A 72,089-nucleotide genomic window follows, 5' to 3' on the forward strand; every position below is an offset into this window, starting at 1 on the left:
GGATTGCAAGTGTAAACACCAAAGCTATCTGACAATCCATCATGCAAAACTGCAAGATTGTTAGAGCCCGCTGTAAATCAGAGAGAAGTTTTAATCCAGGAATGGAGTCTTCCATATCCAGGGAATTGTCACCTCACTGGTTGGTCCCAGGAAATCACTTAGCTGATGTACAGTAGGATAAACTGCAGAGACACAGCACTTATTGACAAGCTTATGATTCATGAAGAACAAAGCTGAGGTTGATGGTTTGGAAAAGATAGATTTCAGATGTGATGAAGCAGAATTTGATTGGTTGGAGAATTTAGAATTGTGAGGGATGAAGCCAAAGTTAATAAACACCTGGAGAGAAGCATGAACTTTGTTTCTCATGGAGGGCACAATTACTTGGTTTTGAAACAAAAATCTAGGTGCACTTGCACAAACTGCCATTTTGTGATTAATAAATTAAGCCAATAATATACAGTATATGCAATCATTTCTTTCCTAGTGTGATAGAAAACTGGGGAAAATATGTTTTTCCCCTATTCTACAGTCAAGTTTGCTGTGGTGCGCTCCCTGGGTTAATATGGGAATGTTCGATCTTCAGGTGTATTAAAATCAGGTGAGTATATTCTTAATTCGACAATAATTCTCCACTCCAATTGTCACGAAGTTTCCCAAAAATTAGAAGAGAGAGCAATATAGTGAAGTATAGTCAGATTCAGCTATATTTATATAGGTGAAATATTCAAATGTAAGGAGTCCCAATCAATGGGCGGACCCACGTACCAGAATAATTGGGGTGTCAGTCGTGCCCACCCTTATACGCTTGTGGTATTGCTTCCACTGCTCTCTAGTGGTTCTCCTATGGGATTCTTCTCCAGTTTACCTCTCCATCCGGAGTTAAATCCCCAATGATAGAAAGAGAACAACACTATATAGTGAAGTACTGATATGTAAACGATAATTTTTATTTAAAGTATGATAAAAAGTTCTTTTTCTAAAAACATATGGCATCCAAATACAAATTTTAAAATGAATAATATAATTGCACTCCACCACAGATTGGTGGGCCCACGTACCAGAGTTGTTGGGGTGTATTCAATGTCCACCCAAAAAAGCGCCTTTAATATTGCTCCCCGGGGTTTACAGCAACAATCAGCGAGTTTCCTCTGGACGCCGTGGGTACCTCCAACCAGTCACCAACGCGTTTCTGCCCTATAAGGCAGAGGAAACTCGCTGATTGTTGCTGTAAACCCCGGGGAGCAATATTAAAGGCGCTTTTTTGGGTGGACATTGAATACACCCCAACAACTCTGGTACGTGGGCCCACCAATCTGTGGTGGAGTGCAATTATATTATTCATTTTAAAATTTGTATTTGGATGCCATATGTTTTTAGAAAAAGAACTTTTTATCATACTTTAAATAAAAATTATCGTTTACATATCAGTACTTCACTATATAGTGTTGTTCTCTTTCTATCATTGGGGATTTAACTCCGGATGGAGAGGTAAACTGGAGAAGAATCCCATAGGAGAACCACTAGAGAGCAGTGGAAGCAATACCACAAGCGTATAAGGGTGGGCACGACTGACACCCCAATTATTCTGGTACGTGGGTCCGCCCATTGATTGGGACTCCTTACATTTGAATATTTCACCTATATAAATATAGCTGAATCTGACTATACTTCACTATATTGCTCTCTCTTCTAATTTTTGGGAAACTTCGTGACAATTGGAGTGGAGAATTATTGTCGAATTAAGAATATACTCACCTGATTTTAATACACCTGAAGATCGAACATTCCCATATTAACCCAGGGAGCGCACCACAGCAAACTTGACTGTAGAATTTGTGATTTTTGGGGATTTCTTTGACCATCCCTGCTGGTGGACTGCAGCACCTTTGAACTTGAGCGCCATCTTTACATTGTTTTTTGTATATGTTTTTCCCCTAAACACGACAGATTGTGTTCCAAAGTTGGGTCCTTTAGATCCTCCATGCCATTGAGAAATAGGAGCATAGTATTTTACTTATGCCTTGGCCTTTACAGCACCAACGTAGAAATATAGTTGCTGATAAGAAATGCCGGATGGAGATTCCTAGTTGGGAAGTGTGGAAAAAGTAACACAGTGAAACACATCATTCCTGCCCCACTCTCCGCTGTACAATACCACTATTTGCAACACTGTAGTGGTGGTGGGGAAATGATGACAATATTCACTGGACTACCAATTTCCAGGGGGAAGTGGACAGAACTGTGAAGTTGGTTTACTCTCTCAGGAGTCCGGAAGAGATTCCCAGAAGTCGGGAGTAACTCGGACATGGCAGGAAAGTAGGCAACTATGGGTTGTACTAATAAGGAGCCTTCGCCAAATGCAAGGATCAGACATAAAAGGTGCTACCCTAAGCAGTATGACTGTCTGCACACTAACCTCCACCAATGCAGTAATGAGTCACAGAGGAAAAATATGCATTTTTATTTTAATAAATATGATGCCATAACTTATTCTTTCAGCATGCAGCTCTACTTAAAAATGGCCCTCACCTATAAAACCAACTTTACCCAATTGGGGTTAAGCTCACACACTCCTTATATTTATACAGCTTTTTTTTTATATATATATATATATATATACCTGTAGGATGATGAGTAACATTGGATTAAAAAGGGTCAAAATGAATGCAGAAATTAAAACGTAAAAATCATGACATAGCTAAAGACACATGACACAATTAATGTGGAACAATTCAGCAAAGAGCTGTCAGATCCTGATGATTTTCAATACTTATCCCAGGTTCCCTGAAGGTTAAAGGTCACGGATCCCTGGAATATTCCACTGGGCAGGAATGTTTTCATCTCCATAATGTTTTATGATACAGCAGATGTTCCATCTAACTCTTCAATCGTAAACATGACCTGTAAAAATTGCAAGGTAAGTGTGTTTTGATTAATTATACGCCATTCTAGAAGTCTCTTATTTTTATCACATGAATAAAAACATTAAGATAATCATTTACAAACTACTTAATTTAAAACACAAAGTGAAATCCGGTTAGACAAATTTTAGTACTGTATTGTAAAGTGATTTATACCGAGGCTTTCACAACACAACCCCCTGACTACATGCAATGTCATACTTTATTATAAAGGATGTTGTACTTTCCATTAGATCAAGGTCTGCAACTAACTTGAAGTGTGTATACTTCACTGCTTTACAGCAACAGCAAAAGAATAAATAGCTGCGAGATGGAGCCACATTTTATGACAATACCAAGGTCTTTCTAATGTTTTAGTTTATGAACAAATAAGCTTGGCCCCAGCATATTAAGCAAAACGAGCAAGTAGAAAAAAGCTTATGTACTTTATTCTGCTGACAACCAAAAGTGACCCTCAAGTGACAAAGAAACCCTAGGTGGGATACTAAAATGTGGCTGTTTAAGTGCAATCTAAGGTAGAGGGCCTGATAACATTGGTATGCTAATAGAAATCTATTTACCACCGAAAGTGACAAAAACATCAATCAAATCAGAAGAAGCTATTAAGGATTGTTAACTCCCTTCTAGATGGAAAGCAATGATTTCTTCTCTAACATAAATAAATATTCATGAACTGAATCTGTGTGAGAAATGTCACTAGTTATTGAAAGGTTTGTGCACAAATTCAGCAAAAAGAATGATGATAAATTTTGACATTATATTATTTACCAGTCATATTTAGTATTTAATTTTCAATATAATGTATGATTCCTGTATAAACTTAGTACATAAATGTTAAAATACACTGACAAACTAAAATACACTGCATAGATTAAGAAAAAAGTAAAAAAAATAGCCTAAATTGAATTTTCATATTATATAAGATTACTGGAATGCCAAGATGTCATTTAGAAATAGATGACTTGAAGTAAATTGGACTTTTTGGTATAGTTGATGGTTTATGCATGGACATTAGGATTCTGTGGGTTTAAGAAACTTAGGGGGAATGTATTATACCTGCAATTATTGTGTGGGTATAACGCTTCCTGCTTCACCTCGTTACCGAGGCGAAGCAGGAAGCAGCAGTGCCGAGATATACAGTATTAACGTCTCAGATGCTGAAGTGGGTGAGTGAAAACTGATGCACTGTGTCTCTCCCCGGATGACTCTGCTGCGCATGTATGAGATCTCGCTACTCTTGCGAGATCTCACATGCAGCCCGGAGCTAGCACCCACTGCAGCAGGTTGTGGTGTGTGGGCAACCACACCTGCAGCTGTCGAAATCGATTGCTGCAGGTGTCGGAACAGTCAGTGCTACTGACCGTTCATACATTGCCCACAATATTGGCATGCTATTTTGTAGACAGCAGCGCCGATATAGACAGGGTGCACATTGTACACACATCTGCTCCATTATACATGGGGGAGAAGCAGTATCAGCGCACATAGGGGGTCATTCCAACCTGATCACTAGCAGACTACTTTTAGCACTGCTGTGATCAGTTAGTCACCGCCTACAGGGGAGGGGGGATTAGCTGTGCAGGGCTGCAATCCACTGTGCAGAGACTACACAAGCAAAAAGTTTGTGCAGTCTCTGCACAGCTCAAGACTTACTCACCCGCTGCGATGATCCTTCCTGGAGCTGACGTCAGGATGTGTTTTCTTCGGCACTCTCAGAAAACGGTCAGTTGCCACCTCCGGCCGGCCCCCTCCTGTCATTCTTCTTGCGTTTCGCCGCTGCAAACGATTTCTTCGTTATTCCCCTTGCTGCCCGGCGACGGGCGTCACCAGGCAGCGACGCGCCTGCGCATTGCCACCAGTGCACATGCGCAGTTCTGACCCGTTCACACGGCTGTGAAAAACTGCAGCGTGCGAACAGGTCAGAATGACCCCCATAACTGCTTCTCCCCCATAACGACATTTCTTACATCTACCCCTTAGAATCCTACTTTCTATATTATACAATTCACTAATGTGTAACACTAGGGATGCTATATGTCATGGATTTTCTAGGATCACACCGCTTTTGGGCTTCCATTGTGCCATTGGACAACTGTGTTCAGGATGCACATATGTCCCGGTTTAACAGTGAAGTTGGGGCTGGGCACTGAAGGACAGAAGAGGGGCCGGGCACTGGAGGGTTGAAGAAAAGGTCTGATGATGTGGAGATGGTCACCAGTGGCCACTAGAGATGAGCGGGTTCGGTTTCTCTGAATCCGAACCCGCCAGAACTTCATGTTTTTTTTCACGGGTCCGAGCGACTCGGATCTTCCCGCCTTGCTCGGTTAACCCGAGCGCGCCCGAACGTCATCATGACGCTGTCGGATTCTCGCGAGGCTCGGATTCTATCGCGAGACTCGGATTCTATATAAGGAGCCGCGCGTCGCCGCCATTTTCACACGTGCATTGAGATTGATAGGGAGAGGACGTGGCTGGCGTCCTCTCCATTTAGATTATAAGAGACTGAGAGAGATTTACTGGAGCTGACTAGGAGGAGTACTGTTACTGTAGAAGTGTAGAGACTGAGTGGAGAGAGTTTACTAGTGAGGACAGTGCAGTTTACTTTATAATCCGTTCTCTGCCTGAAAAAAGCGATACACAGCACACAGTGACTCAGTCACATACCATATCTGTGTGCACTGCTCAGGCTCAGGCCAGTGTGCTGCATCATCTATTATCTATATATAATATTATATATATCTGTCTGACTGCTCAGCTCACACAGCTTATAATTGTGGGGGAGACTGGGGAGCACTACTGCAGTGCCAGTTATAGGTTATAGCAGGAGCCAGGAGTACATAATATATTATATAGTGAGTGACCACCAGACACACAGTGCAGTTTATTTAATATATCCGTTCTCTGCCTGAAAAAAGCGATACACACAGTGACTCAGTCAGTCACATACCATATCTGTGTGCACTGCTCAGGCTCAGGCCAGTGTGCTGCATCATCTATTATCTATATATAATATTATATATATCTGTCTGACTGCTCAGCTCACACAGCTTATAATTGTGGGGGAGACTGGGGAGCACTACTGCAGTGCCAGTTATAGGTTATAGCAGGAGCCAGGAGTACATAATATATTATATAGTGAGTGACCACCAGACACACAGTGCAGTTTATTTAATATATCCGTTCTCTGCCTGAAAAAAGCGATACACACAGTGACTCAGTCAGTCACATACCATATCTGTGTGCACTGCTCAGGCTCAGGCCAGTGTGCTGCATCATCTATTATCTATATATAATATTATATATATCTGTCTGACTGCTCAGCTCACACAGCTTATAATTGTGGGGGAGACTGGGGAGCACTACTGCAGTGCCAGTTATAGGTTATAGCAGGAGCCAGGAGTACATAATATATTATATAGTGAGTGACCACCAGACACAGTGCAGTTTATTTAATATATCCGTTCTCTGCCTGAAAAAAGCGATACACACAGTGACTCAGTCAGTCACATACCATATCTGTGTGCACTGCTCAGGCTCAGGCCAGTGTGCTGCATCATCTATTATCTATATATAATATTATATATATCTGTCTGACTGCTCAGCTCACACAGCTTATAATTGTGGGGGAGACTGGGGAGCACTACTGCAGTGCCAGTTATAGGTTATAGCAGGAGCCAGGAGTACATAATATATTATATAGTGAGTGACCACCAGACACACAGTGCAGTTTATTTAATATATCCGTTCTCTGCCTGAAAAAAGCGATACACACAGTGACTCAGTCAGTCACATACCATATCTGTGTGCACTGCTCAGGCTCAGGCCAGTGTGCTGCATCATCTATATATATTATATATCTGTCTGACTGCTCAGCTCACACAGCTTATAATTGTGGGGGAGACTGGGGAGCACTACTGCAGTGCCAGTTATAGGTTATAGCAGGAGCCAGGAGTACATATTATATTAAAATTAAACAGTGCACACTTTTGCTGCAGGAGTGCCACTGCCAGTGTGACTGACCAGTGACCTGACCACACTGACCACCAGTATAGTTAGTAGTATACTTATATTGTGATTGCCTGAAAAAGTTAAACACTCGTCGTGTGACTTCACTTGTGTGTTTTTTTTTTTTTATTCTATAAAAATAAAACTCATTCTGCTGACAGACAGTGTCCAGCAGGTCCGTCATTATATAATATATAATATATACCTGTCCGGCTGCAGTAGTGATATATATATTTTTTTTATATCATTTATCATCCAGTCGCAGCAGACACAGTACGGTAGTTCACGGCTGTGGCTACCTCTGTGTCTCTGCACTCGGCAGGCAGTCCGTCCATAATTGTAATACCACCTAACCGTGGATTTTTTTCATTCTTCTTTATACATACATAGTTACATAGACATCTTCTCTTTATCAACCAGTCTATATTAGCTGCAGACACAGTACAGTACGGTAGTTCACGGCTGTGGCTACCTCTGTGTCTGCACTCGGCAGGCAGTCCGTCCATAATTGTATACCACCTAACCGTGGATTTTTTTCAGTCTTCTTTATACATACATAGTTACATAGACATCTTCTCTTTATCAACCAGTCTATATTAGCTGCAGACACAGTACAGTACGGTAGTTCACGGCTGTGGCTACCTCTGTGTCTGCAGTCGGCAGGCAGTCCATAATTGTATACTAGTATCCATCTCCATTGTTTACCTGAGGTGCCTTTTAGTTGTGCCTATTAAAATATGGAGAACAAAAATGTTGAGGTTCCAAAATTAGGGAAAGATCAAGATCCACTTCCACCTCGTGCTGAAGCTGCTGCCACTAGTCATGGCCGAGACGATGAAATGCCAGCAACGTCGTCTGCCAAGGCCGATGCCCAATGTCATAGTACAGAGCATGTCAAATCCAAAACACCAAATATCAGAAAAAAAAGGACTCCAAAACCTAAAATAAAATTGTCGGAGGAGAAGCGTAAACTTGCCAATATGCCATTTACCACACGGAGTGGCAAGGAACGGCTGAGGCCCTGGCCTATGTTCATGGCTAGTGGTTCAGCTTCACATGAGGATGGAAGCACTCAGCCTCTCGCTAGAAAAATGAAAAGACTCAAGCTGGCAAAAGCAGCACAGCAAAGAACTGTGCATTCTTCGAAATCCCAAATCCACAAGGAGAGTCCAATTGTGTCGGTTGCGATGCCTGACCTTCCCAACACTGGACGTGAAGAGCATGCGCCTTCCACCATTTGCACGCCCCCTGCAAGTGCTGGAAGGAGCACCCGCAGTCCAGTTCCTGATAGTCAGATTGAAGATGTCAGTGTTGAAGTACACCAGGATGAGGAGGATATGGGTGTTGCTGGCGCTGGGGAGGAAATTGACCAGGAGGATTCTGATGGTGAGGTGGTTTGTTTAAGTCAGGCACCCGGGGAGACACCTGTTGTCCGTGGGAGGAATATGGCCGTTGACATGCCAGGTGAAAATACCAAAAAAATCAGCTCTTCGGTGTGGAGGTATTTCACCAGAAATGCGGACAACAGGTGTCAAGCCGTGTGTTCCCTTTGTCAAGCTGTAATAAGTAGGGGTAAGGACGTTAACCACCTCGGAACATCCTCCCTTATACGTCACCTGCAGCGCATTCATAATAAGTCAGTGACAAGTTCAAAAACTTTGGGTGACAGCGGAAGCAGTCCACTGACCAGTAAATCCCTTCCTCTTGTAACCAAGCTCACGCAAACCACCCCACCAACTCCCTCAGTGTCAATTTCCTCCTTCCCCAGGAATGCCAATAGTCCTGCAGGCCATGTCACTGGCAATTCTGACGAGTCCTCTCCTGCCTGGGATTCCTCCGATGCATCCTTGCGTGTAACGCCTACTGCTGCTGGCGCTGCTGTTGTTGCCGCTGGGAGTCGATGGTCATCCCAGAGGGGAAGTCCTAAGCCCACTTGTACTACTTCCAGTAAGCAATTGACTGTTCAACAGTCCTTTGCGAGGAAGATGAAATATCACAGCAGTCATCCTACTGCAAAGCGGATAACTGAGGCCTTGACAACTATGTTGGTGTTAGACGTGCGTCCGGTATCCGCCGTTAGTTCACAGGGAACTAGACAATTTATTGAGGCAGTGTGCCCCCGTTACCAAATACCATCTAGGTTCCACTTCTCTAGGCAGGCGATACCGAGAATGTACACGGACGTCAGAAAAAGACTCACCAGTGTCCTAAAAAATGCAGTTGTACCCAATGTCCACTTAACCACGGACATGTGGACAAGTGGAGCAGGGCAGGGTCAGGACTATATGACTGTGACAGACCACTGGGTAGATGTATGGACTCCCGCCGCAAGAACAGCAGCGGCGGCACCAGTAGCAGCATCTCGCAAACGCCAACTCTTTCCTAGGCAGGCTACGCTTTGTATCACCGCTTTCCAGAATACGCACACAGCTGAAAACCTCTTACGGCAACTGAGGAAGATCATCGCGGAATGGCTTACCCCAATTGGACTCTCCTGTGGATTTGTGGCATCGGACAACGCCAGCAATATTGTGTGTGCATTAAATATGGGCAAATTCCAGCACGTCCCATGTTTTGCACATACCTTGAATTTGGTGGTGCAGAATTTTTAAAAAAACGACAGGGGCGTGCAAGAGATGCTGTCGGTGGCCAGAAAAATTGCGGGACACTTTCGGCGTACAGGCACCACGTACAGAAGACTGGAGCACCACCAAAAACTACTGAACCTGCCCTGCCATCATCTGAAGCAAGAAGTGGTAACGAGGTGGAGTTCAACCCTCTATATGCTTCAGAGGTTGGAGGAGCAGCAAAAGGCCATTCAAGCCTATACAATTGAGCACGATATAGTAGGTGGAATGCACCTGTCTCAAGTGCAGTGGAGAATGATTTCAACGTTGTGCAAGGTTCTGATGCCCTTTGAACTTGCCACACGTGAAGTCAGTTCAGACACTGCCAGCCTGAGTCAGGTCATTCCCCTCATCAGGCTTTTGCAGAAGAAGCTGGAGGCATTGAAGAAGGAGCTAAAAGGGAGCGATTCCGCTAGGCATGTGGGACTTGTGGATGCAGCCCTTAATTCGCTTAACAAGGATTCACGGGTGGTCAATCTGTTGAAATCAGAGCACTACATTTTGGCCACCGTGCTCGATCCTAGATTTAAAGCCTACCTTGGATCTCTCTTTCCGGCAGACACAGGTCTGCTGGGGTTGAAAGACCTGCTGGTGACAAAATTGTCAAGTCAAGCGGAACGCGACCTGTCAACATCTCCTCCTTCACATTCTCCCGCAACTGGGGGTGCGAGGAAAAGGCTAAGAATTCCGAGCCCACCCGCTGGCGGTGATGCAGGGCAGTCTGGAGCGACTGCTGATGCTGACATCTGGTCCGGACTGAAGGACCTGACAACGATTACGGACATGTCGTCTACTGTCACTGCATATGATTCTCTCAACATTGATAGAATGGTGGAGGATTATATGAGTGACCGCATCCAAGTAGGCACGTCACACAGTCCGTACTTATACTGGCAGGAAAGAGAGGCAATTTGGAGGCCCTTGCACAAACTGGCTTTATTCTACCTAAGTTGCCCTCCCACAAGTGTGTACTCCGAAAGAGTGTTTAGTGCCGCCGCTCACCTTGTCAGCAATCGGCGTACGAGGTTACATCCAGAAAATGTGGAGAAGATGATGTTCATTAAAATGAATTATAATCAATTCCTCCGCGGAGACATTGACCAGCAGCAATTGCCTCCACAAAGTACGCAGGGAGCTGAGATGGTGGATTCCAGTGGGGACGAATTGATAATCTGTGAGGAGGGGGATGTACACGGTGATATATCGGAGGGTGAAGATGAGGTGGACATCTTGCCTCTGTAGAGCCAGTTTGTGCAAGGAGAGATTAATTGCTTCTTTTTTGGGGGGGGTCCAAACCAACCCGTCATATCAGTCACAGTCGTGTGGCAGACCCTGTCACTGAAATGATGGGTTGGTTAAAGTGTGCATGTCCTGTTTTGTTTATACAACATAAGGGTGGGTGGGAGGGCCCAAGGACAATTCCATCTTGCACCTCTTTTTTCTTTTCTTTTTCTTTGCATCATGTGCTGATTGGGGAGGGTTTTTTGGAAGGGACATCCTGCGTGACACTGCAGTGCCACTCCTAGATGGGCCCGGTGTTTGTGTCGGCCACTAGGGTCGCTAATCTTACTCACACAGTCAGCTACCTCATTGCGCCTCTTTTTTTCTTTGCGTCATGTGCTGTTTGGGGAGGGTTTTTTGGAAGGGACATCCTGCGTGACACTGCAGTGCCACTCCTAGATGGGCCCGGTGTTTGTGTCGGCCACTAGGGTCGCTAATCTTACTCACACAGCTACCTCATTGCGCCTCTTTTTTTCTTTGCGTCATGTGCTGTTTGGGGAGGGTTTTTTGGAAGGGACATCCTGCGTGACACTGCAGTGCCACTCCTAGATGGGCCCGGTGTTTGTGTCTGCCACTAGGGTCGCTAATCTTACTCACACAGCTACCTCATTGCGCCTCTTTTTTTCTTTGCGTCATGTGCTGTTTGGGGAGGGTTTTTTGGAAGGGCCATCCTGCGTGACACTGCAGTGCCACTCCTAGATGGGCCCGGTGTTTGTGTCGGCCACTAGGGTCGCTAATCTTACTCACACAGCTACCTCATTGCGCCTCTTTTTTTCTTTGCGTCATGTGCTGTTTGGGGAGGGTTTTTTGGAAGGGACATCCTGCGTGACACTGCAGTGCCACTCCTAGATGGGCCCGGTGTTTGTGTCGGCCACTAGGGTCGCTAATCTTACTCACACAGCTACCTCATTGCGCCTCTTTTTTTCTTTGCGTCATGTGCTGTTTGGGGAGGGTTTTTTGGAAGGGACATCCTGCGTGACACTGCAGTGCCACTCCTAGATGGGCCCGGTGTTTGTGTCGGCCACTAATCTTACTCACACAGCTACCTCATTGCGCCTCTTTTTTTCTTTGCATCATGTGCTGTTTGGGGAGGGTTTTTTGGAAGGGCCATCCTGCGTGACACTGCAGTGCCACTCCTAGATGGGCCCGGTGTTTGTGTCGGCCACTAGGGTCGCTAATCTTACTCACACAGCTACCTCATTGCGCCTCTTTTTTTCTTTGCGTCATGTGCTGTTTGGGGAGGGTTTTTTGGAAGGGACATCCTGCGTGACACTGCAGTGCCACTCCTAGATGGGCCCGGTGTTTGTGTCGGCCACTAGGGTCGCTTATCTTACTCACACAGCGACCTCGGTGCAAATTTTAGGACTAAAAATAATATTGTGAGGTGTGAGGTATTCAGAATAGACTGAAAATGAGTGTAAATTATGGTTTTTGAGGTTAATAATACTTTGGGATCAAAATGACCCCCAAATTCTATGATTTAAGCTGTTTTTTAGTGTTTTTTGAAAAAAACACCCGAATCCAAAACACACCCGAATCCGACAAAAAAAATTCGGTGAGGTTTTGCCAAAACGCGTTCGAACCCAAAACACGGCCGCGGAACCGAACCCAAAACCAAAACACAAAACCCGAAAAATTTCAGGCGCTCATCTCTAGTGGCCACCACTTGTTATGATGTTAATGACCAGACACTGGAGGGCAGAAGAAAAGGTCTAATGATTCAAAGGTGGACCCTGGCAGCCACCATACGTTATGACGTCAAGACGTCAATGGCAGCCTGACGTCTTTTTCTTCCCACCAACTGCAGTGTGTGAGCAGTCTGCCTGGAGATAGCATAGTATACACAGAGCTGCTGCTGTTCTGTGGTCCAGCTACAGCCACCACCACACAGCATGCCAACTAGCCTTGCAGTGCTATGGGTGTATAGCCACCAGCCTCTGCATTGTACTGACACTAGGGGCTTCCCCACAGCCAGAGTTGCTCTATAGGTTAGGTGACCAAAGTATGTACCTTTCTCCTCCTGAGGGGTGGAAAGAAAGAGATAGTAATTAGGGGGCAGCAGCCTGGTGTTACATATAATCTGCTGCTGTCTTCTTCGACTACTACATACCCCATCATTCAGCCTCTCAGCAGCAGCAGGAGCCCAAGTGTTACACGCTGCTGGAGTATCCATTTTCTACATACCCCATAATTCATCTTTCAGCAGCAGGAGCAGGGATGGCTGCACAGTGATTTGACACTGACTGGAGGATAGAGGTGTTGCAGCACACTATACCAGTGCCAGGCTCAGTGTGGTATCACATGTATGGGGCCCTGGTACTGCACTCACCCCTGGTATCCGGAAACTCAGCTCTCCCCCATGCTGCTGCTGCTATGGTGTATATAGTGTCACTGAGATTTGACTTCTGCAGCTGTACCGTAATGTTCCGTGTGTTCTGCAATCGCCTGGTGAGTACCTCATTTCTCTTCCACAGTCCTAATTACATAGCCAGCTTACATTAACATAACTCTAATTTGCAGCAATATAAAATGTGCATTTGTTTACCTATAATCTCAGTGGCATAGCCATATGAAGCATGAGGTATGAGATAGAGTACCGCCCATCATAGGGAATAAATGTTATATAGTTAGTGGGTTAAAGTTTGTGATTTATTTTTCATTACTTCTTTACTGGTCATTGCAATGTTGCTTTCTATCAACATAATATGGAGTGTTGGTGCTGTGTAGGTACATGTTACCGTGTGTCAGTGTCAGTGGTTTATGATATGCAGGCATTGCAGTGCTTCCTAGGTGACTATCTGCCTATCGGGGGTTGGTCTGGAATGAATATATTCAGGATAAATTGTGAACTTTAAATTTGTGCTTTAAATGTCCAAAACACAACCAAATCCTATGTACAATCTGTATCTTGCCATTACGACAATATAATTCCCATATTATGGAGTGTATGCAATAGGGTGCAGTAAAGGTTGACTGCACTAGCAAAATCCACGCAAATGTTTTAATTATGAAATATAGCAACCCCACGTATCTCCATATAGCGCTTATTCTACCAACTGTAAACTTTTTAGCGCACCCAACATGGCTGCCTCATCTGGTACTTCTGTAGGTAGGATGAACAATGTGTGGAATTGATGACTTTTGGCATGATTCTGAGCCAGACACAAATCAGCTGCAGGTACAAATGGTCACTGGCATCCAGATTTACTCATTTATGTTAATGCCAATATCTGTACAATTTTGAGTATAGTTGCACCACCCAGCGTTTTTCTGACATCATTAGTATTGGCACTTACACCTAAATCATGCTGGGTGGAAAACAGATGTTCTATCGGCATATGCAAAACTCATACTAGCTTGCACCTCTCACTACGTGCCTACTACTGGCTTGTATGTGTTTGCCACCCAGATGATACCCAGAAGCATACACAGTTTGGTACAATCGCTAGATGAATACATATGGACTTGCATTTAACTCAGGTCCTCTATGTGTTTATGTTGTTTGTATATTGTACTTTGAATCTCCCCAAAGTGTAATCATTCCTCTGCTTATTGCTTATCACACTCATTAAAACTAAGAAGTGTGCCCAAGATGGCTCCATCACCTGGTACTTTTGTGGCTCAGATATACATTATATATGGAACTGATGGAGCGGCAGTGATTGCAGTCTGAATCCCTATGTGGAGTGCACTCACACAGCAGGCGCGCTGCGTGGGCGCACCCCTACGTGCGCACATCTATGATCAGATCTGAATTACCCCCTTTGTATTTCATATTTATATACACAGTAATCATTGTAGTGCATCCAAGATGGCTGCCTAATTTGTAATCTCTTTTTCCTCTCATCCCACTCTATCCTAAACCTGCTCCAATCTGACTTTTCATCTCATCTTTCCGCAATATCTGCCCTACCTGAGGTCACTGATGACCTCACCCACAAAGGTTAGTTCTTAATTTTTATACTCCTTGACCTCACATCAGTATTTGGCACCATTTACACCCACTTCTCTTCCAAACCCTCAACTCTAATTGCTTTGTGTCTCAGCTGGTTCACCTCCAACCTATCCAACCACTCCTTCTCCATATCTACTATCATCTCCACTTCACCATTGCTTCACCCAAGGTTCTTTCCTTGACCCTTGGTACTTCTTCTGCAAGCTTATCAGTTTCTTTGGACTTTGGACCTAGCTACCATCACTATTCTGACAATAATCAAATGTACCTCTCTTCCCTGGACCTAGCTCACACTGTTATCTCCCATGTCACCTCCTGTCTGTCAGCAATCTCATCCAGGATGGTGCAACACTGCATGAAACTCAATATTTAAAAAATGGAACTCATGGCCTATCCCCAAGTCAAGGGTCCCTCTACTAACTTGCTTTCCAACTCGGTTGACAATGTCAGATGTCTTAGTGTCACCATTGATTCTGCCCTTTCCAAACATCCAATCCCTTTCATGATCCTGTCATTCCATATGTTGTATTTCCAGATTCAGACCTTTAGTATTTCCATAATCAGAACATGTATCATACTCTAATATACTGAAATGCTTATTCATGTTTCCCATCAGTCCTTTCTTGACTAACACCTGCTTCATCTCTCATCAGTCTATCCTTAACTCTTCTGCTCACCTTATTTTCCTCTCTCATTGCTCTACCTCTGCTTTCTGAAGCGGAACTATCGGTGGTGCAGACGATGCATTGCATCAAGGCAATTAGAGCCCACTGCTGGCAACATTAGCAGTACTCATAATAAGTCTGAGTGACTCATTATAGTATGCCAGTCGGCTGGTTACTGAGGTATGTAATTAAGGAGGACATAGTCAGGGCAAGGGAGAGTGTTACGGAGAAACTGGTGATCTTCAGTAGGAGTTCTGTCACTTGAAGGTCTTCAGGCTATGACCCCTGCACACCCGGGATTGAGACTCAGAACAGTGCACAGAAGGTCTTCTAGTCTATAAGTCCCACTTTTCCCATAAGACTTTATGCGTCTACAGGTACCGGGATGCCCACCAGCATTTACGCCACTGGCAGTAGTATGAGCTCAACCCCAAAGTGACCTAAATCAAAGACGGCTGGAACAGATACCCTAAGATGAATAAGTGGGCTACTAGAACTGACAGGGAGAAGGGAAGGCAAATTATGACTGAATAACTGAAACTGACCATGGGGAGTTGGGACTGACATGTCTGTGGGAGGTTAAACTAAAGAAGGTAACCACAAATAATACCCCTAACCGGGGATAACCTCTGGACCGGAAGGAATAATATAATGGCAGGTAACTAGAACCTAACTAAAACAATAAGCAAAGGCTGAAAGAATTATGATTAGCTAGGTGGTGAAATGGAAGGCTGGTACGGAGCTGAATCTGGAGACTGGAACAGACTCTGACCAAACGTGATGAACAAACTGTAACTGGAGACTGGATCACAGTGATGAGGGCTTCCGCAGCAACGAGGATCTATGACCAGCAGAGAACCATGAGCAGAGTGAGAATTATAAAGGACACCCCACCAATCACAGCCCCAGCACAGACCAGCCCTTCTTTAATGACAAACTAAGTGGAGCTGACCCGCTGCACGTCCACAGCCCTCCTTCCACCAGCATCCCTGTTGCTAGGGAGCTGGCAGGCAGGGAGAGCGGAAGTTCGGGGCAGCATCTGGTCACCTAGCAACCAGACACCGGAGCCGCACACCATATGCCGCTGCTTGTAACAGAGAGGAGGGGTCTCTTCCCCTTCTCTCACCTCCTTCTCTGACTACTGTTGCCAGGAAAATCAAAATGAGACATCAGTCTGACGCCATGATCTCATGACTGTCCCCGGTGCAAAAGTAGAGAAGAGCCACCTTGCCTGCCTTCAGTCTAGCCAGCCACGCAGTTCTGACATGCTCACTGCTGTGCTGCCTGTGTAACAAGGGCAGTGTACTTGTGCAGTCACTGGCCTTGCTGCTAGGTTCCATGTGCCTCCATGGCTGGTAGGGGCCGGGATCCGGAGGGATCCTGGCGCCATTCCAAGGGGCCAGATGCAGCAGTGGCACCAGGCAGCACTGGGGACCTGGACCAGGCGTGGTCCAGACCCCACCTTCCCAACTGGCTGCAGAGTTCAGCGGCAGTCATGGGGGGCGGTGGTGAATCATCACCACCACTCCACATGGGTGATGGCGGCAGACCTGCATGCTCCAGGACTCAGGCCCCGCCAATCATAGCATTTCTAATTTGGAGCCAGCTGTGAGCCAATCACAGTTCATGAGCTGGCGGCCAATCAGAAGTGGCGGCGGCGAGCGCGAGGCCTCAGTTCGATGGCCGGGAAGAAGCAGAGAAGAGCTCCTGAAGGGAGAACACAGAAGACGCTGGAGTCGGCGCCGGAAGTCTTGGCGGGCGGCGGCCATCGTAAAAAAAGCTTGAACAGGCAGCTGCCTGCCGGGTGAAGTACAAAGAGCTGATGCCTGTCGGTGAAGCCGTCGGAAGCCCTGGGGCAGCGGTGTGTGATAGAAAAGAGCTTTCACTGGCCACCGCTGCTCAGGTGAAGACTCCAGGAAACCCAGAGGTGGTGGGAGTCATCCCGCCTCTGGCGAAGACCACGCGATGGGCAGGGCCGGACCAGGCTTGGTCCAGCCACCATTTTTAGGACTGGTAAATCAAACCAGCCCCTCTCTAGACCACCAGGGTTCGGGCGCTAGGCCCGCGGATACGGGCACTAGGCCCGCGGTCACCTCAGTCACTAGGCCCACCGGCAATTCTGGCGCTAGGCTCACTGAGCAATACGGGCTCTAGGCCCAATACGATGTTGTGTTTGGCGTTAGGCCACCAGGGTTAGGAGTGGCCCCCAACGGAAACAGTAGGCCGGGGCAAAAAGGGCAGCAGGCCCACACTACTGTGCAGGTCCTGCAGCCTTACATGGTGCGATTAACCGCAGGTGTAGTAAGTTGGCGCTAGGCCGTGGTATCTGACAATCCGACGCTAGGCCGCAGGATAGAAGAGGTGGCGTTATGCCGCAGGTGCTAGAAGTAGACCCCTAGGTTTAGGGGGTACAGTCAGGCCCCCATTAAAGGTAGACTGTGGTAAGTACTGAAGTTTCCTCCACTGCCAGGCCCCCATTAAAGGTAGGCTGTCGGAAGTTATGCGCTGGTGAGTATCACAAGGTTGAAACAGTATAACTGTATTGTGTCATAACCTCTGCATAAGTGTTTCTCCGTTGTATCGGGTAAGCAGCGCCACGTCCCATGGGCTGCATTGTGTGTTCTATTACAGGAGTGAAGAAGAAGGACCAGTCATCTGGCAGGATAACGAGGGTATAGCTGGTGAGCAGAATTGGGTTTTGTGTGTGTATGTTGCCCCTTTTCCCCACCTCCCCTTTGGATGTTTTCGTTCAGGGTCGCGCCTGGTGCCTCGCACCACTACTGGATCACCCGATCTGATGGCCGCAAGTGCCAATGATGACCATTCACTGAGCCCGGTGGAGGCCACCCCCCGGCGTAGCATGACTTTCATTCTTTTCAGATCACCCCAGGAAATTCTTGTCCATGTCTGGGACATGTTCCAGTGCCGTCTGAGTTGCAGGAGGTGGGAGGTAGGTAAGCTTGGTAGTTAGTTCTTTTCACAGGGCCTTACCCCGTGCCTCGTACAACTGCACAGTACTGCACTATAATGTATTAAAAGTAAGTTATTTTTTAAATGAAAGTACATTATTGTTGTGACATTCTTTATAGTGTGACAGTAATATCATGTGTCAATTAAAATTTATATACACAAGAAATGTGCACATTGGGAAAATAGAGCCCGTATCCACTCATTAGGCAACTTCCCTGGCTTCCTGTAGCTTTTCCAATGATCTCACATTAGATAGAGAGGATGCATTTTAAAATGTTATCTCTATTATGGAGAGATAGAAACTGCCTCAACCATCTTTGTAAGTAATAGCTGAACAGCCATCTTAGACTTACTGTGGTACTGTAATACTGTAAAGATTTAGCACATTTCTTGTGTATATAGAAGTTGAATGGATGTTATAAATTATGAAAAAAAGTGTAATGTAAATGTAATGTAAAAGCAATCAAATCATTATCAGCACCAGATACTTAGGGGGCAGATGGGAGACCAAAGCATAATTATGCACCAGGGCCCACTACTCACTAGTTCCACAACTGTTTGCTGCCACTCTTCATGCTACATCTCCAGCCCGATTTCCACACAAACTCCACCCCAATATCATCTTTCAGTTGATATTCAATAGTTTGTTGTCACCTCACTTGCTCTCCAATTGCTGCTTCACCCCCAATCCTTTGCAGCCTCACCCTAACCCTCCCAACCTCACAACATAACCCTATCCATCCATCTGCAGCGTAAACCTACTCCCCCGTGGCTTACCTGTCTGGAGACCCGGCAAACACTTGATCAGGATCCCGGCAGTGGGGATTCTGGTGCCGGGATTGTGTCCCTAATCAGGATGCCAGCGCCAGCATTCCGAGCAGTGGCGAGTTTCCGGCATTAGTATTTCGACTGCCGGCATCCTGACCAGATCCCCTTCCTCCTACCGCTGCAGTCTCTGGCCTGTTCTCAAATTGTGTCCTACCATATCCCCTGTAAAATTGAAAGCTCATATGAGACAACCTTTTTCCCTTTGGGTCATTCCAAAGAACAAGGCCCCAGTTTAGGCAAATTAAGAATATAAAATCAAATTTCCACCCTAACTCCACAGTCTCCACCCACTATTGGACCTTATTGACCAACAAAGCTGCGTATCAAATTTAGGCCAGGACGTAATGTGAAGTGTGAATTCGGCAGCAATGCAGGATCGGCCAAACTAGGACTTTTCTTTTTAAAAGGGGTAATCATTTACAAGGCATGGTTTAGCCTTGTAAATGATTGCCCCTTTTAAAAAAAAAGTCTGAGTTCGGCCGGCATCCCACTGCCACCAAACACGGACTCATTACATCCCGCCCTTAATGTTGTACAAAACAATCTGAGCCATTTTTACTGCCCTGGAATCATAGGCTGACTCAGCTTTGGGATTTAAACCACACCAAGTACGTACAGTGCAATGCATTCTGCCATTCAGTTTTTACATAAATCCTTACTGAAATCAGTACTCATCACTTACAAACTTGATCAAATGCATCCCACAGCTCATATAGGTTTTTGAGATATTGGTACTGATGCTAAGCTGACCATACAGCAATTTGCAGAGTGCAAATTGCATAATTTCACACTGTACATGCTCACCTACATACTCCACTGCAGACTGGTACTTATCTGGCACTTCCACCTCCTCTCATTTCAACTAAAGAGGTGGAACTGGAATGGATGATCTAACATAAGTAGAGAAATGCCCAAAACTTCAAGATGACATAGTTTTAACTAGACATGAGCGGCTCCGGTTCTCTCAGAACCGGACCCACCCGAACTTCCGGATCCGAGTCCAGATCGGGGTTTACCGCCTTACTTAGATTCCAAATTGACGCAAAACGTCATCATCCCACTGTCAGATTTTCGCGGGTTTTGGATTCTTTAAAGGTCTTCGGTGATCAGTGCCATTTTCACTTTGGCTGTGGAGAGTGTACTGAACGGACTTGTCAATCTCGGTACGGTGTTGGAAAGAAAGTGAGGGGAGTGCAAAAGGTTATCAAAAAATATAGATACATTTTCACTGTATCATCAGTGGATAGACATGTTATAGCAAAAAATAAACATATAAATCTCAGGTTTTTATAGAGAAATAAAACAAAAATAAAAAATATCTAAAATATATAATATGGACAAAAAAAAACCTCTTAATTCCTGAAAAACTCCAAAGTCCCTTTTAGTCTGTCCGCAGTACGGAATCTATGTTTTATAGTGAACTGATCCTTAATAGGATTAATGTTATATGACGCTAAATGTCTTTATGAGAACCAGTAGGGTGGATGCTGATGTATCCGAAGAATAGGGGATATTAGATGTAGTTAAATTTCAATAATAATATTAGTGATGAGCGGGTTCGGTTCCTCGGAAACCGAACCTCCCCGAACTTCACCCATTTTACACGGGTCCGAGGCATACTCGGATTCTCCCGTACGGCTCGGTTAACCCGAGCGCGCCTGAACGTCATCATCCCGCTGTCGGATTCTCGCGAGATTTGGATTCTATATAAGCAGCCGCGCGTCGCCGACATTTTCACTCGTGCATTGGAAATGTTAGGGAGAGGACGTGGCTGGCGTCCTCTCCGTTTATTGTTGATGCAAATATTTGTGCTTGCTTATTGCTTAATTGTGGGGACTGGGGAGCAGCTTTATATTAATATAGGAGGAGTACAGTGCAGAGTTTTGCTGACAGTGACCACCAGTATACGTTGTCTGCCTGAAAAACACTCCATATCTGTGCTCAGTGTGCTGCATATATCTGTGCTCACACTGCTTTATTGTGGGGACTGGGGACCACCAGTATATTATATAGGAGGAGTACAGTGCAGAGTTTTGCTGACCAGTGACCACCAGGATACGTTGTCTGCCTGAAAAACACTCCATATCTGTGCTGCATTGTAATATATAGTAGGAGTACAGTGCATAATTTTGCTGACCACCAGTATATAATATATAGGAGTACGGTACAGAAGGCCACTGCTGTACCTACCTCTGTGTCGTCAAGTATACTATCCATCCATACCTGTGGTGCATTTAAGTTTTGCACAGTTTGCTGACCACCAGTATATAATATATAGCATTACGGTACAGTAGGCCACTGCTGTACCTACCTCTGTCGTCAAGTATACTATCCATCTATACCTGTGGTGCATTTAAGTTTTGCAGTTTGCTGACCACCAGTATATAATATATAGCATTACGGTACAGTAGGCCACTGCTGTACCTACCTCTGTGTCGTCAAGTATACTATCCATCCATACCTGTGGTGCATTTCAGTTGTGCACAGTATATATAGTAGTAGGCCATTGCTATTGATACTGGCATATAATTCCACACATTAAAAAGTGGAGAACAAAAATGTGGAGGTTAACATAAGGAAAGATCAAGATCCACTTCCACCTCGTGCTGAAGCTGCTGCCACTAGTCATGGCCGAGATGATGAAATACCATCAACGTCGTCTGCCAAGGCCGATGCCCAATGTCATAGTAGAGAGCATGTAAAATCCAAAAAAACAAAAGTTCAGTAAAATGACCCAAAAATCAAAATTGAAAGCGTCTGATGAGAAGCGTAAACTTGCCAATATGCCATTTACGACATGGAGTGGCATGGAACGGCTGAGGCCCTGGCCTATGTTCATGGCTAGTGGTTCAGATTCACATGAGGATGGAAGCACTCATCCTCTCGCTAGAAAAAATAAGAATTTACTTACCGATAATTCTATTTCTCGTAGTCCGTAGTGGATGCTGGGGACTCCGTCAGGACCATGGGGAATAGCGGCTCCGCAGGAGACAGGGCACAAAAGTAAAAGCTTTAGGATCAGGTGGTGTGCACTGGCTCCTCCCCCCATGACCCTCCTCCAAGCCTCAGTTAGGATACTGTGCCCGGACGAGCGTACACAATAAGGAAGGATTTTGAATCCCGGGTAAGACTCATACCAGCCACACCAATCACACTGTACAACCTGTGATCTGAACCCAGTTAACAGCATGATAACAGCGGAGCCTCTGAAAAGATGGCTCACAACAATAATAACCCGATTTTTGTAACAATAACTATGTACAAATATTGCAGACAATCCGCACTTGGGATGGGCGCCCAGCATCCACTACGGACTACGAGAAATAGAATTATCGGTAAGTAAATTCTTATTTTCTCTAACGTCCTAAGTGGAAGCTGGGGACTCCGTCAGGACCATGGGGATTATACCAAAGCTCCCAAACGGGCGGGAGAGTGCGGATGACTCTGCAGCACCGAATGAGAGAACTCCAGGTCCTCCTCAGTCAGGGTGTGCCCCTGACCAAGTATCAGCTCGGCAAAGTTGTAAAGCCGAGACCCCTCGGGCAGCCGCCCAAGATGAGCCCACCTTCCTTGTGGAATGGGCATTTACATATTTTGGCTGTGGCAGGCCTGCCACAGAATGTGCAAGCTGAATTGTACTACACATCCAACTAGCAATCGTCTGCTTAGAAGCAAGAGCATCCAGTTTGTTGGGTGCATACAGGATAACAGCAAGTCAGTTTTCCTGACTCCAGCCGTCCTGGAAACTATATTTTCAGGGCCCTGACAACATCTAGCAACTTGGAGTCCTCCAAGTCCCTAGTAGCCGCAGGTACCAGAAGAAGCTGGTTCAGGTGAAACACTGACACCACCTTAGGGAGAAACTGGGGATGAGTCCGCAGCTCTGCCCTGTCCGAATGGACAATCAGATATGGGCTTTTTTGAGACAAACGCCGCCAATTCTGACACTCGCCTGGCCGAGGCCAGGGCCAACAGCATGGTCACTTTCCCTGTGAGATATTTCAAATCCACAGATTTGAGCGGTTTAAACCAATGTGATTTTAGGAATCCCAGAACTACGTTGAGATCCCACAGTGCCACTGGAGGCACAAAAGGGGGTTGTATATGCAGTACTCCCTTGACAAACTTCTGGACTTCAGGAACTGAAGCCAATTCTTTCTGGAAGAAATTCGACAGGGCCGAAATTTGAACCTTAATGGACCCCAATTTGAGGCCCATAGACACTCCTGTTTGCAGGAAATGCAGGAAACGACCGAGTTGAAATTTCTTCATGGGGCCTTCCTGGCCTCACACCACGCAACATATTTTCGCCACATGTGGTGATAATGTTGTGCGGTCACCTCCTTCCTGGCTTTGACCAGGGTAGGAATGACCTCTTCCGGAATGCCTTTTTCCCTTAGGATCCGGCGTTCAACCGCCATGCCGTCAAACGCAGCCGCGGTAAGTCTTGGAACAGACATGGTACTTGCTGAAGCAAGTCCCTTCTTAGCGGCAGAGGCCATGAGTCCTCTGTGAGCATCTCTTGAAGTTCCGGGTACCAAGTCCTTCTTGGCCAATCCGGAGCCACGAGTATAGTTCTTACTCCTCTACGTCTTATAATTCTCAATACCTTTGGTATGAGAAGCAGAGGAGGGAAGACATACACCGACTGGTACACCCACGGTGTTACCAGAAACGTCCACAGCTATTGCCTGAGGGTCTTTTGACCTGGCGCAATACTTGTCCAGTTTTTTGTTCAGGCGGGACGCCATCATGTCCACCTTTGGTCTTTTCCAACGGTTCACAATCATGTGGAAGACTTCCCGATGAAGTCCCCACTCTCCCGGGTGGAGGTTGTGCCTGCTGAGGAAGTCTGCTTCCCAGTTGTCCACTCCCGGAATGAACACTGCTGACAGTGCTATCACATGATTTTCCGCCCAGCGAAAAATCCTTGCAGTTTCTGCCATTGCCCTCCTGCTTCTTGTGCCGCCCTGTCTGTTTACGTGGGCGACTGCCGTGATGTTGTCCCACTGGATCAATACCGGCTGACCTTGAAGCAGAGGTCTTGCTAAGCTTAGAGCATTGTAAATTGCCCTTAGCTCCAGTATATTTATGTGGAGAAAAATCTCCAGACTTGATCACACTCCCTGGAAATTTTTTCCCTGTGTGACTGCTCCCCAGCCTCTCAGGCTGGCCTCCGTGGTCACCAGCATCCAATCCTGAATGCCGAATCTGCGGCCCTCTAGAAGATGAGCACTCTGTAACCACCACAGGAGAGACACCCTTGTCCTTGGAGATAGGGTTATCCGCTGATGCATCTGAAAATGCGATCCGGACCATTTGTCCAGCAGATCCCACTGAAAAGTTCTTGCGCGGAATCTGCCGAATGGAATCGCTTCGTAATAAGCCACCATTTTTCCCAGGACTCTTGTGCAATGATGCACTGACACTTTTCCTGGTTTTAGGAGGTTCCTGACTAGCTCGGATAACTCCCTGGCTTTCTCCTCCGGGAGAAACACCTTTTTCTGGACTGTGTCCAGAACCATCCCTAGGAACAGCAGACGTGTCGTCGGAAACGGCTGTGATTTTGGATATTTAGAATCCACCCGTGCTGTCGTAGAACTACTTGAGATAGTGCTACTCCGACTTCCAACTGTTCTCTGGACCTTGCCCTTATCAGGAGATCGTCCAAGTAAGGGATAATTAAGACGCCTTTTCTTTGAAGAAGAATCATCATTGAGAAGGGCAATTTGGGACATGGAGGTAAGCATCCTTGATGTCCAGGGACACCATATAGTCCCCTTCTTCCTGGTTCGCTATCACTGCTCTGAGTGACTCCATCTTGATTTGAACCTTTGTATGTAAGTGTTCAAAGATTTCCCATTTAGAATAGGTCTCACCGAGCTGTCTGGCTTCAGTACCACAATATAGTGTGGAATAATACCCCTTTCCTTGTTGTAGGAGGGGTACTTTGATTATCACCTGCTGGGAATACAGCTTGTGAATTGTTTCCAATACTGCCTCCCTGTCGGAGGAAGACGTTGGTAAAGCAGACATCAGGAGCCTGCGAAGGGGAGACGTCTCGAATTTCCAGTCTGTACCCCTGGGATACTACTTGTAGGATCCAGGGGTCCACTTGCGAGTGAGCCCACTACGCGCTGAAACTCTTGAGACGACCCCCCACCGCACTTGAGTCCGCTTGTACGGCCCCAGCGTCATGCTGAGGACTTGGCAGAAGCTGTGGAGGGCTTCTGTTCCTGGGAATTGGCTGCCTGCTGCAGTCTTCTTCCCTTTCCTCTATCCCTGGGCAGATATGACTGGCCTTTTGCCCGCTTGCCCTTATGGGGACGAAAGGACTGAGGCTGAAAAGACGGTGTCTTTTTCTGCTGAGATGTGATTTGGGGTAAAAAAGATGGATTTTCCAGCTGTTGCCGAGGCCACCAGGTCCGATGGACCGACCCCAAATAACTCCTCCCCTTTATACGGCAATACTTCCATGTGCCGTTTGGAATCTGCATCACCTGACCACTGTCGTGTCCATAAACATCTTCTGGCAGATATGGACATCGCACTTACTCTTGATGCCAGAGTGCAAATATCCCTCTGTGCATCTCGCATATATAGAAATGCATTCTTTAAATGCTCTATAGTCAATAAAATACTGTCCCTGTCAAGGGTATCAATATTTTCAGTCAGGGAATCCGACCAAGCCACCCCAGCGCTGCACATCCAGGCTGAGGCGATCGCTGGTCGCAGTATAACACCAGTATGTGTGTATATACCTTTTTAGGATATTTTCCAGCCTCTCAGCTGGCTCCTTGAGGGCGGCCCTATCTGGAGACGGTACCGCCACTTGTTTTGATAAGCGTGTGAGCGCCTTATCCACCCTAAAGGGTGTTTCCCAACGCGCCCTAACTTCTGGCGGGAAAGGGTATACCGCCAATAATTTTCTATCGGGGGAAACCCACGCATCATCACACACTTCATTTAATTTATCTGATTCAGGAAAAACTACAGGTAGTTTTTTCACACCCCACATAATACCCTTCTTGTGGTACTTGTAGTATCAGAAATATGTAACACCTCCTTCATTGCCCTTAACATGTAACGTGTGGCCCTAAAGGAAAATACGTTTGTTTCTTCACCGTCGACACTGGAGTCAGTGTCCGTGTCTGTGTCTGTGTCGACCGACTGAGGTAAATGAGCGTTTTACAGCCCCTGACGGTGTTTGAGACGCCTGGACAGGTACTAATTTGTTTGCCGGCCGTCTCATGTCGTCAACCGACCTTGCAGCGTGTTGACATTATCACGTAATTCCTTAAATAAGCCATCCATTCCGGTGTCGACTCCCTAGAGAGTGACATCACCATTTCAGGCAATTGCTCCGCCTCCTCACCAACATCGTCCTCATACATGTCGACACACACGTACCGACACACAGCACACACACAGGGAATGCTCTGATAGAGGACAGGACCCCACTAGCCCTTTGGGGAGACAGAGGGAGAGTTTGCCAGCACACACCAAAAACGCTATAATTATACAGGGACAACCTTTATATAAGTGTTTTTCCCTTATAGCATTTTAATATATATATACATATCGCCAAATAAGTGCCCCCCCTCTCTGTTTTAACCCTGTTTCTGTAGTGCAGTGCAGGGGAGAGCCTGGGAGCCTTCCCACCAGCATTTCTGTGAGGGAAAATGGCGCTGTGTGCTGAGGAGAATAGGCCCCGCCCCCTTTTCGGCGGGCTTCTTCTCCCGTTTTTCTGAGACCTGGCAGGGGTTAAATACATCCATATAGCCCCCAGGGGCTATATGTGATGTATTTTTAGCCAGAATAAGGTACTATCATTGCTGCCCAGGGCGCCCCCCCCCAGCGCCCTGCACCCTCAGTGACCGCTGCTATGAAGTGTGCTGACAACAATGGCGCACAGCTGCAGTGCTGTGCGCTACCTTATGAAGACTGAAGAGTCTTCTGCCGCCGTTTCTGGACCTTCACTTTTCGGCATCTGCAAGGGGGGTCGGCGGCGCGGCTCCGGGACGAACCCCAGGGTGAGACCTGTGTTCCGACTCCCTCTGGAGCTAATGGTGTCCAGTAGCCTAAGAAGCCAATCCATCCTGCACGCAGGTGAGTTCACTTCTCTCCCCTAAGTCCCTCGTAGCAGTGAGCCTGTTGCCAGCAGGACTCACTGAAAATAAAAAACCTAACAAACTTTTACTCTAAGCAGCTCTTTAGGAGAGCCACCTAGATTGCACCCTTCTCGGCCGGGCACAAAAATCTAACTGAGGCTTGGAGGAGGGTCATGGGGGGAGGAGCCAGTGCACACCACCTGATCCTAAAGCTTTTACTTTTGTGCCCTGTCTCCTGCGGAGCCGCTATTCCCCATGGTCCTGACGGAGTCCCCAGCATCCACTTAGGACGTTAGAGAAATGAAAATACTTAAGCTGGCAAAAAGCACAGCAAAGAACTGTGCGTTCTTCTAAATCACAAATCCCCAAGGAGAGTCCAATTGTGTCGGTTGCGATGCCTGACCTTCCCAACACTGGACGGGAATAGCTTGCACCTTCCACCATTTGCACGCCCCCTGCAAGTGCTGGAAGGAGCACCCGCAGTCCAGTTCCTGATAGTCAAATTGAAGATGTCATTGTTGAAGTACACCAGGATGAGGATATGGGTGTTGCTAGCGCTGGGGAGGAAATTGACAAGGAGGATTCTGATGGTGAGGTGGTTTGTTTAAGTCAGGCACCCGGGGAGACACCTGTTGTCCGTGGGACGAATATGGCCATTGACATGCCTGGTCAAAATACAAAAAAAAAAATCAGCTCTTCGGTGTGGAATTATTTCAACACAAATGCGGACAACAGGTGTCAAGCCGTGTATTGCCTTTGTCAAGCTGTAATAAGTAGGGGTAAGGACGTTAACCACCTCGGAACATCCTCCCTTATACGTCACCTGCATCGCATTCATCATAAGTCAGTGACAAGTTCAAAAACTTTGGATGACAGCGGAAGCAGTCCACTGACCACTAAATCCCTTCCTCTTGTAACCAAGCTCCTGCAAACCACACCACCAACTCCCTCAGTGTCAATTTCCACCTTACACAGGAAAGCCAATAGTCCTGCAGGCCATGTCACTGGCAAGTCTGACGAGTCCTCTCCTGCCTGGGATTCCTCCGATGCATCCTTGAGTGTAACGCCTACTGCTGCTGGCGCTGCTGTTGTTGCTGCTGGGAGTCGATTGTCATCCCAGAGGGGAAGTCGGAAGACCACTTGTACTACTTCCAGTAAGCAATTGACTGTCCAACAGTCCTTTGCGAGGAAGATGAAATATCACAGCAGTCATCCTGCTGCAAAGCGGATAACTCAGGTTTTGTCAGCCTGGGTGGTGAGAAACGTGATTCCGGTATCCACCGTTAATTCAGAGGCAACAAGAGACTTGATTGAGGTACTGTGTCCCCGGTACCAAATACCATCTAGGTTCCATTTCTCTAGGCAGGCGATACCGAAAATGTACACAGACGTCAGAAAAAGAGTCACCAGTGTCCTAAAAAATGCAGTTGTACCCAATGTCCATTTAACCACGGACATGTGGACAAGTGTAGCAGGGCAGACTCAGGACTACATGACTGTGACAGCCCACTGGGCAGATGTATTGCCTCCCGCAGCAAGAACAGCAGCGGAGGCACCAGTAGCAGCATCTCGCAAACACCAACTCGTTCCTAGGCAGGCTATGCTTTGTATCACCGCTTTCCATAAGAGGCACACAGCTGACAACCTCTTACGGAAACTGAGGAACATCATCGCAGAATGGCTTACCCCAAATGGACTCTCCTGGGGATTTGTGACATCGGACAACGCCAGCAATATTGTGCGTGCATTACATCTGGGCAAATTACAGCACGTCCCATGTTTTGCACATACATTGAATTTGGTGGTGCAGAATTATTTCAAAAACGACAGGGGCATGCAGGAGATGCTGTCGGTGGCCCGAAGAATTGCGGGCCACTTTCGGCATTCAGCCACCGCGTGCTGAAGACTGGAGCACCACCAAACAGTCCTGAACCTGCCCTGCCATCATCTGAAGCAAGAGGTGGTAACGAGGTGGAATTCAACCCTCTATATGCTTCAGAGGATGGAGGATCAGCAAAAGGCCATTCAAGCCTATACATCTGCCAACGATATAGGCAAAGGAGGGGGAATGCACCTGACTCAAGCGCAGTGGAGAATGAATTCAACGTTGTGCAAGGTTCTGCAACCCTTTGAACTTGCCACACGTGAAGTCAGTTCAGACACTGCCAGCCTGAGTCAGGTCATTCCCCTCATCAGGCTTTTGCAGAAGAAGCTGGAGACATTGAAGGAGGAGCTAAAACAGAGCGATTCCGCTAGGCATGTGGGACTTGTGGATGGAGCCCTTAATTCGCTTAACCAGGATTCACAGGTGGTCAATCTGTTGAAATCAGAGCACTATATTTTGGCCTCCGTGCTTGATCCTAGATTTAAAACCTACGTTGTATCTCTCTTTCCGGCAGACACAAGTCTGCAGAGGTTCAAAGACCTGCTGGTGAGAAAATTGTCAAGTCAAGTGGAACGTGACCCGTCAACAGCTCCTCCTTCACATTCTCCCGCAACTGGGGGTGCGAGGAAAAGGCTAAGAATTCCGAGCCCACCCGCTGGCGGTGATGCAGGGCAGTCTGGAGCGAGTGCTGACATCTGGTCCGGACTGAAGGACCTGGCAATGATTACGGACATGTTGTCTACTGTCACTGCATATGATTCGGTCACCATTGAAAGAATGGTGGAGGATTATATGAGTGACCGCATCCAAGTAGGCACGTCAGACAGTCCGTACGTATACTGGCAGGAAAAAGAGGCAATTTGGAGGCCCTTGCACAAACTGGCTGTATTTTACCTAAGTTGCCCACCCTCCAGTGTGTACTCCGAAAGAGTGTTTACTGCAGCCGCTCACCTTGTCAGCAATCGGCGTACGAGGTTACTTCCAGAACATGTGGAGAAGATGATGTTCATCAAAATGAATTATAATCAATTCCTCCGTGGAGACATTCACCAGCAATTGCCTCCAGAAAGTACACAGGGACCTGAGATGGTGGATTCCAGTGGGGATGAATTAATGATCTGTGAGGAGGGGGATGTACACAGTGAAAGGGGTGAGGAATCGGAGGATGATGATGAGGTGGACATCTTGCCTCTGTAGAGCCAGTTTGTGCAAGGAGAGATTGATTGCTTCTTTTTTGGTGGGGGCCCAAACCAACCAGTCATTTCAGTCACAGTCGTGTGGCAGACCCTGTCGCTGAAATGATGGGTTCGTTAAAGTATTGTCAGGAATCGACTCACCACGGTGACATCTGTCCGCCGCTGCGGACTCCGTCCTGGGTCCCTGCGTTCATCTGTCATCCGCGTCTCTGCCATCAGACGCCATCCTGGGCCTGGGAGCGCTCCTGTGATAGCGGGCGTGTAGCACGCCGCGTTCCCGCTAGGCCGCGGCATGGGCGCCGCCATGACAGCCTCCAGCAGTCAGCATACGGCGGCCAATCCGGTGCTTGGCCGCACCCACTTTTCCTCACTCCACCAATGACTGTGTAACAAGGGGTATATATGAAGCTGCAGGATCAGTCTGCAGGCATCCTGAACTTTGTGTCACTCCCGCGACTCATGTGTAAGGATCTGGTTCCTGTTTCCTCCGTGTACCTGGATACCTACCTGCTGTTCCGTGTTCCTGGCTATCTACTTAAGACTCTGTACTCCTGGTTACTTCTCACAGCTCCGTGGAACTACAAGCCCCAGCAATACCTGCTTCCATCTACAGGCTTCACACTCACCACCATCTCTGTGTGCTTCAGCCTAGCAGTAGAGACTGACTCCAGGTGTGTTCCATCTCTCCACCTGTGATGCAGCTTGCATGCTGCCAGTGCCTCATCACCTGCACTGTGGACATAGTCAGACTCCTGCCTCTGCTACCAGGTTTGCCATACAACACCATCTCTGCTGGTTCCATGTTTTAATCTGCTCTGGTTCCCATACCAGAATATTCTCTGCCAAGTTATCACTCATCTGTTATCATCACTACCGGTTATCATTTCATCAGTCACCATTCATTCTGTTACCATAGACTTTCAGCTGCCACGCTGTACAATTGACATTTGCATTTCCTACTGTTATTTTCTGCTGCCGTTTTGTGAACCATCTGTCTAATAAATATCATTGCGCTCATGCGCAGAAACATAATCCAGCCTCCTCGTTTTCTCCCATCCACCTCCACTGACCCACTAGCGCCCCCTCCGGGGACACAGACAAAACCAAGTCTGACAGTAAGTTCAGGATCGATGGACTCGGACGGTGGACGGAGTGTGGGGTCAGAGGCCTTGCAAAATCTGGTCTCCCGTTTGGATGGTCAAGAGGCTGCGCAGCAGCAGATGTTCCAGTTCCTGCAAGGGATGTCCTCCCGGATAGATACACTACAGCAATCCCTGCCTAGTGTACACACTCCTACAGTTCCTGTTACTCCAGCACCTGCCAGTACTGTGAGTTCTTCTATGCCGGCTGCATCAGCTCCAGTGTCACGTCTGCACCTGCCCGTGCCAAGCAAGTATGATGGCAGCCCAAAGTTATGTCGCGGGTTTCTCAACCAATGTGAAATCCAGTTTGAATTGTTGTCACATAATTTCCCCACGTCAAGATCCAAGGTTGCCTACATCATCTCTCTACTTTCTGGATCTGCTTTGAGTTGGGTGTCTCCTCTGTGGGAACGTGCCGACCCTCTGATTAACAACTATGCAGAATTCGTGTCAACCTTCAGACGGATCTTTGACGAGCCTGGTCGTGCAACATCAGCTTCTGCCGACCTAATCCAACTTCGTCAAGGTACCCGTAGTATGGGACAATATGTCATCCAGTTCCAGACGTTGGCCGCAGAGATTCAGTGGAACAATCAAGCCCTGGTAGCAGCTTTCTGGCATGGACTCTCTGATCGGATCAAGGACGAACTGGCAACCCGCGATCTTCCTGTACAATTGTCCGATTTAATTTCCTTGTGCATCAAGTTGGACTCTCGCATCCGCGAACGCAACAATGAACGTGCTCGGAGTGAGCCACGCAGATCAAGGATGATACCTTCCGTACAGTTCCAGTCTCCACCTTCTGATGAGCCTATGCAAATAAATAGGTCCCGCCTAACTCCTGAGGAGCGGTCAAGAAGACTTCGTGAGAGACTATGTCTTTATTGTGCGGTTGCAGGTCACCAGATTAATTCCTGCACAGTGCGTTCGGGAAACGACAGATCCTGACTTGTAAAGGAGGAGTCAAGTTGGGATCTTCTAGACAAGCTCCTTCTAATCAAGACCTTATCCTTCCTGTGACTTTAGAGACTTCAGTTGGGCTTCAGTCTGCATCAGCATTAGTGGACTGTGGAGCCGCAGGAAATTTCATCACCCAAGCTGCGGTAAATAAATTTTGCTTGCCTGTATGTGAACTTTCTTACCCAGTCTACATTACCGCCGTGGATGGTAGCCGAATCTCCAAGGGGAATATTTCTCACCAAACTGCACCAGTGGTTTTGGGAGTTGGGTTCCTACACTCAGAATTAATAAAGTTCTTAGTCATTCCTCAAGCCACCCAGGAGATCGTTTTGGGCATGCCCTGGCTCCAGCTACACAATCCACAGTTTGACTGGTCAACGTTACAACTTACTTCATGGGGTTCACATTGCCATCAGTCCTGTTTAGCCCAAGTTTGTCCAATTAAGTCTACTGAAGTAAAAACCCAGTCAAGTCTTCCTGCGGCTTATCAAGATTTCTCTGATGTCTTCAGTGAAAAAGCCGCGGATGTCCTGCCGCCCCATAGAGAATGGGATTGTCCCATCGATCTCCTTCCTGGCAAGAATCCACCTAGGGGGCGTACCTACCCGTTATCTGTTCCCGAAACTGAAGCGATGAGCGACTACATCAGGGAGAATTTACAGAAGGGATTCATTCGTCCTTCATCATCACCCGCTGGTGCAGGCTTCTTCTTTGTTAAAAAGAAGGATGGAGGACTGCGTCCATGCATTGACTACCGGGGTCTCAATGACATTACCATTAAAAATAGTTATCCATTACCACTCATTACCGAATTATTTGACAGAGTTAAAGGAGCCCGCATCTTCACCAAGCTAGATCTCCGCGGTGCCTACAACCTCATCAGAATCCGGAGTGGTGACGAATGGAAGACAGCTTTTAACACTCGAGATGGTCATTACGAGTACCTGGTAATGCCATTCGGGTTGAGTAATGCCCCAGCAGTGTTCCAACACTTTGTGAACGAAATCTTCCGTGACGTTCTGTATAAATACCTCGTTGTTTATCTGGATGATATCCTCATCTTCTCCCAAGATCTTCCCTCTCATCGTCTACAAGTCCGTGAAGTCCTCCGACGTCTTCGTGTGAACCGGCTCTACGGTAAACTATCCAAGTGTACCTTTGAAGTTTCCTCTATACCCTTCCTGGGATATATAATTTCCGGATCGGATCTCCAGATGGACCCGACAAAGTTGGAAGCCATTGCCAATTGGTCCATTCCAAATTCTCTCAAGTCTATTCAGCGGTTCCTGGGATTTGCCAACTACTATAGGAAATTTATTCGGGGATTCTCCACTCTCATCGCTCCTATTACCAACTTAACTCGGAAAGGGGCAGACCATTCCAACTGGTCAGAAGAGGCTTTAGCGGCCTTCCAGAAAATCAAGCTGGCCTTTATGTCTGCTCCAGTTCTGTCCCAGCCAGATGTAAACAGACCGTTCGAGTTGGAGGTGGATGCCTCTACAGTTGGAGTTGGAGCTGTTCTCTCCCAGAAGGGAACTGATGGGAAAATCCACCCCTGTGGATTTTATTCTCGTAAATTCCTCCCTGCAGAAGCTAACTATTCCGTTGGAGATCAAGAACTACTGGCGATTAAGCTGGCCCTCGAGGAATGGAGGTATCTCCTGGAAGGGGCCAAACATCCGTTCAACATCTACACGGATCATAAAAATCTGCTATATTTAAAGGCAGCCCAGTGCCTTAATCCTCGCCAGTCCAGGTGGGCTATGTTTTTCTCACGTTTTAACTTTAAGCTTCATTTCCGCCCAGGTTCGCAGAATGTTAAAGCTGACGCCTTATCCCGATCTATGGAATCCGTAGAGGAAACGTCTGACTCAGTTCCACATTCCATCCTGAGTCCAGTGGTATTTGCTGCATCTCAAGTCTCCCCAGCTCCTCCTCCTGGTAAGACTTTTGTTTCCCCAGTACTCCGTCCCAAGTTGCTGTCTTGGGCCCATCAATCCAAGTTCACTGGTCATCCCGGTGTTCTGAAAACCTTCAAGTTCCTCTCTGAGACATACTGGTGGCCAAAGATGAAAGCTGACATCAAGGATTTCGTGGCATCCTGTCCTAAGTGTGTGCAGCACAAGACTCCTCGTCAGTCTCCAGCAGGTCAGTTACAACCATTGTCTGTTCCTAGTCGCCCTTGGTCACACCTGTCCATGGACTTTATCTCCGACCTTCCTCCTTCTCAAGGATACAATACCATCTGGGTTGTAGTGGACAGATTTACCAAGATGGCCCATTTTGTTCCTCTCCAGGGTCTCCCTTCTGCCCCAAAACTCGCCCAAATCTTCCTACGGGAGATTTTCCGCTTACATGGTCTACCCTCAGAAATAATATCCGACCGAGGTGTACAGTTTGTAGCGAGGTTTTGGAGGGCTCTCTGTTCTGCCATGCAGGTTAAACTGAAGTTCTCGTCATCTTACCACCCTCAGACGAATGGGCAGACAGAGAGGGTAAATCAAGAACTAGAGACATTTTTAAGGTTGTATGTTTCATCTTCTCAGGATGACTGGTTTGATCTGCTCCCATGGGCCGAGTTTGCCCACAACTTCCGCTACCACACTGCTACTGAGACAACTCCATTTTTCGCAGTGTATGGGCAACATCCTCGTGTTCCAGATTTCCAAGAACTCCCTCACATGGATGTTCCTGCTGCCACTACTGCCCTGAGTCAGTTTTCTTCAATCTGGAGGAAGATTCACACTTCTCTCAAAAAGGCCTCCAGCCGGTATAAATACTTTGCTGATCGCAAAAGACGTGCAGTTCCTAGCCTGAAACCTGGGGACAAGGTTTGGCTGTCTACCCGGAACCTCCGTCTTAGGGTCCCGTCTATGAAATTTGCACCACGTTTCATTGGTCCCTTTCCTGTCGAAAGAGTCATCAACCCTGTGGCCTACAAGCTGAAGTTACCACCTTCTCTGCGAATACCTAATGCTTTTCATGTTTCTCTCCTCAGACCTTTAGTCCTGAATCGTTTCCAAAGAGCTCTTCCAGTTGGTCCCAAAGTTCGAACTCAGCGGGGCGTGGAGTTCGAGATTGGCAAGATTCTGGATTCCCGTTGCCGGTATGGACGTCTTCAATACCTTGTCGATTGGTCCGGTTATGGCCCAGAGGAGAGAAGTTGGGTAAATTCGTTGGATGTCCATGCTCCAAGGTTGGTCCGTGTCTTCCATAACACTCATCCTTCCAAGCCACGTGGGTGTTCGGTGCCCACCCTTAAAGGGGGGGTACTGTCAGGAATCGACTCACCACGGTGACATCTGTCCGCCGCTGCGGACTCCGTCCTGGGTCCCTGCGTTCATCTGTCATCCGCGTCTCTGCCATCAGACGCCATCCTGGGCCTGGGAGCGCTCCTGTGATAGCGGGCGTGTAGCACGCCGCGTTCCCGCTAGGCCGCGGCATGGGCGCCGCCATGACAGCCTCCAGCAGTCAGCATACGGCGGCCAATCCGGTGCTTGGCCGCACCCACTTTTCCTCACTCCACCAATGACTGTGTAACAAGGGGTATATATGAAGCTGCAGGATCAGTCTGCAGGCATCCTGAACTTTGTGTCACTCCCGCGACTCATGTGTAAGGATCTGGTTCCTGTTTCCTCCGTGTACCTGGATACCTACCTGCTGTTCCGTGTTCCTGGCTATCTACTTAAGACTCTGTACTCCTGGTTACTTCTCACAGCTCCGTGGAACTACAAGCCCCAGCAATACCTGCTTCCATCTACAGGCTTCACACTCACCACCATCTCTGTGTGCTTCAGCCTAGCAGTAGAGACTGACTCCAGGTGTGTTCCATCTCTCCACCTGTGATGCAGCTTGCATGCTGCCAGTGCCTCATCACCTGCACTGTGGACATAGTCAGACTCCTGCCTCTGCTACCAGGTTTGCCATACAACACCATCTCTGCTGGTTCCATGTTTTAATCTGCTCTGGTTCCCATACCAGAATATTCTCTGCCAAGTTATCACTCATCTGTTATCATCACTACCGGTTATCATTTCATCAGTCACCATTCATTCTGTTACCATAGACTTTCAGCTGCCACGCTGTACAATTGACATTTGCATTTCCTACTGTTATTTTCTGCTGCCGTTTTGTGAACCATCTGTCTAATAAATATCATTGCGCTCATGCGCAGAAACATAATCCAGCCTCCTCGTTTTCTCCCATCCACCTCCACTGACCCACTAGCGCCCCCTCCGGGGACACAGACAAAACCAAGTCTGACAAGTATGCATGTCCTGTTTATACAACATAAGGGTGGGTGGGAGGGCCCAAGGACAATTCCATCTTGCACCTCTTTTTTCTTTCATTTTTCTTTGCATCATGTGCTGTTTGGGGACAATTTTTTTTGAAGTGCCATCCTGCCTGACACTGCAGTGCCACTCCTAGATGGGCCAGGTGTTTGTGTCGGCCACTTGTGTCGCTTAGCTTAGTCACACAGCGACCTTGGTGCGCCTCTTTTTCTTTGCATCATGTGCTGTTTGGGGACAATTTTTTGGAAGTGCCATCCTGCCTGACACTGCAGTGCCACTCCTAGATGGGCCAGGTGTTTGTGTCGGCCACTTGTGTCGCTTAGCTTAGCCATCCAGCGACCTCGGTGCAAATTTTAGGACTAAAAATAATATTGTGAGGTGTGAGGTGTGCAGAATAGACTGAAAATGAGTGGAAATTATGGTTATTGAGGTTAATACTCTGGGATCAAAATGACCCCCAAATTCTATGATTTAAGCTGTTTTTGAGGGTTTTTTGTAAAAAAAAACACCCGAATCCAAAACACACCCGAATCCGACAAAAAAATTTCAGGGAGGTTTTGGCCAAAACGCGTCCGAATTCAAAACACGGCCGCGGACCCAAATCCAAAACCAAAACCCGAAAAATTTCCGGTGCACATCACTAAATAATATCCCTTTTGCTGGTTTTATAACTTTAAAAAATTGTTAAGTACCTTATTGCGAGGGGCAGTCATCTACTATCTGGCCAGCCTTCATAGGATATGCCCAGTCCTTATTTGTTTGTCACCGGTAAGGTATTTGCAGCCTTATTAACGTGCAGCCGTGTGGCTGTGTTGTACTGTCCAGGTGATTCCCTGACAGGGCGGCTCGCTGTCCTTCAGAGCTGCTCCACAGTCAGGTCTCAGCAAAGACGCAGTGTTCCGTTGTGCTGACTGTGTATCTCCTCCACTGAGTCCACTCACTGTTTAGAACGTGACTTCACAGTGAGATTGGATGGTACGGGCTGCCGCCCGGTGCCCTCCGATGCTCGCTTCGAAATTGGGCTCAGCAGTATAGCAGGAAGGCAGTTTCAGGAGAGATGAGGTCTCAAAAAAGGCTCCTTACAAGTTTCTTGACCTCTAAAGGCCCATACACACTTGCCAATAAAATGAGCAACGTTGCTCATTTTCCCCCTTCCTGTGCGACGTCTCTCAATTTATCGTCAATAGTGTATGCCACCAGCGACGAACAATGCGCGGCCCCGCGGGTTGGCAACGATTGTCGCTGTCAGCAGTGCATGCAAGCTCGATCTAGACATCCAGGAGCTGCATGCAAGGCCGGCGGCTACGTGACGTCACTGAGCGATATGAGCGGTCATATTGCACAGTGTGTACGGGCGGCCGCCGATCGCCCTGCCCGGGAGGTGAAACACTAGACGACGACGCTCATAGAGATGACTGACTGGCATGGGGCTGGTGTATCTGGGAAGGGCGCTCTGTCTGCTATATCTAAAAGAGGTGCTCTGTCCACACATCCAGGAGGCTCTGTCCCAGCATTAATTAATGTAACCCAGTATAACATACAGGGACTGGTGTGTCCAATTGCAGTATCAGTCAAGGGGTGGTCTGTCTGCTGTATCTGAAAGGGGTGCTCTGTCCATACTTGCAGGGTCCTCTGCCCCAGTGTTAATTAAATAAACCCGGTAACATCCAGGGGCTGGTGTGTCCTATCAGTATCAGTCCAGGAGGGCTCTGTCTGCTATATCTGAAAATGGATGCCCTGTCTACTATATCGGAAAGGGGTGATCGGTCTACTATATCTGAAAGGGGTGATCTGTCCATCCATCCAGGGGCTCCGCCCATTGTGAAATTAAAATAATAAAAGCTAAAAACAAAAATCCTAAAAATGTAATTAAAAAAATATATATTTTTTGTTAGTGCTGTACACCAGTGTACTATACAATATTTATTTTATTTTCATAAGTACTGTGACACTGCCGGTCAGACAGCAGTATATTATTATTTCATACTCATACATGTATTGTGCGACATCGTGGGTGAAGGTGGTACTACAGTAATATATTTTCATACTCATACATGTATTGTGCAATGCTATGGGTGAAGGTGGTACCACAGTAATATATTTTCATAGTCATTCACGGTCATATATTTTACTTGGTACTCATACACGTATAGTGTGACACTGTAGGTGGTACATTTTATGTACAAATTGGGGGGGGGGGGGTGCCGTACTCCACTTCGTGTCTGTTGATAGATATGGAGGACGAATATTTGAGAGGAGAGTAAGAACTCCTACGCCGATCGCTGACAAGGTTTCCGGCTGTGCTGAAAACCTTCTGAGTACACACTGGAGGGTGGGCAACTAAAGTAAAGTAAAGCCAGTTTGTGGAAGGGCCTCCAAATTGCTTTTTTTTTCCTGCCAGTAGTGGAACAGACTGTCTGACGTGCCTATTTGGATGCTATCACCAAAATACTCACCAACCATTTTTTGAATGGTGATCATATTATTGGGTATGGGTCGTTGGGTCGACTTAACTTAGGTTGACAGTCATTAGGTTGACCACTGAAGGTTGACATGCATTAGGTCGTCAGGGACACTGGGTCGACATGGTCATTAGGTCGACATGTACTAGGTCGATAGGTCAAAAGGTTGACATGGGTTTTTGGACTTTTTTTGGTGTCGTTTTCTTCGTAAAGTGACGGGGAACCCTAATTAGTGCACCGTGTCCCCTCACATGGCTCGCTTCACTCGGCATACTTCAGGCAAGGTGCCTCACTCCGCTACCGCTGCGCTCAGCACAGGTCACCATTCCCAATTGTAGTCCACGTGGATTGTAAAGTATGAAAAAGTCCAAAAATTTAAACATTTTTGAAAAACTCATGTCGACCTTTTGACCTGTCGACCTAATGACCATGTCGACCGAGTGTCCATGTCGACCTAATGCATGTCGACCTTTAGTGGTCGACCTAATGACTGTTGACCTAAGTTGTGTCGACCTAACGACCGTATCCCGTATTATTTGCAGTCACAGTAGACATAATTGTAGCCAGTTCATTCAGTCCAAACAATATGTCAAAAGTTTTTGCTGACTGATCTGCCACTGGGTCTCTTAGGAAAATTTTGTTTTCTGCTGGCAGCCGCAGTTGCCAGAGAAACTGAAGGAGGAAATGCTGCTGGGTCACGTTCCGCTTCAGCTGACAATTTTCTCACCAACTGATCTTTGTATCTCTGCAGATTTGTGTCTGTTGGCAAGAAAGACACAAAGTATGACTTAAACCTAGGATCAAGTGTGATCACTCCTGCACGATCCCGTCATTTTAAAAAAAAAATCTGAACCACCAAGTTTATTGTGTGCTTATCAGAAATGACATATCCAGAGGAGAGTCTTAACGGGGTAAGCCATCTTGCTGTGAAATCCATGACTTTTTCTAACAGAATGACACTGGTATGCTAACTAATCAATCCTTCTCTCTTTCTTTTTCAGCAACTAGGGCAGTATGGATCGTGTAATGCAGAGGTTCTCAAACTCGGTCCTCGGGGGCACACACAGTGCATGTTTTGCAGGTAACCCTGCAGGTGCACAGGTGTATTAATTACTCACTGACACATTTTAAAAGGTCCACAGGTGGAGCTAATTATTTCACTTGCGATTCTGTGAGGAGACCTGCAAAACATGCACTGTGTGTGCCCCCGAGGACCGAGTTTGAAAACCTCTGGTGTAATGGTTAGCATTACTGTATCACAGCTCTGAGGTTATGAGTTTGATTACCAACATGGTACTAACTGTGTGGAGTTTGTATATTCTCACCCACAATCCAAAAACATACTGGTAGGTTAACTGCTTTCAACAAAAAAACACAGGTTTATAATATGTGCATTAGATGGGCCAAGTGGTTCTTACTCCTTAACTGCTGTCAAATTCTAAGCTAATCATTCTTTCTTTCTTTTACAGCAATTCAGAAGAGAAGAAAAGGCGAAGAAAGAAGAATGTCTCCAATGTCCTCCTTACTTAACATTTTCATAATTAAAGAATTAAATTAAATTACAAATCAATCCTTCCTTCCTTCTGATGTAGGCCCAAATGTATTAAGCCTGATAAAGTGGAAACGGATAAAGAGTGATATGTGACCACCCAATCAGCTTCCTAACTGTGATGTAACAGTATGTTTTAGAAAAATGACAGTAAGGAGCTGATTGGCTGGTCATTTATCACTCTTTATCAGTCTCTACTTTATCACTTTTTAAGGCTTAATACATCTGGGCCCTAGTTCTTAAATAATGATAAGATTATCTTGTCTACTTTATGGCATGATTCTCAAACTCGGTCCTCAGAGCCCCAATCAGTTCATGTTTTCCAGGTCTCCTCACAGAATCACAAGTGAAATAATTAGTTCCACCTGTGGATGTTTTAAAATGTTTCTTGTGTGTCAACAATTATGGTAAAGTGGATTCTTTACCATAATTGTCTATCATCTGCAAGTAGAACCAGTCATTTAGTATACAGATATCCAATACCCAGAAAAAGCCCACAGGGAACATAGGATTATAAACCACTCCAAAGTAGGACAGTTGCATATATCCCAGATATTTCATAACAATACCAAAGAATCCACTTTACCATAATTGTTGACACACAAGAAACATCTTGAATTTTTGAAAAGCTCCGTGATCAGATAGCATACTAACAAGCCACATACCATTGCCACATAAAACACATAAGAAATATCCCGACGTAACGTAACATCTTCCACAATAGTAAGCTTACCAACAGGCCCTATACCATTTGCTCTAACAATAAGATTCACACCATCACTGGTATACAATAACCGCAATTCTCATTTAATTTTACATGACCAAAGTATATTATGTTCATTGGTTAATGCACCTTGGTACCGATGACTGAAATTCAGAAACCCAGACACACAACCAGAATCGTATTATTTGTCCGAGAATATAAATGCCTAACAAAAAATAATTAAGAAACACCACTATGGACCTTTTAAAAAAAAAAAAAAAAAAAAAAGGAATTTCATTTGCATTGCCATGTTTTCATACTTTCCCTTTTCCCTGTTTCTGAAACTCACAAATGGGACAGATTGCAGGAACATGTGATCTGCCCCCTGCAATACTGACAACCTCAACCACCAATCAAATCAGTGGAACAAAGGAGGAACTGATGCTGGTCCCGCATGCAAGCCAATTTAACACCCAATACTGACAACCTCAACCACCAATCAAATCAGTGGAACAAAGGAGGAACTGATGCTGGTCCCGCCCGCAAGCCATTTTAACACCCACCACTATCAGAACACTGCAAAGACTCCCAGAGGAAGACCGATCCGGTTGAAACACGTTGGAGGAGACGACTAAGAGACATCAAACCATTGGAGGATAGGAGAGTGCTGTGAGACCCTCGGACCTACGGCGCAGACATCGGTAAGCAGTACAGACGGACGGGCAGTAGGAGGACCACACAGGTGAGTACTCCGTTGTGGGGAGGTGCAACACTGCCACAGGCTCTGTTTAGATCCTGCGGCTGAGCTCCCCCCCACGCGAACACGACCAACCCAGCGAGCGGCACAGGCACACGGGGAGATCCCTAACAGGACGAACCGGAGAGCGGGTGCGCGAGCTGAGGGACGAGTCTGTCCGGAGCCGCCAGGAGGTTCCCGCTGCACCCGCACATCTTACAAGTACGGCCGCAACGACAGTGCACGAATACCTGACTTCCACACGCAGAGGTACGGGACGCCGTCCTCTGCAACTATATGAATCTAATTACTAAAGACAGATTTTTAAAGCCCACACAGTCCGGTCAGGACTAGAGACATTTCCACTGGAAAATCTATATTTGACTTTTAAAGCAACACAGCCAGATTTAATCATTACATATATATATTTTTTCCAGCCCATTGGCCTTTGTGTCAGAACACACACGCCAAGAACCTAAAGGATTTAATCACCAATTTGAGTGATTAAAGGACTGAGTTAAACAGGTGCTCCCCGTGGAGCACACATTGTGATTACCACCTTTTTCATGTTCCACAATATTATCTGCACTGTTTCATTATATTGAGTGTCATATTTGATACATGTGAAAGTAAAACACACCTTTATATAAGTATCCATTTGCATCATTTCACGAGTACTCAAACTGCAGGGGATGAGCGCAGTCAGGTGAAAACCAGATATCCACATTGAACCAAAGGGCAAGGACACCCTTTTGACTAGCAGCACATCCCATACAGTAAAACCACCCCAGTGCGCAGATTACCTCCCTTTTTGTTAAATAAAAAAAAAACCTGCAAAACCTTACCAAATCTCTCACTTTCTGAAACTCTCACTCTATTACATTTGGCCCATGGTGTTGGTGGAGCTGCAGTACTGCGGTATGGTATACACAGCACCGCGAGGATAGCCCCTACTGCAAGCTGTGCTCAGGAACTAGAGTGATAGAGAACAGACACGAAAAACAGGCAGGGAGTAATTAAACTGGAGAACATAGGTACTAGACAGAGTATTCTCTAGACAGATAGAGTTTCGAAAGGTACAAGGCAGAATATTATTCAGACAAACAGAGAATCCATAGGAATCTGGGACAGGGACCAGCGACTTACACACAGGGTATAAGCTATACCTGGAGGGGGGAAGCTGGGCTGACTGCCTTATAAGAACAAGGAGGACCAATCAGCAGAGGCGGCATGGGAAGATTCAAACCAATTAAAGATCACGTGCAGCTGCAGCACTGCACGTAGCTATCTGGTGTCCAGGCTGCTAGGTTACCACAGCTGCCATCGTCCCATTGCCCGGCAACCAGTGGGGAATGTCAGGCAGCATGGCCATAAGACAGTGTCCTGGTTGTCTAGCAACAGCCGGGACCCGGGAGGGAGACAAGTTGAGGCAGCTTGTAACAGCCTTACTTACTCCATGTTACAGATATGTTTTAGGGGCATATTTATTACACACATTTTGTGGAAAATCCCCCGAAAACTAATGCTTAGGGAGAAAATTTGCATAATGTGTGTTTCCCCTGTGTATTAATTGTTTTTTATATATTGGGGTGCTTAAATGTTATTCCCCCCCCCCCCCCCCCCAAAAAAAAATGTACCGGTGTTCCTGTCTTTAAGAAAGTATTATGTATCTGTTGTGCAGTCGGAATTAAGTGACACATGCAATTTTTCCACAGACTGCTGCAGTACTAACTTGTATCACTGTCCCAAGCACATTTAGTAGTTGTTGTACACATGTAACACAAGGGGTTAAGTAGCTGACAAATGGGTGTTGTTGTCACATTGATCACAATAGAAAACTAATATGCCAGGTAACAGGCACAGTGCTGTGTTTACATGTGATTGTGTAGCTTTTCTGTCCACATCAGAAATATCCCAATGTCTTTCTTATCTTTGACCTTCAAGCACTGATGTTTTATCAGTATTTCCTTTGAGATCAGAGATGACCTTGATTTCATATCACTGAGCCCTGACCTGCCATAGTGAAGCGCTCTGAAGGAATACATACTGTATGTTGAGCAGTGCTGGAGTTTGCAGTAGGGGTAAGTGAATTATTTACAAAAATTTGAGTTGACACCTTTTATCAAATGTGGAAAGATGAAGACAAAACAGCTGCTATTGCTGTTGTAAGCAATCTGCTGGTGATTGAATAAAAGTGTCAAGAAAATGGCTGCTTGATGGCCTTTTGTTCTCTCTCATCCAGCTTGATGTTAGTTTGAGCTGTCAGTTAGGAATCACGGCAGTGTGATTTATCAATAGGCTGCATGACCTTGTAATCTAACGTGTTCTTGAACTAGAGGACAGCACCCTCTGCTGAAATACATGTTGTGTTTCCTAAATATTTATAGAAAGAATCGAATATCCCAGTAATTTCACAAATAGCGTTATTTGTTTGCTTCAACAGGAAGGACAGAGGAGGGAAACAGAGGCTTGCTGGGCGACTTATAATGCCATTTGTCTTCTCTGGGAGAGCTATGCCCTAATGCAAGTACAAAGTTAATTATTGCATTGTACAGTGCATTAACATTAAATCTTAGGCAGGTGCTTGATGGTGTGCATTTATCACATGCTGACACAAAGTACAACCTTTAATATCACATGTACAAATATTGTGGTTATGCTGGATAGAATCATAGCTTTCCAAGACACTTTGTACAGAAATGTTTAAGTAAATATGCAAGAAAATAAAAGTTCTGTGTTATTTATTTTGCTCACTGTCATGCATACACTTTCTCAACTTTGGAAATGTGTCTAATAAATTATAGTTTACTTTATAACAATAATGTTCCTTTCAATCTTTGCTAAATGCTAAATACGTGGATAGATAACACAGAGCGGAATTCAGTTGTCATTTCTCTAACGTCCTAGTGGATGCTGGGGACTCCGTAAGGACCATGGGGATAGACGGGCTCCGCAGGAGACATGGACACTTTAAGAAAGAATTTAGGTTCTGGTGTGCACTGGCTCCTCCCTCTATGCCCCTCCTCCAGACCTCAGTTTGATACTGTGCCCAGACGAGCTGGGTGCTTTTCAGTGAGCTCTCCTGAGTTTGCTGAGAGAAAGTATTTTGTTAGGTTTTTTATTTTCAGGGAGCTCTGCATTGTGGGACTGAGGGGAGAGAAGCAGCCCTACTCTCTGAAGCTAGGTCCTGCTTCTTAGGCTACTGGACACCATTAGCTCCAGAGGGATCGGTACGCAGGATCTCACCCTCGCCGTCCGATTCCAGAGCCGCGCCGTCCCCCTCGCAGAGCCGGAAGACAGATGCCGGGTGAGTATGAGAAGCAAAGAAGACTTCGCAGGCGGCAGAAGACTCCGTTCTTCACTGAGGTAACGCACAGCACTGCAGCTGTGCGCCATTGCTCCCACACACCTCACATACTCCGGTCACTGTAAGGGTGCAGGGGGCGCAGGGGGGGGGCGCCCTGGGCAGCATTTGGGACCTCTTTTGGCAAAAGTTAAACATATATACAGCTGGGCACTGTATATATGTATGAGCCCCCGCCAAAAATTGCATATTTAAGCGGGACAGAAGCCCGCCGCCGAGGGGGTGAAGCTTCTTCCTCAGCACTCACCAGCGCCATTTTTTCTCCACAGCTCCGCTGTGAGGAAGCTCCCCAGGCTCTCCCCTGCAGATACACAGTAGAAGAAGGTAAAAAGAGAGGGGGGGCACATAATTAGGCGGGGAAAAAAACAATATATAAACAGCAGCTACTGGGTTAACATTAAGTTACTGTGTTATTCCTGGGTTTATAGCGCTGGGGTGTGTGCTGGCATACTCTCTCTCTCTGTCTCTCCTAAGGGCCTTGTGGGGGAACTGTCTTCAAATGTTAATTCCTTGCATAAAAGGTTAGAAAAAGCTGAAGCCTCAGGACAGTCAGGGTCCCAACCCGTGCCTGATCCTATGTCGCAGAGGCCGTCAGGGTCTCAGAAGCGCCCACTATCCCAAATTGTTGACACAGATACCGACATGGATTCTGACTCCAGTGTCGATTACGATGATGCAAAGTTACAGCCAAAATTGGCTAAATCCATCCGTTATATGATTATAGCAATTAAGGATGTGTTGCACATCACAGAGAAAATCCCAGTCCCTGACAAGAGGGTATATATGTATGGGGAAAAGAAGCCGGAGGTAACCTTTCCCCCCTCACACGAGCTAAATGAGTTATGTGAAAAGGCTTGGGAATCTCCAGATAAAAAACTGCAGATTTCCAAGAGGATTCTTATGGCGTATCCTTTCCCGCCAACAGACAGGTTACGCTGGGAATCCTCCCCTAAGGTGGACAAAGCTTTAACACGCTTATCCAAGAAGTTATCCCTGCCGTCACAGGATACGGCTACCCTCGAAGATGCTGCGGATCGCAAACAGGAGGTTACCCTGAAGTCCATTTATACACATTCAGGTACCTTACTGAGGAAGGGGATCACGTCGGTCTGGGTGTGTAGTGCTGTAGCAGCATGGACGGATACCGTGTCTGAGGAAATTAATACCTTAGACAAGGATACTATATTGTTGACCTTGGGGCATATTAAAGATGCTGTCCTATATATGAGAGATGCTCAAAGAGACATTAGTCTACTGGGTTCTAGAATAAATGCTATGTCAATTTCTGCCAGAAGGGTCCTGTGGACTCGGCAATGGACAGGTGATGCCGACTCAAAAAGGCATATGGAGGTTTTACCTTACAAGGGTGAGGAATTGTTTGGGGAGGGTCTCTCGGACCTGGTCTCCACAGCTACTGCTGGAAAGTCAAATTTTTTGCCATATGTTTCCTCACAGCCTAAGAGAGCACCGTATTATCAAATGCAGTACTTTCGATCACAGAAAAACAAGAAATTCCGAGGTGCGTCGTTTCTTCCAGAGGCAGGGGCAGAGGAAAGAAGCTGCACAACACAGCTAGTTCCCAGGAACAGAAGTCCTCCCCGGCCTCTACAAAATCCACCGCATGACGCTGGGGCTCCACAAGCAGAGCTAGGCTCGGTGGGGGCACGTCTTCGAAATTTCAGCCACAAGTGGGTTCACTCCCAGTTGGATCCCTGGGCAATAGAGATTGTGTCTCAGGGATACAAGCTGGAATTCGAGGAGATGCCCCCTCACCGATACCTCAAATCGGCCCTGCCATCTTCCCCCCACGAGAGGGAAATAGTGTTAACTGCAATTCACAAATTGTATCTTCAACAGGTGGTGGTCAACGTTCCACTCCTTCAACAAGGAAGGGGTTATTATTCGACCATGTTTGTAGTCCCGAAACCGGACAGTTCGGTCAGACCCATATTGAATTTAAAATCCCTGAACAAATACCTGAAAAGGTTCAAGTTCAAGATGGAATCGCTGAGAGCGGTCATCGCAAGCCTGGAAGGGGGGGATTTTATGGTGTCTCTGGACATAAAGGATGCATACCTTCATGTCCCCATTTATCTACCTCATCAGGCGTACTTCAGATCTGTGGTACAGGATTGTCATTACCAATTTCAGACGTTGCCGTTTGGTCTCTCCACAGCACCGAGAATATTTACCAAGGTAATGGCGGAAATGATGGTACTCCTGCGAAAGCAAGGAGTCACAATTATCCCATACTTGGACGATCTCCTCATAAAAGCGAGATCGAGAGAGCAGTTGCTGATCAGCGTAGCACTTTCTCTGGAAGTTTTACGGCAACACGGCTGGATTCTAAATATTCCAAAGTCGCAGTTGGTTCCTACGACTCGTCTGCCTTTCCTGGGCATGATTCTAGACACAGACCAGAAAAGGGTTTATCTCCCGATGGAGAAAGCTCAGGAACTCATGATACTGGTCATGAACCTATTAAAACCAAAACAGGTGTCAGTGCATCACTGCAATCTTGTCCTGGGAAAGATGGTGGCATCATACGAGGCCATTCCCTTCGGCAGGTTCCATGCGAGGACTTTTCAATGGGACTTACTGGACAAGTGGTCCGGATCACATCTTCAGATGCATCAGTTAATCACCCTATCCCCCAGGGCCAGGGTGTCACTCCTGGGGTGGCTACAGAGCGCTCACCTTCTCGAGGGCCGCAGATTCTGCATTCAGGACTGGGTCCTGGTGACCACGGACGCAAGCCTCCGAGGTTGGGGTGCAGTCACACAGGGAAGAAATTTCCAAGGTCTGTGGTCAAGTCAAGAGACTTGCCTTCACATCAACATCCTGGAACTAAGGGCCATATACAATGCCCTACGTCAAGCGGAGACCCTGCTTCGCGACCAACCGATTCTGATTCAGTCAGACAACATCACCACAGTGGCTCATGTAAACCGCCAAGGCGGCACAAGGAGCAGAGTGGCGATGGCAGAAGCCACCAAGATTCTTCGCTGGGCGGAGAATCACGTAAGCTCACTGTCAGCAGTGTTCATCCCGGGAGTGGACAACTGGGAAGCAGACTTCCTCAGCAGACACGACCTCCACCCGGGAGAGTGGGGACTTCATCAGGAAGTCTTCACACAGATTACAAGTCGGTGGGAACTGCCACAGGTGGACATGATGGCATCCCGCCTCAACAAAAAGCTACAGCGGTATTGCGCCAGGTCAAGGGACCCTCAGGCGATAGCTGTAGACGCCCTGGTGACACCGTGGGTGTTCCAGTCGGTCTATGTATTTCCTCCTCTTCCTCTCATACCCAAGGTGCTGAGGATAATAAGAAAGAGGAGTGAGAACAATACTCATTGTTCCAGATTGGCCACGAAGGACTTGGTATCCAGATCTTCAAGAAATGCTCAGAGAGGACCCGTGGCCTCTTCCTCTAAGACAGGACTTGTTGCAACAGGGGCCCTGTCTGTTCCAAGACTTACCACGGCTGCGTTTGACGGCATGGCGGTTGAACGCCAGATCCTAGCAGAGAAAGGCATTCCGGATGAGGTCATTCCTACGCTGATAAAGGCTAGGAAGGACGTGACAGCTCAACATTATCACCGTATATGGCGAAAATATGTTGCTTGGTGTGAGGCCAGGAATGCTCCTACGGAGGAATTCCAGCTGGGCCGTTTCCTTCACTTCCTACAGTCCGGAGTGAATTTGGGCCTAAAATTGGGTTCCATTAAGGTCCAGATTTCGGCCCTATCCATTTTCTTTCAAAAAGAGTTGGCTTCTCTACCTGAAGTTCAGACGTTTGTAAAGGGAGTGCTGCATATTCAGCCCCCTTTTGTGCCTCCAGTGGCACCTTGGGATCTTAACGTGGTGTTGAGTTTCCTGAAATCCCACTGGTTTGAACTAGTGATGTGCATCGGACATTTTTCGGGTTTTGTGTTTTGGTTTTGGATTCGGTTCCGCGGCCGTGTTTTGGATTCGGACGCGTTTTGGCAAAACCTCACCGAAAATTTTTTGTCGGATTCGGGTGTGTTTTGGATTCGGGTGTTTTTTTTAAAAAAACCCTAAAAAACAGCTTAAATCATAGAATTTGGGGGTCATTTTGATCCCATAGTATTATTAACCTCAATTACCATAATTTCCACTCATTTCCAGTCTATTCTGAACACCTCACACCTCACAATATTATTTTTAGTCCTACAATTTGCACCGAGGTCGCTGGATGGCTAAGCTTAGCGACACAAGTGGCCGACACAAACACCTGGCCCATCTAGGAGTGGCACTGCAGTGTCAAGACAGGATGGCACTTCAAAAAATGTCCCCAAACAGCACATGATGCAAAGAATAAAAGAGGCGCACCAAGGTCGCTGTGTGACTAAGCTAAGCGACAAGAGTGGCCGACACAAACACCTGGCCCATCTAAGAGTGGCACTGCAGTGTCAGGCAGGATGGCACTTCAAAAAAATTGTCCCCAAACAGCACATGATGCAAAGAAAAAAAGAGGCGCACCAAGGTCGCTGTGTGACTAAGCTAAGCGACACAAGTGGCCGACACAAACACCTGGCCCATCTAGGAGTGGCACTGCAGTGTCAAGACAGGATGGCACTTCAAAAAAATTGCCCCCAAACAGCACATGATGCAAAGAAAAAAAAGAGGAGCACCACAGGTATAGAATGTAGATGGATAGTATACTTAATGACGACACAGAGGTAGGCACAGCAGTGGCCTTCCGTATCGTACTGCTATATATAGTATACTGGTGGTCACTGTGTCAGCAAACTGCAAAACTAAAATGCACCACAGGTATAGAATGTAGATGGATAGTATACTTAATGACGACACAGAGGTAGGCACAGCAGTGGCCTTCCGTATCGTACTGCTATATATAGTATACTGGTGGTCACTGTGTCAGCAAACTGCAAAACTAAAATGCACCACAGGTATAGAATGTAGATGGATAGTAGACTTAATGACGACACAGAGGTAGGCACAGCAGTGGCCTTCCGTATCGTACTGCTATATATAGTATACTGGTGGTCACTGTGTCAGCAAACTGCAAAACTAAAATGCACCACAGGTATAGAATGTAGATGGATCGTATACTTAATGACGACACAGGTAGGCACAGCAGTGGCCTTCCGTATCGTACTGCTATATATAGTATACTGGTGGTCACTGGTCAGCAAAACTCTGCACTGTACTCCTCCTATATAATATTAATTATACTGGTGGTCCCCAGTCCCCACAATAAAGCAGCACACTGAGCACAGATATGGAGTGTTTTTCAGGCAGACAACGTATACTGGTGGTTACTGTCGGCAAAACTCTGCACTGTACTCCTGCTATATAATACAGCTGCTCCCCAGTCCCCACAATTAAGCAGTGTGAGCACAGATATATTATGCAGCACACTGAGCACAGATATGGAGCGTTTTTTTCAGGCAGAGAACGGATAAAACTGGTGGTCATTGATCAGCAAAACTCTGCACTGTACTCCTCCTAACAGCTGCTCCCCAGTCCTCCCCACAATTAAGCAATAAAGCAATCAAGTTCAACAATAAATGGAGAGGACGCCAGCCACGTCCTCTCCCTATCATCTCCAATGCACGAGTGAAAATGGCGGCGACGCGCGGCTGCTTATATAGAATCCGAATCTCGCGAGAATCCGACAGCGGGATGATGACGTTCTGGCGCGCTCGGGTTAGCCGAGCAAGGCGGGAAGGTTCGAACCTGCCTCGGACCCGTGTAAAATGGGTGAAGTTCGGGGGGGTTCGGTTTCCGAGAAACCGAACCCGCTCATCACTAGTTTGAACCACTCAAAACGGTGGAGTTGAAATATCTCACGTGGAAGGTGGTCATGCTATTAGCCTTGGCTTCGGCTAGGCGTGTGTCAGAGTTGGCGGCTTTGACACATAAAAGCCCCTATCTGGTTTTCCATGTGGATAGAGCAGAATTGCGGACCCGTCCACAATTTCTGCCGAAAGTGGTTTCATCCTTTCATATAAACCAACCTATTGTGGTGCCTGTGGCTACTACTGACTTGGAGGATTCCGAGTTACTTGATGTGGTCAGGGCTTTGAAGGTTTATGTAGCCAGAACAGCTAGGGTCAGGAAAACAGAGTCTTTGTTTATCCTGTATGCTTCCAACAAGCTTGGTGCTCCTGCTTCAAAGCAAACTATTGCTCGCTGGATCTGTAACACGATTCAGCAGGGTCATTCTGCGGCTGGATTGCCGCTGCCAAAATCAGTTAAGGCCCATTCCACTAGGAAGGTGGGCTCTTCTTGGGCGGCTGCCCGAGGGGTCTCGGCATTACAGCTTTGCCGAGCGGCTACTTGGTCAGGTTTAAACACTTTTGCAAAGTTCTACAAGTTTGATACCCTGGCTGAGGAGGACCTTGTTTGCTCAATCGGTGCTGCAGAGTCATCCGCACTCTCCCGCCCGTTTGGGAGCTTTGGTATAATCCCCATGGTCCTTACGGAGTCCCCAGCATCCACTAGGACGTTAGAGAAAATAAGATTTTACTTACCGGTAAATCTATTTCTCGTAGTCCGTAGTGGATGCTGGGCGCCCGTCCCAAGTGCGGACTTCTTCTGCAATACTTGTATATAGTTATTGCTTCAATAAGGGTTAAGTTATGGTTGCATTAGGGTTGGACCTGATGCTCTGTTATTTGTCATACTGTTAACTGGTTGTTATCACATGTTATACGGTGTGATTGGTGTGGCTGGTATGAATCTTGCCCTGGATTACCAAAATCCTTTCCTTGTACTGTCAGCTCTTCTGGGCACAGTTTCTCTAACTGAGGTCTGGAGGAGGGGCATAGAGGGAGGAGCCAGTGCACACCAGAACCTTAATTCTTTCTTAAAGTGCCCATGTCTCCTGCGGAGCCCGTCTATCCCCATGGTCCTTACGGAGTCCCCAGCATCCACTACGGACTACGAGAAATTAGTGATGTGCACCGGAAATTTTTCGGGTTTTGGGTTCGGTTCCGCGGCCGTGTTTTGGATTCGGACGCGTTTTGGCAAAACCTCACCGAAAAATTTTTGTCGGATTCGGGTGTGTTTTGGATTCGGGTGTTTTTTTCAAAAAACCCTAAAAAACAGCTTAAATCATAGAATTTGGGGGTCATTTTGATCCCATAGTATTATTAACCTCAACCATAATTTACACTCATTTTCAGTCTATTCTGAACACCTCACACCTCACAATATTATTTTTAGTCCTAAAATTTGCACCGAGGTCGCTGGATGGCTAGGCTAAGCGACACAAGTGGCCGACACAAACACCTGGCCCATCTAGGAGTGGCACTGCAGTGTCAGGCAGGATGGCACTTCCAAAAAATTGTCCCCAAACAGCACATGATGCAAAGAAAAAAAGAGGCACACCAAGGTCGCTGTGTGACTAAGCTAAGCGACCCTAGTGGCCGACACAAACACCTGGCCCATCTAGGAGTGTCACTGCAGTGTCACGCAGGATGGCCCTTCAAAAAAATACTCCCCAAACAGCACATGACGCAAAGAAAAATGAAAGAAAAAAGAGGTGCAAGATGGAATTGTCCTTGGGCCCTCCCACCCACCCTTATGTTGTATAAACAGGACATGCACACTTTAACGAACCCATCATTTCAGCGACAGGGTCTGCCACACGACTGTGACTGAAATGACTAGTTGGTTTGGGCCCCCACCAAAAAAGAAGCAATCAATCTCTCCTTGCACAAACTGGCTCTACAGAGGCAAGATGTCCACCTCATCATCATCGTCCGATTCATCACCCCTTTCACTGTGTACATCCCCCTCCTCACAGATTATTAATTCATCCCCACTGCTGAAATCCACCATCTCAGGTCCCCGTGCACTTTCTGGAGGCAATTGCTGCTGGTGAATGTCTCCACGGAGGAATTGATTATAATTCATTTTAATGAACATCATCTTCTCCACATTTTCTGGAAGTAACCTCGTACGCCGATTGCTGACAAGGTGAGCGGCGGCACTAAACACTCTTTCGGAGTACACACTGGAGGGAGGGCAATTTAGGTAGAATAAAGCCAGTTTCTGCAAGGGCCTCCAAATTGCCTCTTTTTCCTGCCAGTATACGTACGGACTGTCTGACGTGCCTACTTGGATGCTGTCACTCATATAATCCTCCACCATTCTTTCAATGGTGACAGAATCATATGCAGTGACAGTAGACGACATGTCAGTAATCGTTGGCAGGTCCTTCAGTCCGGACCAGATGTCAGCACTCGCTCCAGACTGCCCTGCATCACCGCCAGTGGGTGGGCTCGGAATTCTTAGCCTTTTCCTTGCACCCCCAGTTGCGGGAGAATGTGAAGGAGGAGCTGTTGACGGGTCACGTTCCGCTTGACTTGACAATTTTCTCAACAGCAGGTCTTTGAACCCCTGCAGACTTGTGTCTGCCGGAAAGAGAGATACAACGTAGGTTTTAAATCTAGGATCGAGCACGGTGGCCAAAATGTAGTGCTCTGATTTCAACAGATTGACCACCCGTGAATCCTGGTTAAGCGAATGAAGGGCTCCATCCACAAGTCCCACATGCCTAGCGTAATCGCTCTGTTTTAGCTCCTCCTTCAATGTCTCCAGCTTCTTCTGCAAAAGCCTGATGAGGGGAATGACCTGACTCAGGCTGGCAGTGTCTGAACTGACTTCACGTGTGGCAAGTTCAAAAGGTTGCAGAACCTTGCACAACGTTGAAATCATTCTCCACTGCGCTTGAGACAGGTGCATTCCACCTCCTTTGCCTATATCGTGGGCAGATGTATAGGCTTGAATGGCCTTTTGCTGCTCCTCCATCCTCTGAAGCATATAGAGGGTTGAATTCCACCTCGTTACCACCTCTTGCTTCAGATGATGGCAGGGCAGGTTCAGGTGTTTTTGGTGGTGCTCCAGTCTTCTGTACGCGGTGCCTGTACGCCGAAAGTGGCCCGCAATTCTTCTGGCCACCGACAGCATCTCTTGCACGCCCCTGTCGTTTTTTAAATAATTCTGCACCACCAAATTCAAACTATGTGCAAAACATGGGACGTGCTGGAATTTGCCCAGATGTAATGCACGCACAATATTGCTGGCGTTGTCCGATGCCACAAATCCCCAGGAGAGTCCAATTGGGTTAAGCCATTCTGCGATGATCTTCCTCAGTTGCCGTAAGAGGTTTTCAGCTGTGTGCATATTCTGGAAAGCGGTGATACAAAGCGTAGCCTGCCTAGGAAAGAGTTGGCGTTTGCGAGATGCTGCTACTGGTGCCGCCGCTGCTGTTCTTGCAGCGGGAGGCAATACATCTACCCAGTGGGCTTTCACAGTCATGTAGTCCTGAGTCTGCCCTGCTCCACTTGTCCACATGTCCGTGGTTAAGTGGACTTTGGGTACAACTGCATTTTTTAGGACACTGGTGACTCTTTTTCTGAGGTCTGTGTACATTTTCGGTATCGCCTGCCTAGAGAAATGGAACCTAGATGGTATTTGGTACCGGGGACACAGTACCTCAATCAAGTCTATAGTTGGCTCTGAAGTAACGATGGATACCGGAACCACGTTTCTCACCGCCCAGTCTGCCAAGGCCTCAGTTATGACTGCTGTGATATTTCATCTTCCTCGCAAAGGACTGTTGGACAGTCAATTGCTTACTGGAAGTAGTACAAGTGGTCTTCCGACTTCCCCTCTGGGATGACCATCGACTCCCAGCAGCAACAACAGCAGCGCCAGCAGCAGTAGGCGTTACACTCAAGGATGCATCGGAGGAATCCCAGGCAGGAGAGGACTCGTCAGACTTGCCAGTGACATGGCCTGCAGGACTATTGGCTTTCCTGGGTAAGGAGGAAATTGACACTGAGGGAGTTGGTGGTGTGGTTTGCGTGAGCTTGGTTACAAGAGGAAGGGATTTACTGGTCAGTGGACTGCTTCCGCTGTCGCCCAAAGTTTTTGAACTTGTCACTGACTTATGATGAATGCGCTGCAGGTGACGTATAAGGGAGGATGTTCCGAGGTGGTTAACGTCCTTACCCCTACTTATTACAGCTTGACAAAGGCAACACACGGCTTGACACCTGTTGTCCGCATTTGTGTTGAAATAATTCCACACCGAAGAGCTGATTTTTTTTTGTATTTTGACCAGGCATGTCAATGGCCATATTCCTCCCACGGACAACAGGTGTCTCCCCGGGTGCCTGATTTAAACAAACCACCTCACCATCAGAATCCTCCTTGTCAATTTCCTCCCCAGCGCCAGCAACACCCATATCCTCATCCTGGTGTACTTCAACACTGACATCTTCAATTTGACTATCAGGAACTGGACTGCGGGTGCTCCTTCCAGCACTTGCAGGGGGCGTGCAAATGGTGGAAGGCGCAAGCTCTTCCCGTCCAGTGTTGGGAAGGTCAGGCATCGCAACCGACATAATTGGACTCTCCTTGGGGATTTGTGATTTCGAAGAACGCACAGTTCTTTGCTGTGCTTTTGCCAGCTTAAGTCTTTTCATTTTTCTAGCGAGAGGCTGAGTGCTTCCATCCTCATGTGAAGCTGAACCACTAGCCATGAACATAGGCCAGGGCCTCAGCCGTTCCTTGCCACTCCGTGTCGTAAATGGCATATTGGCAAGTTTACGCTTCTCCTCAGACGCTTTTCATTTTGATTTTTGGGTCATTTTTTTACTGATCTTTTGTGTTTTGGATTTTACATGCTCTGTACTATGACATTGGGCATCGGCCTTGGCAGACGACGTTGATGGCATTTCATCGTCTCGGCCATGACTTGTGGCAGCAGCTTCAGCACGAGGTGGAAGTGGATCTTGATCTTTCCCTATTTTTTTAACCTCCACATTTTTGTTCTCCATATTTTAATGCGCACAACTAAAAGCCACCACAGGTATACAATGTAGATGGATGGATAGTATAGTATTATATTACTTATGGACGACGAGTGCACTGACGACACACAGGTAGGTACAGCCGTGGCCTACCGTACTGCTATATATAATATACTGTATAATAATAACGGACCTGGTGGACACTGTCAGCAGACTGCTAAACTAGTATGAAGAAAAAAGCCACCACAGGTATACAATGTAGATGGATGGATAGTATAGTATTATATTACTTATGGACGACGAGTGCACTGACGACACAGAGGTAGGTACAGCCGTGGCCTACCGTACTGCTATATATAATATACTGTATAATAATAACGGACCTGGTGGACACTGTCAGCAGACTGCTAAACTAGTATGAAGAAAAAAAAAAGCCACCACAGGAGTGTTTTTCAGGCAGACAAACGTATACTGGACTGGTGGTCACTGTCAGCAAAACTGTGCACTGTACTCCTGCTATAACTGCTCCCCAGTCCCCACAATTAGGCAGTGTGAGCAGTGCACTCAGCACAGATATATCATGCAGCAGTGCAGCACACTGAGCACAGATATGGTGGAGCGTTTTTTCCAGGCAGAGAACGGATTAAACTCACCGGTGGTAATTTAAATCAAAACCCTGCACTGTACTCCCTAACAGCTGCTCCCCGTCCCCAATCCTCCCCACAATTATAACTAAGTCACTCTTTTCTACTATAACGGAGAAGACGCCAGCCACGTCCTCTCCCTATCAATCTCAATGCACGTGTGAAAATGGCGGCGACGCGCGGCTGCTTATATAGAATCCGAGTCTCGCAAGAATCCGACAGCGGGATGATGACGTTCGGGCGCGCTCGTTTTAGCCGAGCCACACGGGAGAATAAAAAGGCTGAAGTTCGGGGGGGTTCGGTTTCCGAGAAACCGAACCCGCTCATCACTACGAGAAATAGATTTACCGGTAAGTAAAATCTTATTATCGTGCCTGATCTCCCGTCTAAAGTGACAAGAGATCAGGAGGCGAAATTCAATTGTTCTTTTTATCACACTCATCATACCCAGAGAGGTCGGGTTTAGCCGCATAAAGCAGCTAAACCTGACCAAAGTAATGAGTGCAACGTGAAAAGTCCCATTTGGCCATTCAAACGGGTCACTTTTCGCTTACTTTCAGCTCGCCAACTCGGGGTAGCGGGCTAAAATGCCAGTGCCGGCAGCTGATCGCGCCCAGAGAAACAATTGAAAAGCTCTATTGGGCATCATCTACTGGCTGTCAGCGCCAAAAACAATTGAATTCTGCCCATAGAATTAACGAAAGTTCTCTAATGCTTTTTCAAACTGGATACATCTAAGAATTTGCATTCTCCACTCCAAGACGCTCATTGAAATATTTTTTCGCTGACCTATATAATCTAATTTATCTATGTGTATGCATGACAAGGTAATTCTTGAACCTTGGTGGTCATTCCGAGTTGTTCGCTCGCTAGATGTTTTTAGCAGCCATGCAAACGCTATGCCGCCGCCCACTGGGAGTGTATTTTAGCTTAGCAGAAGTGTGAGCGAAAGGATCGCAGAGCGGTGACAACGTTTTTTTGTGCAGTTTTTGTAACGATTTCTAGGGTTCTCTGTGTGTGCGTATTTGGAAAGATGTCAGCTGAAGCCAGGTGAAAATTAAGTAAAGTTTATTGTGGAAAAAGTAATCGTAAAAATAAATATAAACTGGATTCTTGATTGCATGGAACAAAACACGATAAATGGAATATTTCAGGTTAAACATAGATGCAAAATAAACATGAAGATATCCGGGTTTAAATCAAGCAGGGGAAAAATAACATACCAAAAACGAAGTGATCAGGCAGGAATGGAAACAAACTGCAAATAATAGTCCAGGAATGTAGATGCTGAACCGGCAGGGTAAAAAGTCCAGAAGCAAGGCACATGAGTTAGCAAACTGCAGGGAAGTCTCCAAGATGCATATAAGGCAGAATCTGGACAGGGTTACTGGAGAGAGCCCAGTCTCACTCCATACGGAACCACAATGATCTGCAACTAGGTGCCTGTGAGCTGGAGTTAAATAGCAGCACCAGGTGTTGGGCTGCAGGTGCACACAATCAGGTAATTACCCTGCAGAGGCAGTGTGCAACTGCCATTCAGACCTGAGGCAACAAGTGAGACCCCTAGGGGCAGGAATGAGGTAATGCAAGGCAAAACAAACACAAATATTCCTAACATTATCCCCCCCCCTTAAACAGGCGGATTCCAGACGCCTCAAAGTTCACCTTCTCTTCTTTTTTCCTCTTTTCTTTTTGGGTTGCCTAGACCTACTAGAAGGTGTCACAAAGACACTACTTGGCAATACAGGTCCATCAATAACAAGTCTAGGATCATACAGAAGCTCACTGTCAGAGTCGGAGCCACAACCCAGCGGTAGAACTGACTTCTTATTTTCCTGTATGGAATCAAGAGCGGATGGTAAATTAGTAGATGCTAAACTTGCCGAGCAATCTGTGTGAACACCTAGAGATACCTGCCCACATCTGAAAAACTGAGGGTGCTCCCCAGACTGCAAAGGCAGGTTCTCAGACGGGCACACCTTAATAGACTCATCTAGGAGAGTGAGGACAGTTGGTGGACAGAATCTTTCGGTCACAGCTTTGAGGAAAGCGGGCAAATCTTGTAACACTGGATCTCCCTTATCAATAAGACCATTTACCCACTTCAAGGCCCTCCCTCTGAATCTCATACATAAGTTAGCAATGATATCAATAGGGGACAAGTCATCAAAACTCAGAAAATATCTGAAGAGAGCTAAACAGTGAGAGATATTTCCGTAAAAATAAGGCAGTTCCTCAACGACTTGGGTTTCCAAATTAGATTTAACATCAGGGAGGATAGACGACTGTGGCCTCCCAGACAAGACGGACTCTTCTTGCACCTTAGACGGGGAAGTCTCAGATGGCCTCGGCTGGGCAGATACCTCGGGCAAATCTTGGATCTCGGGCATGGCAGGCACCTCTATCTGGTGCTGGACAGGCGGAACCCCCTCCTGGGGCTGGACAGGCGGAACCCCCTCCTGGGGCTGGACAGGCGGAACCCCCTCCTGGGGCTGGACACAGAACCCCCTCCTGGGGCTGGGCAGGCAGAACCCCCTCCTGGGGCTGGGCAGGCAGAGCCCCCTCCTGGGGCCGGACAGACCTTGGCCGGACCTCTGGCAAGGTGGACACCTCTCGGACCTCTGGCAAGGCGGGCACCTCTCGGACCTCTGGCAAGGCGTGGACCTCTGGCAAGGCGGGCACCTCTCGGACCTCTGGCAAGGCGTGGACCTCTGGCAAGGCGGGCACCTCTCGGACCTCTGGCAAGGCGGGCACCTCTCGGACCTCTGGCAAGGCGTGGACCTCTGGCAAGGCGTGGACCTCTGGCAAGGCGGGCACCTCTCGGACCTCTGGCAAGGCAGGCAAGGCGTGGACCTCTGGCAAGGCGGGCACCTCTCGGACCTCTGGCAAGGCGGGCACCTCTCGGACCTCTGGCAAGGCGGGCACCTCTCGGACCTCTGGCGAAGGGGACACCTCTCGGACCACTGGCGAAGGGGACACCTCTCGGACCTCTGGCGAAGCGGACACCTCTCGGACCTCTGGCGAAGCGGACACCTCTCGGACCTCTGGCGAAGCGGACACCTCTCGGACCTCTGGCGAAGCGGACACCTCTCGGACCTCTGGCGAAGCGGACACCTCTCGGACCTCTGGCGAAGCGGACACCTCTCGGACCTCTGGCGAAGCGGACACCTCTCGGACCTCTGGCGAAGCGGACACCTCTCGGACCTCTGGCGAAGCGGACACCTCTCGGACCTCTGGCGAAGCGGACACCTCTCGGACCTCTGGCGAAGCGGACACCTCTCGGACCTCTGGCGAAGCGGACACCTCTCGGACCTCTGGCGAAGCGGACACCTCTCGGACCTCTGGCGAAGCGGACACCTCTCGGACCTCTGGCGAAGCGGACACCTCTCGGACCTCTGGCGAAGCGGACACCTCTCGGACCTCTGGCGAAGCGGACACCTCTCGGACCTCTGGCGAAGCGGACACCTCTCGGACCTCTGGCGAAGCGGACACCTCTCGGACCTCTGGCGAAGCGGACACCTCTCGGACCTCTGGCGAAGCGGACACCTCTCGGACCTCTGGCGAAGCGGACACCTCTCGGACCTCTGGCGAAGCGGACACCTCTCGGACCTCTGGCGAAGCGGACACCTCTCGGACCTCTGGCGAAGCGGACACCTCTCGGACCTCTGGCGAAGCGGACACCTCTCGGACCTCTGGCGAAGCGGACACCTCTCGGACCTCTGGCGAAGCGGACACCTCTCGGACCTCTGGCGAAGCGGACACCTCTCGGACCTCTGGCGAAGCGGACACCTCTCGGACCTCTGGCGAAGCGGACACCTCTCGGACCTCTGGCGAAGCGGACACCTCTCGGACCTCTGGCGAAGCGGACACCTCTCGGACCTCTGGCGAAGCGGACACCTCTCGGACCTCTGGCGAAGCGGACACCTCTCGGACCTCTGGCGAAGCGGACACCTCTCGGACCTCTGGCGAAGCGGACACCTCTCGGACCTCTGGCGAAGCGGACACCTCTCGGACCTCTGGCGAAGCGGACACCTCTCGGACCTCTGGCGAAGCGGACACCTCTCGGACCTCTGGCGAAGCGGACACCTCTCGGACCTCTGGCGAAGCGGACACCTCTCGGACCTCTGGCGAAGCGGACACCTCTCGGACCTCTGGCGAAGCGGACACCTCTCGGACCTCTGGCGAAGCGGACACCTCTCGGACCTCTGGCGAAGCGGACACCTCTCGGACCTCTGGCGAAGCGGACACCTCTCGGACCTCTGGCGAAGCGGACACCTCTCGGACCTCTGGCGAAGCGGACACCTCTCGGACCTCTGGCGAAGCGGACACCTCTCGGACCTCTGGCGAAGCGGACACCTCTCGGACCTCTGGCGAAGCGGACACCTCTCGGACCTCTGGCGAAGCGGACACCTCTCGGACCTCTGGCGAAGCGGACACCTCTCGGACCTCTGGCGAAGCGGACACCTCTCGGACCTCTGGCGAAGCGGACACCTCTCGGACCTCTGGCGAAGCGGACACCTCTCGGACCTCTGGCGAAGCGGACACCTCTCGGACCTCTGGCGAAGCGGACACCTCTCGGACCTCTGGCGAAGCGGACACCTCTCGGACCTCTGGCGAAGCGGACACCTCTCGGACCTCTGGCGAAGCGGACACCTCTCGGACCTCTGGCGAAGCGGACACCTCTCGGACCTCTGGCGAAGCGGACACCTCTCGGACCTCTGGCGAAGCGGACACCTCTCGGACCTCTGGCGAAGCGGACACCTCTCGGACCTCTGGCGAAGCGGACACCTCTCGGACCTCTGGCGAAGCGGACACCTCTCGGACCTCTGGCGAAGCGGACACCTCTCGGACCTCTGGCGAAGCGGACACCTCTCGGACCTCTGGCGAAGCGGACACCTCTCGGACCTCTGGCGAAGCGGACACCTCTCGGACCTCTGGCGAAGCGGACACCTCTCGGACCTCTGGCGAAGCGGACACCTCTCGGACCTCTGGCGAAGCGGACACCTCTCGGACCTCTGGCGAAGCGGACACCTCTCGGACCTCTGGCGAAGCGGACACCTCTCGGACCTCTGGCGAAGCGGACACCTCTCGGACCTCTGGCGAAGCGGACACCTCTCGGACCTCTGGCGAAGCGGACACCTCTCGGACCTCTGGCGAAGCGGACACCTCTCGGACCTCTGGCGAAGCGGACACCTCTCGGACCTCTGGCGAAGCGGACACCTCTCGGACCTCTGGCGAAGCGGACACCTCTCGGACCTCTGGCGAAGCGGACACCTCTCGGACCTCTGGCGAAGCGGACACCTCTCGGACCTCTGGCGAAGCGGACACCTCTCGGACCTCTGGCGAAGCGGACACCTCTCGGACCTCTGGCGAAGCGGACACCTCTCGGACCTCTGGCGAAGCGGACACCTCTCGGACCTCTGGCGAAGCGGACACCTCTCGGACCTCTGGCGAAGCGGACACCTCTCGGACCTCTGGCGAAGCGGACACCTCTCGGACCTCTGGCGAAGCGGACACCTCTCGGACCTCTGGCGAAGCGGACACCTCTCGGACCTCTGGCGAAGCGGACACCTCTCGGACCTCTGGCGAAGCGGACACCTCTCGGACCTCTGGCGAAGCGGACACCTCTCGGACCTCTGGCGAAGCGGACACCTCTCGGACCTCTGGCGAAGCGGACACCTCTCGGACCTCTGGCGAAGCGGACACCTCTCGGACCTCTGGCGAAGCGGACACCTCTCGGACCTCATGCCGTGAGGCAAGGGCAACAGGGACCTCATGCCCGAAGGCAAGGGCAGCAGGGACCGACACCCCTCCTGGGGTCGCAGGGCCGGACACCCCTCCTGGGGTCGCAGGGCCGGACACCCCTCCTGGGGTCGCTTGGCCGGACACCCCTCCTGGGGTCGCTTGGCCGGACACCCCTCCTGGGGTCGCTTGGCCGGACACCCCTCCTTTCGAAATTTGAGCTCCACAGTGACATAACCGAGCAGAATTTGGCACTATGGCAGAATGAGGAAAGCTCTTTTTATGTTTGCGAGCAGGACATAACTGAATAAAATGTCCCGACCTGCCGCAATAAAAACAGAGCTTCTTATCCCTTCTATGTCTCCTTTCTTCCTCAGAGAGGCTGGGTCGTGGAAAACTCCAAAACTTGCCTTTGCTTACGCTAGAAAAACAGCAGCCAGAATTGAGAGCACCAGACTGATCTTTTCCCCTTTTTTCCTGCGTCTCCTTAAAGGGAGCACTTACTGAACCTTCAGGCAGAGCAGACAGTATCTCTGAAGACAGGATTTGAATACCCTCCAGTTTCTCTCTGAAATCCACCAGCAATGCAGGACTCAAAAACGGCAAAAACTTGAGAGGCAGGGAACCTTTCTGAAGTGAAGCCATTTTATGAGATTCAGCTGAATCAAAACAAAACTCCTGCACACGTTTATTTTGGCAGATCATTCTGTAACGATTTCTAGGGTTCTCTGTGTGTGCGTATTTGGAAAGATGTCAGCTGAAGCCAGGTGAAAATTAAGTAAAGTTTATTGTGGAAAAAGTAATCGTAAAAATAAATATAAACTGGATTCTTGATTGCATGGAACAAAACACGATAAATGGAATATTTCAGGTTAAACATAGATGCAAAATAAACATGAAGATATCCGGGTTTAAATCAAGCAGGGGAAAAATAACATACCAAAAACGAAGTGATCAGGCAGGAATGGAAACAAACTGCAAATAATAGTCCAGGAATGTAGATGCTGAACCGGCAGGGTAAAAAGTCCAGAAGCAAGGCACATGAGTTAGCAAACTGCAGGGAAGTCTCCAAGATGCATATAAGGCAGAATCTGGACAGGGTTACTGGAGAGAGCCCAGTCTCACTCCATACGGAACCACAATGATCTGCAACTAGGTGCCTGTGAGCTGGAGTTAAATAGCAGCACCAGGTGTTGGGCTGCAGGTGCACACAATCGGGTAATTACCCTGCAGAGGCAGTGTGCAACTGCCATTCAGACCTGAGGCAACAAGTGAGACCCCTAGGGGCAGGAATGAGGTAATGCAAGGCAAAACAAACACAAATATTCCTAACAGTTTTAGAGTAGTTCAATACCTACTCAGCGCTTGCGATCACTACAAACTATTAAGTTCCTGTTTTGACGTCACAAACACGCTCTGCGTTCGCACAGCCACGCCTGCATTTTTCCTGGCACACCTGCGTTTTTTTGAACACTCCCTGAAAACGGTCAGTTGATACCCAGAAATGACCACTTCATGTCAATCACTCTGCGGCCAGCAGTGCGACTGAAAAGCTTCGCTAGACCCTGTGTGAAACTACATCGGCCGTTGTAAAAGTACGTTGCGCGTGCGCATTGCGCCGCATACGCATGTGCAGAAGTGCCATTTTTTTGCCTCATCGCTGTACAGCGAACGAATGCAGACAGCGATCAACTCGGAATGACCCCCCTAGTCTCCATTTATCAATAGATGCCCCCCTCAGGTGATGCAAACTGGGGCATGAAATACCGCTAAAAGCTGAATCAAACATAGCTGCGTGATGTCACAAAATAGTGTTAAAATTGTAAGTTCTGTAACTGCATACAACCTACAGTATATGCGATTTAGAACATTTTTCAGCATATATTTGCATACCTTCCAACTGTCCCAATTTTGGCAGGACAGCCCCGTTTTTCACGGTCTGTCCCGCTGACTCATCCGAGGGTCGCAGTGTCCCGCGGTGGGGGAAGCAGTTGGGAGATCCCCATTTGCTTAAAACTTCCTGGGCAACCTTGAAAAGCAGTTCCTCATCAGATAGCTTGTGGGTCTACTGAGACTTCTGCTCCTCCTACTCCCCTCAACTGTGTAAACATTGAGGTTTTTGCCTCAGCATATAACCCCAAGTGTTTTGTTTATTAAAAATGGCAGTGGTAACGTGATAGTAGTTTGTGATGAAAAAAAGCTGACTAGAACCCACAGCTCAGTAGTATATGGCAACTGGCATAGATGTACTGGTGAATTGCAATATATGGAGCACCAAGCTGCCAGGAGCCATCCGTGAATTGGCAGCGCTGAAGACAGGCTATGTAACTGCTTGTCTGAGTTCCGGATTGCTCCACTCCGTGTGGTGTATGTTTGAAGTTAGGTATGTACTCCTGATAATTAAAGCATGGTAGCTTACAATGGATATGTGACACTGTAGAATTGGAAATGCTGTTTATCATGTTTCGTCTGTGGGAGCCTTTGTAATCACAGAAATGTATGCTTCTGTCTGGTTTGGACACCAACACAAATTTTCCACCAGCAAATGGACCACTTCCTGTCAGGCGACGGGCGCTTACCGCCGCGGGTCCCGGAATCCGTCCTCTGTCGGTGCAGCTATCTGCAGCGCTCTGTGGTCACACGGGGATGCTGCTGGGTTGGCGGCGGGAGTGGCGGCTTCCTGAGGCTGGAAGGAGGACCTAGTGGCCTGCAGCTTCTGAGCGTGTCTGCAGTGCTGTGAGCGGCCATGTTGGAGACCAAGGGCAGAACCAATGAGCGTGACGGGTGAGTGTCAGCCAATCCTGTTTTCTTGCTGCCTATAAATAGGCTGGGATTATTGCATTCTGTGCCAGTGCTTTGTTGTGGTTACTCTGTGCCTTAGCTCTGTGCTCCCGCAGTTTGTTCTATGCGTCTCTTGTTAATTGGTCCCGTCAGGCTCTCCGAGTTCTCAGCCGACTCTCGCTGCACAACGCTCGCCAGCTCTCCAGTGCATGGTCACGGACAACCGCTTTCCCACCGGTGCCTTCTGATTCTGCAGGATTCTCGCGGTGGTCCTCCAGCTTCAGCCTGTCCTCTTCATTCATGTCTTCGCATCTTCCAGCAACCAGTCTCCACAGTTCTTCATTCACGTCTTCGCATCATCCAGCAACCAGTCTTCACAGTTCTTCATTCACATTTTTGCATCATCCTACAACCAGTCTTAACAGTTCTTCATTCACGTCTTCGCATCATACAGCAACCAGTCTTCACTGTTCTTCATTCACGTCCTCAGATCATCCAGCAACCAGTCTTCACAGTTCCACATTCACGTTTTCACATCTGTCTGACAATCTTCACAGTTCTTCAGCCTCGCTTTCGCATCACTCAACAACTCAATGTCACAGTTCTTCAGTATCTTTATATAGTATATAGTAGTCTTTGTATCATCTAAAGCATATTCCTCAGTTCTTCAATCTCAGCCTCTTTTCATTCAGTGACTTCATTCTCTGCAGTTTCCCAATCCTGAACTAATTAATCTCAGTCTTCCTACAGTCTCATTCTGATCTGTTATCCTTAATAAATATATGAAAAGGAATTATCTTTGTCCTCCTTGTTTCCAGCACTCAGGGGCAACTGCTCCTTCGGTTGGTCAGAGTCCAATCGGATCCACAAAAACAGTCTGTTCTGACATTTACCTTTTCACTTATATCCGTCTCAACTACGAGATATAGTAGGACTTTACCTTAATGACTATCCCTGATTGGGCGATGATGTTATGTTCTTAGTATTATGCCTAGGAAGGGCCGAGAACACATCTTGGTTCTGTTGTACCATTTCAGCAGCTCGTTGTCTCTAACCCTATTGTCACCTTTGCCTGTCCAACTATAGTACTGACCAATCTGGCTCCTTCTAGGTATCAGAAGACATAGTAGATCTGTTCCTCCTTCTTCCTACCAACCTGCTATACTCTGTAATTGCCTGGCCCAATTTATTTAATTATTTCATATGGGCCTTGCCAGTGAGTAAATAAAACGCACCCTGAGTGGGCACTAAGACCAATACCTTGTCCACTGGTTGAAAAGCTCAAACTACAGCAGTTCTAGATGAGTTTTGACATAACTGTTGTACTATTGGTGCAATTTTCTGCAGGACTAGTTGGTACAAGGACAGTCATTTGAAATGGCTTCCCTGAGAGATGGACTCATTATGCAACAGCTGGGGAAGCTCAGTGCTGCCTAGTCAGCTAACAAATGACTGGGTTCCCATACATTTATAGCAGACCAGAGCTGACAAAGCTTTTACTACCTATTTGTGCCCAGCAGTTTGTCCGCCAGTCCAGGTCCCAATCTTCCATATTCCAGGCTTTTGCCATGGCACACATTTAAAACAAACAATTGTGGGTTAAAAGCGCTGCTGTTACATCTCTCCTCCACAGTAGCCAGATCTACAAGCAACTGTGGGTCAGACTTTGTAGTACCATATCTAAACTCCATATGCAAGAGTCTAATGCCCTAACCTCTGTTATATAGGCAGGTGCAGTGGAAGATTTAACCTATTGGCTACAGGACTGCAGCCCCCCACAGGTAAAATCCGGCCCCCCAATCAGTCTCTGTGTAGCCAGATGCAGTTCGTGACTGCACTGGCTTCATTGTGTCTGACAGTGACTTCCTATTGGAAGTCCAACCTGTTAGTCACGGACTGCTTCCTTCCTTTGGGACTGCCAGACCTTTGCAGCAATAGGCAGAGAACTGGCTTCCTATAGTTATACTCCCGTTATCTAAATCACTAGTGAGGCCACATCTTGAATACTGTGTACAATTCTGGGCACCATACTAAAAAAAGGATATCCTGGAGCTAGAAAAGGTACAGAGGAGGGCGACCAAACTAATTAAGGGCATGGAGACGCTGGAATACGAGGAAAGGCTTGCAAGACTAGGCATGTTTACACTGGAAAAGAGGAGACTAAGAGGGGACATGATCAACATCTACAAATATATAAGGGGACAATACACAGAGCTTGCGCGGGACCTGTTTTTGGTTCGTTCAACACAGAGGACTCGTGGACACTCGCTCAGGTTAGAGGAGATTCCGCACAATACGACGTAAAGGCTTTTTCACGGTAAGGACAATACGTGTTTGGAATTCCCTGCCTGAGGGAGTTTTAATGGCGTACTCAGTAAACACCTTTAAGAATGGGTTAGATAAATTCCTAATGGATAAGGATATCCAGGGTTATGGTGCACAGTCACGCACTATAGTTACTATAAAAAGAGGGATAAAACGCAACAGCTGACATCAGCGTCAGTCAAAATTTTAGACCAAAATAATCCTGCATAGGAGACCACAAATAGGTTGAACTCGATGGACAATTGTCTTTTTTCAACCTTAGATACTATGTTACTATGTTACTTTTGTGCAGCCCAATCTGGCTTCTATGGGCTGCAGCCTATGCAGTCTATAGAAGCTGGGGTTTACGCATGCGCAGTCGCACCATTGGGTCTGTGCAGACGGTGGTCCTGACACCTGCCAGATCCATTGAGCAAGTGCCGGGACCCCAGGCTGGCTGTCTACTCTCTGGGCATTGGGGTAGTGGCAGCCCCCCTACTTCAATTAAAGTAGGTAGGAGCCTCCGCTGGGCAGGTGTATACTTCTTTGGCTTGAACCACTTAATGACTATTGACAAGTCAGCCAGTTGAACTCGGACTGGCTGGTCACTGTACAGTCACCACTAATAAACCCTGATAAGTGCTAGTATCGCCATCTACACCTGTTAATAGGTAGCGGCCTTGTCCTAATCCAAGTCCATGTATGTACGCTGTGCCCCCATCATTCCAGTAATTTACGTATTGCCTAAAATACACAAATATCCCACCAATCAGACTGGAAGATCAATCATAGTAGGAACTTAAAGCATTACTATGAACATAGCTTCCTACATTGACTCACATTTACAGGATTTGGTGATTAAGAACAATTATTTGAAGGAGATGTCTGCTACTATAAAAAAAGAGAAATCCAATAGCAAGTGGACATGCTTCTTAACTCTACACAATTATAAACATCAAAAAGGAATGAAGGCCATGATTGGTGCTTACAAAATGATTCAAAGTATACAGAGCACAAATCAGATTTTATCTTATTTAAATAATTAATTTAACATCAAGTTCACCTTTGATATTAGTCCAGCTAGTATACATTTTCTAGATCTTACAGTTTATATTGAAAGTGAGCATATTGAAACTAGGAACTACTGTATAAGAAAGAAACAGAAACTCAAATAGTTATATTGAAATAACAAGTGAACACTATAATAACTGGCTATGGGGGTCATTCCGAGTTGTTCGCTCGTTGCCGATTTTCGCTATGCTGCGATTTGTTGCAAATTGCACATGCGCAAGGCACGCAGGGCGCATGCGCTTAGTTATTTAGCACAAAACTTAGCAGTTTTGCTGTGGCTTCTGCGGCGCTTTTCAGTCGCACTGCTGTTCGGTAAATGATTGACAGGAATGGGGCGTTTCTGGGTGGTAACTGAGCGTTTTCCTGGCGTTTGCAAAAAAAACGCAGGCGTGTCAGGGGAAAACGCGGGAGTGTCTGAAGAAACGGGGGAGTGGCTGGCCGAATGCAGGGCGTGTTTGTGACATCAAACCAGGAACTAAATGGACTGAGCTGATCGCAATCTGTGAGTAGGTCCGGAGCTAATTAGAAACTGCTAAGAATTATTTAGTAGCAGTTTTGCTAATTTTTCGTTCGCTATTCTGCTAAACTAAGATACACTCCCAGGCTGCGGCAGCCTAGCGTGTGCAATGCTGCTAAAAGCAGCTAGCGAGCGAACAACTCGGAAAGAGGGCCTTTATGTAGTACCTAAGGGAAAATGTATGTGTCTATGATGGAACTGCTCTGAACACTTAACGTATCAAAAACAAGTAGAAAAAAAATAGCCATCAACTCTATTCAAAAGGATATAATAAAGAAGTTATTGAATAAGCAATGCAACAAGTAAATTGAAGAGAGAAGACATACTTGTTCCAAAACATACCAATAAAGCTGAGAACAATAAATCCGAATAGGCTATCATAACAAACTATTGCTCCATTTTAGGAAATTTGAGACTTTAGTGAAAAACTTACAGTGGAACTTACAGTATTGATGACAGATCAAATTCTGAATCAAGACATCCCTTCAAAACTATTAAGACAATGCACTTAATATTCTAACTAAATTGGCTTAAAATTGCATTAGTGACAGAGAGCAACCAATGTTGTATACCTTAATGAATGTAAGTGCTGTCGGATTTTGAACCAGAAGTGAGGAAAGGAGCTAGGAAAGTGAAGAAACAAGCGCCTTCTTCACTTAGCTTAAACAAAAATTAAACAACCATGGACCATAGGTTACTTCATGGGACTGGAAAGAACATTGTTGTCATGGCTGGCGTAATTTGTGAATCTGAACTAGGACTAGTCACTGGGTCTGGTCTTGAGAGTTATGGACAGAACTGGGCAGGCTTAATGAATGATCTTCTCATACAGGCGTGGCAGTTGGCTAGAGAAGTTTGTGTGATGGGAACCAGATATATGGGAACAAGAACACTGGTGGAATGATCCACCAGTGCAATTGGTAGCTGGATAATAGCTGATAACTGAAAGTCTTTAGAGAGATCTTTAGGAGGTGTGAGGTGTGGTGCCTCTGGACTGGCTGAGCTGGATGGCTTTAGTGTGGCATACCTTTACATTCTATTAACACTTTTCACTTATTAATTTTTTTAACACTATTTCTCTATTTTAATTACATTTCATGTTTGTATCACCCTCTCTATAGCTTCGGCTTCCTAAATACTAATTTATTAACACTTTAGTTTTTTCACTGGTATGCTACGCTGGGCTTTCTGGCTTATGCTGGTGTTTTGGGGTGCCATACCCTGCACCTAGATGTAGCGCTAGGGACCCCAAATATACAGAGATGCTTTGATGCGGCTTTGGGGCTTATTCACACATTTGCGCAAATATGTGTAACGAAGATCTCTGAATTCTATTATTATGTGGGATTCATATCTGGTTACGGTTATCATTCAGGGTGCTGGGGGAAACAAATGCCTTTTTTTCTCTAACTCCTTGGCGCCCCCTCAAATCCTGCACCCGGGGCGCATGCCCCCTTAGCGCCCCCCCCCCCCCCTAGTTGGTTCCGGTATGAATGGTCGACCATGTTATGGTCGACAGTCATTAGGTCCACATTGACATGGTCGACATGGACACTTGATCGACACATGGAAATGGTCGACACATGAGTTTTTTAACTTTTTTGGGTGTTGTTTTTTGCGTAATGTGACTGGGAACCCCAATTAGTGCACCGCGCCCCCCCCCCCCCCTAGTTACGACCCTGAGATCTTCCAGGAAGTCAGGTAGTGTGGAAGGTGGATACTGCACTTGTCTTTACCAGAACTTATACTCACTGCTCACTGCTGACTGGATGAGGGATTCACATGATGTGGAAGTGATTCCGGATTGGGCCTTGGAAGGTCAGCTGATCAGGAACTGTCATGGCGCTGTACATTGGGGATACTGGCGGGAACGCTGGCGTGGTGTGGCTAGCTATGGAAGTCCGTTATGGCCGCCGGTTCCGTGAGCGCTGACATGGGAACTTCAGTGCAGTAACTGAGTGCGCAGGGCACCAGGAGACAGTGTGGATGACGGGCAGAGCCCGGGCCTGCAGCGAAGGTAATAATACCTATAAATTAAAAAAAGGTGTTAGTAGAGCAATGTTTAACAACACTTTTAAGTGCAGGTGTTTGAGTCCATAAGAGATCCGGCGGTCAGTACCGCAAACAGGTAGTATGCAGGTGTTTGCAGAGGAATCCTGTCTACCTGTTTGATGCCGACATCGGTGCTTCTCCGTCCGGCTGGTTCCTGCTGGTGTCTTCTTACTCTCTCGCCCATCAGCGCAGTGGAGATGACGTGATGGAGTGCCGGATCTGGTCTCCGGCGCTTACCAATGCGTTTCGGGCTACTGAGCCCTTTGTCAAGGATAGCCCCTCTGATCTGAGGTCTCCTTTTATTTGAAAACTTTATTGATTAATTCATAATTTAAAAAAATCTTAAAAACCGTGGTGAGGGCGAGAAGACACCAGCGGGAACCAGCCGGATGGAAAAGCAACGATGACGGCATCAAACAGGTAGTCAGCGGTAGGGAGAGTTAGACAGGATTCCTCTACAAACACCTGCATACTACCTGGTTGCAGTACTGGCCGCTGGCAATAAC

At 47.5% G+C, this 72,089-nt stretch overlaps 2 long non-coding RNA genes across 2 annotated transcripts; one reads left to right on the top strand and one right to left on the bottom strand.

The window, feature by feature from the left end:
- Positions 1-2,491: 2,491 nt before the first annotated feature.
- Positions 2,492-43,454, bottom strand: LOC135050758 (uncharacterized). Its single transcript, XR_010241790.1, has 3 exons — positions 43,438-43,454; positions 43,137-43,264; positions 2,492-2,904 (listed from the first exon to the last, which is right to left on the bottom strand). It is a non-coding gene; the product is annotated as an uncharacterized LOC135050758 (long non-coding RNA).
- Positions 42,079-45,020, top strand: LOC135050757 (uncharacterized). The gene is made up of 3 exons (XR_010241789.1): positions 42,079-42,256; positions 44,236-44,372; positions 44,735-45,020. It is a non-coding gene; the product is annotated as an uncharacterized LOC135050757 (long non-coding RNA).
- Positions 45,021-72,089: the final 27,069 nt, after the last annotated feature.

This window comes from Pseudophryne corroboree, chromosome 2 (genome assembly GCF_028390025.1).
Source record: "Pseudophryne corroboree isolate aPseCor3 chromosome 2, aPseCor3.hap2, whole genome shotgun sequence".
Taxonomy (NCBI): domain Eukaryota; kingdom Metazoa; phylum Chordata; class Amphibia; order Anura; family Myobatrachidae; genus Pseudophryne; species Pseudophryne corroboree.